Genomic DNA, 72089 nt, shown 5'->3' with positions numbered 1-72089 from the left:
ATTTTAACAATACTAAATATCTTTCTGTAATTTAAATTCAAAAATTTTTATTTTTATTGTTTAAAGGTTTAAGTTAATAAAATTGAAAAAAAAGTGAACAAAATTTTTTTTTTTTTTATTTGCGTAAAATAAAGTTTCATTAAACGTGATTTGAAATGTGATAAGTTTTATTAATAACGAATTATTATATTTATATATATCCACAGCACTAATTGTCAGGTTGGTACTTTTTTATTTAATGTTAATTTTTCAAGTTAATTTAAAGTGCTCATATTATCAAGCTATTATCAAGCTATTATCATATTATCAAGTGGTCTGGTTATTATGAGCATGAAATGTGATCCCTAAAAATAGTTTATTTTCAAAAGTTTTGGCTCCAGCATAATTGTTTTTGAAAATATTCCAATTTTTACTTAAGGTGCTCATAATGCCTTAATCTACCCTATCTAAAAAATTTTTTTGGCAAAATAATTAGTAAAACTGATAGTAGTTTATGTTTTTTAATATTTATATAAAAAGAAGCTGAAAAAATATCAAAGCTTATTCTTTTGATAGTGATTACCTTTAGCTAGGTAACAACTATTAAAATAATTGTTTCAAGTTATTATCTATAGTAAGGTAACAACTCTTGAAACAGCAAAGTTCTAAAATAAAGTTATAACAAATAAACGCTGAAGCTACGTGAAGTCAAAATATTATTAAAATAAGTCATTGTTTGGAACAAATAAATTTACTCATTGTCTAGTACTATAAAACAATGATCTTTCGTTTTCGCAGTATACAATTATAATTAATGTGCTGTAATCGACTTAATAAAAATCGACGTAAGCCTTTTTTTTATTCAAAAGTTGACGTAAACAAGGTAGGATAATACCTTAAATAGACAATCCTAGAAACACAAAGTATTATCTTAAATATAAAAACAAAATTAGTACTCTCATTGTATACTATTATATATATATATATATATATATATATATATATATATATATATATATATATATATATATATATATATATATATATAAATTTTGTTAGTGTATTCTACAAACAGTGTGCTCAATGTTCTAAAAGAACAGAGCAATAATAAATTTATAATGAATATATAATATTTAATTATATTAAATACAAGTTAATAAAATGTATAAAATAAATAGAGTGATGTAGTACCTCAAATTGACGATCTTAGAAACACAAAGTATTATCTTAAATATAAAAAAAAATTAGTACAAAACGTGTATGCTATTATGTATATTGCAAATTTAAGGGTCTTTCTTAAAATTTATAGAGCTTTTTTTTTTTTCTTATTAAGTAGTACCTTTATTTAAGGAAAATTTTTAAGGATTTTGGGGCTCTAATAATACGGCACTGACTACAACTATTAAATATCAATATGTCAATACGCATCTTTCACCTAAAAGATGAGGTCTTTGTATTATGCGGCCGATATGTTGAAGTTAAGAGACATTAATTTTGAGTTATTTTTGAGACGTAAGACGTAATAAATAGAGACCTTGCAAATATAAATCTAAAATAATTATTTTATTGTTGACAGCATAAAGTTTGTTGGACTACTCGATTAAAATTTTTTTTTTGATTCATTTAATTTCCAAAACTTTTTGCAAAGTGTTCAAAATAGTATAACTACATATCATATCAACTTATTACATTGGCAAGTATAATTTTTGGCATAAATACCTGTTTTGCTCCACCAGGGTGCTTTGATACACGAGGCTAAACCAGTTGCAAGACCTCCCAACAGAAAAATATTGTTAAAAATAATAATGCATAACTTTGATTTGTTTCTTATTTTAGCTACAGCAGGGTCCACACTATCATTATCTTTATAAAAACTTTTATTATTATTATTTGAACTAAATTTGTAATGAACTTTTTTTTTATCCGGATAGTTTTGGTGGTTAGGGTGCTTGTAATCAGATGATTGAATATTTTGAAAAGTTGGTTCTGGTAAATACTGCACATTGTTATCTATATAAATATCATTTCTCATATCTCTACCATTTTGACGATCGTAAGTAGAATCGCTAAATCTCCTTTGTCGAAATCGATGATCTAGTAGTCTGTAGTCAATCGGGTGCATTTTCTTTTCAATATTGTATTCTGGTGTTTCATATCTCCGCTTTTTATATTTGTTGTAAACTTCTTCTTGAAATGCGTTACTATGAAGTTTTTTTCTATCATATTCGTTTTTATAAAAATCATGTGATAAATAGTTCCTACTTGGAGTGTCATAAAAAGTTCGCTTTTGCCCATCCCCCGTGTAACGACTATGTACAATGTTAGTCTTTTTGCGAGCTGGTTGTTCATAAAACTCAGAGTAATCATTTAAACGGTTTTTAGACGAGATACCATTTGTATATTGGTAGTTGCGTGGTGTTAGACTTTCTGTTCCCGGTCTATGTTTTATATAGATGTTGTCATGTAGTATATTTACTTGTCCACGCTTATGATTATAAATGTTTTCTCCGTAATAGCTGTTATCATCTTCAAAAGTTCTTTGATTAAACATTATTTATTTTATATCTCTGAACATACCAATCAACATATGATGATCACTCCTAAGTTCATAAATTATATTAAGTTTGTTGTTCATTTATTATCTTTGTTTACAACACGATTATTCATTATAAATTTTAGTACCCGTTCAACAACTTTGCTCACAGAATAACTAACTTTGAACAAAACTCTTTGTTTGAATCACTATTAAAAAGTTTTGATTTACTCATCTTTTGTATTAGATAAATCGTTTGCATATTTGTCTTAATCAAAAAGAGATTATTAATCTTTTTTTCTCTATATATAAATGATTTAAATCTTGTTTTAGAAGCATTTAAAGTTCCATTGTATGGAGTTTTTAAGTATTTATGTTTAGTTTTTATCTGCCAATAAAAAGAACGAACAAAAAGAATGGAATATTTACTTACTTTTTGTTAATGAAAAGTGCGGCATAATTTTTTATTGTTATTGTAACCTTTGTATATTCCCCTCCTCACTCATGTAAATCATTAAAATATTTAGTAAAAAAAGATGTTTTGGAAAAAAAATGAAGTAGAAAATAATGTATTCATACTTCGTATGACGTAAGTTAGTAATCCTTTTTTTAAATTTAAAATATAGCCTGAATAAATGATCTAATATTTTTTTATAAATAAAGTATTATTTATAAATAAATCAAACTGGAATAAAAAACATAAAAATAATTTACAATTATCATAAAAAATTTCATTAGAAAGAATTTAGAAAAACAATTTATTTTTATATTACATATTTTAAAACAACTGTATGCATTGACGGATATTTTGACGTTTGATATTGTTTGATATAATTTTAATGCATGAACTAAACAACAGTTTATTGTATGTTTATAGTTGGTACTGGTTATAAGAAAAATTTTATTTATAAGCGAATAAAAGCGCATTATTTTAACTCTTTCGTATGATTTTTTTTTTCGTTTCCGGAATTGTACAGAAAAATTGTTGGCGTTAGCGTTTGCCTGTTATTTTACTTGTTGTATTTTAAGAAGGCACTTAGGTATCAAAGTTCTTACTCCAACTAAGTGCTGGATTAGGGGTAGGGGGATAGAGACTATCGCCCCGGGTCCTGCAGTTTGGCAAGTCTTGATTCAAAATAAAAGATTTTTCAAAAAGAAACTCTGAAAGCCCCGAAAAGTCTTAACCCGCACTGCACTAACTAGTGATAAAAATAAAAAATAAAGTTACCTTGAACCTTTATAACGTAATTATTAGAAAGAGACTCAGCGACGAGTTTTTGAAAAAACGATTTAATTCCTTCAACCTTTTTTATTTTTGAGTTTCACCTTACTAAAGATTTTGGGTATATTCATTTTTATTTAGTTTTGGATATATTCATCTCGAATAACTATATAGGATGGAGTATTATCAACTCTAAATTTCTCTAAAAAAAAAGTAATCCATTGCAGCAAAGCTCGCGATTCATTACAAAGCGTGAGGAGTTTTCAGTAACGAGTTTATTTCTCAAACTACAACTCTATGATACAAATGTTTTGATGATTTTACTAAAAGTATTTTGATTCGTTCTCTTTTAGTGATTGTTGAAAAGTATCTGCTTTCTTTTTTATATATCAAAAGAAAGAGCGTTTTTTTATACATGTCTTGATACTACCTTCCTTGCAACTATGATTACTTACTAATAAAAATACTAATAAAAAAAACCTGGAATATTTTGGTAGTTTTTAGAAGAACTGTTTGATTAATTTTTAAATTTTTAATTTTGATCTGCTGGATTAAGTTATTTGAAATGGAGTAAAAATGAAATGTGGGTACTTCAAGGTGCCAAATAGGAGGGGAGGGGAGCTTTTGAAAATAATAACAAAACAAAGAGTTCTTAACACACACTGAGCGCTTTCAAGAAGCTTCCAAGGCTTAATCGCAATTTGCGCAACAAAAACATTGTTTTTTAAGATTCTAAATTCAATTACAAGTTTCTATACAAATATTTGTGTTTGAGGTAAAGAAATGCAATTACAAATATTTTTACAATTGCATTTTTTTATTTTTTATTTTTAAATCAATGGTTAAGTTTAAATACAAAAATATTTCTTCAAAATAAAAACATAAATTTTTATAAATACATAAATACTAAAAGTTATTAATTTTGAAAATCAAAGTCAAACTATTTTTCATAAACTAAATTATCATTATCATATTATATATATACTAATACATTATTCAATTAAATACAAATATTAAACATACATACATATTAAATAAAATTATTTTTAAACAAATACAATACAACTTCAACAATCTAGCATATTATTACTAAATACAAATACGTCAATTACCCTAACCCTGATTTTTATTGATCTATGTAACAAAATAAAAGTTAATTGAAGGATCACCTTAATTAATAAAGTAGCTTTACCAAAACTTAGTAATGGCATAACGAATACTTAAACAGAGTTTAAGCATTCGTTATGCATCATTAAACAGAGTTTAAGTAGTTGTAATGCTATCAATGTTTTAAAAAGATGGGTGGCAATCAAAATATCCTTTTAAATTCAACAAATTAATTACGTCAATTTCTTTCCCTTGCTTCCTTACTTTGTCATCGCAATAAACGGGTCTGGCAAGTTTTCTTTCTTAATTTAAGGACATCCTTTAATCCAATGAAAAAAATTCATTTTTTAAAATTAAAATATGTCAATATTTTCATTATTTCTGAAATATTTTTGTATTTTCTATCACATTGGCGTCTCCTAAAAAAAAAAGTCCTCCATTTCAAAAATATTTTAGGAATTTTAACTTCTGGTGGGGAGGGGGGGATACCAAACCCCCATCTCTCTTGTGGATCCGTCACTGTTTCTATACTTATTGCCTAAAAATGATTCAATTTAAGTTTCAGTTTATCAATTTGAAATTAAAAAAAAGCGAAGTAATTAAACAGTTAATAATTAATCAGCAAAAGACCCGTAAAACGAGTGATGCTAATTACATCTGTTAATATATTAACAGATGTAATTAGCATCACTCGTTTTACGTTAATATATTAACAGATGTAATTAGCATCACTCGTTTTACGGGTCTTTTGCTGATTAATTATTAACTGTTTAATTACTTCGCTTTTTTTTAATTTTTTTTAGTAGTAACTTAAGTAACTTTTTTTTAGTAGTAACTTAAGTTACTACTAAAAGGAGAGAGTCATGGAAAGTTGTATGAATTCAAATTTTTTTCAATTATTAACCAACAAAACGTTTATATATATAGAAAAGTTATACATATTGTCTACTTTTTAAAGTTATGAAAATAAATTATTTTGATAAAGTTAATTTACTACATTAACTTTAACAAATTTTTAACGCTCAGTAGTACCCGTTGCGCGAACCGCTATTTATCAGTGGTGTGAATGTTAGTATCATTTTAGTATTGAAAACAAAATTTGTTAATTAACTTTTGTAACCTAACTAAAAATTTAATGAATGCAATAAGAATTTTTAGCGGATATTCAAACATAAGCAATTATGTTAGGATACAAACGGATCAATTTCAAAGGAATTTAAAGTATTTTATTTTTTAATTTATTTATTTGGTATTGTGGTTTATCCTCCACCAGCTATAAGCCATATAGAGGCCACATACCAAGACCTGCCAAGAAAAGTTCAGCTCACTAAAGAGCATCATAACCCGCTTCGACGAACCAAAAGCAAGTGAGTTTGAGTTTGTTAGAACTTGAAATATTAAGTCATTGACAAACAGAACTTTCGAGCAAATTTCTTGTCGTTTTCTTTCTTTCTTTTTTATATATTATTCTGTAAATCTATATTTGAAAAGTTATACGCAGTTAAATATATATCATAGATCATCTAGACCATATTTTAAAAAATCGGAAATCTGTTTGAGTAAAAATCCGGAATATATTTTCCTGCTAATTTTGCTTTTAGCTTAGTTGTTTCTAACTTTTCTCATTTTGTATGAGTGCTGAGTGAAAAAACTTTAATAAGAAATATATTACAAAAATATATACCTAAACATGTTTGTATGGAAAGCGTTTTGGAAATCCGGAAAAACTAAAATTTAAGAAAAATATCCGGAATTCCTGAAATATCTGGAATAAGATAATTCCTGATATAATAAAATATCAATTTTATTAAAAAAATTGATATTTTAGAAAACATAGAGGAAAGCGGGGCAAGATGGCGATCGTTTTGAAAGCCCTAAATTATTGCAAAACTATCAGTCATAAGCAGTAATACTTTGTCAGTATGTTCATTTTATTATAATGATTCAGTGCCTGCATGAATTTTTAGTTTAAAAGTAGAAAAACCTGAAATAAAATAAAAAGTTCATTAATATGTCATCTGGTCACGTGACCGGGGCAAGATGACTTATTATGCAATTTCTGACTCCAACTTTAAAAAAATTAAAAAAAAATTTTTTAATTTTTTTATTCTTTAATCTTTACAAATTCGTAATATATAATAGAACCTTTACAGAGTAAGTAAAGCTTAAAAAAAAAATCACAAAGTTACGTTATACAAAAAATATATAAAATAAAAATGTAAAGTATTAGAAATTATTTCAAAGAACGCGGAAAACTTGCAGAAGACAGATGGTCTTGTCATCAAGAAACCGCTGAGCGTTACAAATATTTTTGGATACTTCATTTAAAATAAGTTTATATTAAAGCAAAAAAATGTTATCAGTTTTCAACAGAATGAAAATAAAAATTCAAAATGCAAAAAAACAAAGAATGCAGACAAAAAGAAGTTTTTCATTTTTTTAATTTTATTTCAATACACATTAATTACCAACTAATCTAACTAAAAATTACCAACTTATCTAACTAAACTAACCAAAAAATATAACTAAAAAAAACTTTTTAAATACAAAGTGTAATTATAGTTTCGTTTTCACCCATTTTTAAGTTTTTTTGTCGAGTTGCTATATGAAAAGCCATCTAACCCCATTCGCCATCTTGCCCCGCTTTTCCCTACATATGTATCATTTTTGCTAACATGCCTAGTCGAGGTTTGTTCATTCTTAATTTCTACTTACATAAAATTTTAAGACAAATTGTGTTAATAATTTTTTGACTTGTGGTTCTTAATTTTCTAGAAAAATTATGCGGACATTATTATAACAAAATAAAAAAACATACAAAAATAAGAAGAAAAAAAAACAGAGTCGTGGTTTTTAAATATCATCTTAGTATAATTTATCTATTTATTCTTTTCATCACCCAAAATTACAGGTAAAAAATACAAACGACATAAAACTAATAGTTTATACTCTAAGTTGAAGTTCTAATTTAGATTCTTCTTGAAATGCTTTCTTCCATCAAATTTTTGAATATCATTCTTTGTTCTCTGATGTTCCCCCTTAATTGCTACATTCAAAGTTTAACGTTCAACATCGTTTCGCTTTCCTTTTTTAAGTAGTTTTAATTAGTTACTAGACTTTTATAAAATGCACGCGGTCATCGGAGAAAGATCTATTAGGCGAGTTAAAACTTTTTACCTTTTGGAATTTATTAGTTAAGAAATATTACATAAAGAATCATATTAAGATAAATAATCACCATTAAGATCATATTATAATTAAGTAAGTATAGAAAATAGTTTAGTAATTTATGTAACATTTTTATTAGATATTAAATAGAAAGGACCACTCCTTTTAATTTTTTAAATCGTTTACATTTTTTTTAGCTATTCTTTTAGCTTTATTCTATTTTTCAGCAGTTTGTTTTTATTTTTTATGCATTTTTTATGCAACGAAAAAGTTATATTAATGCTATTTCCATAAAATTGGTTATTACTACTTTGAAATTTCTGTGATCCTATTAACTATTTTTGTTCTTTTTTAGAAAAATAAGTTAAAATTTTGTGTATACGCAGACTGTTATTGATGTGAAGGTTCAATTTTGTTATGAGGATTATAGTTCTTATGAAAAAAAATATAAAAAAAGGTAAAGAGTATTGTTTGTATATGTAAAATATATACAAACAATACTCTTTCTTCATAAGAACGTAATCCTCATAACAAAATTTAACTTTCACATACAATAACATGTCATTGTTAAATATATATTTGGGTGCATTAAAATACAGAATTTTTTTAAAATTGTCTTATAATAACTCTAAATATATGCGATTTAATAAAATATCACTAGATTCACAAAAAGTTTCAAAAAAAAAATCTTTAAAGGTGTACCTTGAACATTTATAGGGCCCCTAATATTCTAAGAAAAATTTTTTTTCACAAGTAGGTCAACCTGGTACTCAAAAGAAGTGAAATTCTATAAAAAGTTTGAAAAAAATAGTTGTTTTATAAGAAAAACATATCGAGATAAAAAATTGACTATCGAAAAATTTGTGAAAATGCACTTTTTTTATCTTTAGTTAAAAAACCATAGTTATTATGCAATTAAATTCAAAATAACAATTTTTTGCATTAAAAAAAATATTATTTTTGAACTTTTTATAAAATTTTGCTTCTTTTGCGTACCAGGTTGATCTACTTTTGTATAACTTTTTTTCAAAAATATTAGGGACCCTGTAAAAAAAACCTTGTCAATTGACTTGGGGCATCTCTAAAAATATTTTTGATTCCAAAAAATTTTTAAATCCAGTGATAATTTATTATATCGCATATATTTAGAGGTATTGCGAGACAGTTTTGAAAAATTTCCCTTAATATAAATATAATATATATTTATATTTTGTTTACTTTGAATCTTTTTAATTTTTCTCCTTGCCAACCAAGCGATGTACTTGTAGCAGAGGTGCGAGTTGGCAGAGTTTAGTGTCAAACTGTTATTGCTTTAGGTCTAGGTGTTTTCTAGCCTTTATTATTAATTATTCTGTAAAAACATGTCTTTTAATAACATTTTGTGTAATGTTACTAATGTTGTTACATTTATCTTACCTTCTATGTTGGTGTCTATTGTAAAAATGATTAATATGTAGTTTCATTTTGGAACTTGCTTTTTTAATCATTCACTAAAAGACAAATCATTTTCCCATATATACATTTTGCTAATATCTCAATTTGATTTTTTGTTTTAAGCTCTGTTTACTAAATGGTTTTACAAAAATTATTTTGGAACTATGATGTACCAACATAAATTATTTTCTAAAAGCAAATGTGAAATAAGGATATTTAACAACTGCTACTCTAAAATCACAACAGCTTATCTCTCCTTATCAGGTACATTGATTTCCAATTTTCATATATGATGTTTTTCATTGTATTTACTTATTAGTTACATTTTTTCATATCAGATTTATCATATGATGTATTTATGTGATACAGGAGAACAAATTATTTTTAATTTTAGGTCAAATAAATAGTTCAAAGTTCAACGTTGCATATGCCATTATAAAGTAGCTTCTACCCGAGTAGCAAACAATATTGATGCAATATTGTTTACAGTTTGTGAAGTATATAAACAATACTACCCCAATATTGTTTGCTACTCAAGTAGGCTTTTCTAAATGTGTTTCTTACCATTCACGTGGTTTTAAAAGCAAGGTCTGCAAGCAAATTTAAGCTGATAGTTTTTTCTTAGCTTTTAAAGAGAATTAATGTTGTTCTTTATTTAATTTGATTTGTATAAAATATAGTAGTTTAGCTTAGCTAAGCAAGTTTTGTTTTATTGAAATTTAATGCATTTTAGTGCAATTGAAAAGAGCTGAGAGGTATTTTTTTTAGAGCAATCGGAAAGAGCTGAATTGTTTTTCAGTTCGTTTCATTGTTATTATTTTTTTATTAGAAGGGTAAATAATAAAAATTTTTAGGCAGTAAAACTGGTACTGATTTGAGTAAGTTAAATATATTGCTTTATTTTATATTGGGCTTATTTTTTATTAGATGTATATTTTATGTATTTAACATAAAAAACTGACTGTAATTTGTTGACACATAAGTTTATATACATAAATGTGCCTATATTTCAGTATATTTTATATTTCTCTGTATATGAGTATTTTCTCTTAGAAAATATTCATGCACAGATACTCTTGCATTCTTTTTTATTTAGAGTAAAATATGTCGACTGATATTGCTTCATTTTTTTGATTTTTTGATCGTGTATTGTAGTCTAGATTCTTTGTTAAATTAAAAATTATTGATGTAAATTAATTTTGTATTATATTTTTGATAAACAAACTTAAAAAAAGATATTGATTTTAATTAATATTAGGTTAAAACATAGTATTTAATTAGAAAAATCACAATTCTTAAGATTCTTTTACATTTATTCATTATTCTGTTGTCACAATAGTAATATAGGGCTCGAAATAGGCGCTTGACATTGGACATTGTCCGGTAAAAAACGACATCTATCGGTCATTTTGTCCGACATACATTTTATGTGCAAATTATTTTCTAATTATTTTAGTTGTTCCAAAATTATTAATAAATTCAGTATTGTATATAAACTTTATTTTTTTAAATTTTATTTTTTATCCAAAACAAAATTGAAGTTGAACAAACGACTTCGTTAATAAAATACGTCATTTTTTTGAGATCATTTATTTTTTAAAAGGCGCCAAAGCATTACATTTTTTTTGAATTAAGTAGCCCGGTTTTTATCATTTATGTTAAAACGTTGCAATTAGTTATTAATTTAAATTTACAGTTTAGTATTTTTTTTTTTACTTGTCCGATAGTTTTTGTAAATATTTTAGCTTTAATTTCTTTAAAATTTATTTTCTAAAAATTTTAACCTAATAGTATTTTTAATGCTTATAGAAGCCAATATTTTTTATTACACTATTAAATATGAGTTATTATGTAACGTTTATTTTCGCGCTAAAAAATTTCGCTATAAAAAGTGTCTATAAAATTAAAAAGTTTGAAAAGGTTTATAAAAAAGTACATATTTATATAAATGTAATTACATATAATGTACTTTGATATTTTAAATTAAATGTGTTTATTCTAAATATTATAATTAATTTGCTACTTTTTTTAATAAAGTATAATTGTATAGAGTTTATTGTAAACATTAATTGGGTTTATTGTAAACATAATTAATTTGTTACAGTAAGACCAAAAAGTTTGTTATCGGACTTGACCGGTCATGTCCGATAAAAAATTAAGAAGCTTTTCTTACCGAGCAAATTGTCCGGTAGAAAAAAGTTCGTTATTTCGAGCCCTGGTAATATTACTGGTAATATGTTTAATGGTAACATTAGTTTAGTGTAAATGCTAATAAGCAACTTGAAATTAAGTGTTCTCCAAATGAAAGAGAGCTAGGCAAGATTAAATTAATCTTCGTTAAAATGTAAGGAATGCTGCTTGGCGAGCAGAAAACTTACTTGCCAGAATTCAGTGTCAAGCAGTGTTAATATCTGTTAATTTGATTTTACTTTAAACACTTTAGAACAATGCTAAGCATGAATTTTACTATTTATAGTAACACTTAATAGTTTTAAATTTAAATGATTTTAGATTTTTTTATAAATTCAAACATAATTATGTTTTTTTTTTAAGTTGCCTTTGTCAAGAGCTGAATTGTTTTTCAATTTGCTTCTTTGTTATTATTATTATTTTTTTCCTTTCATTTAGCCGTACAAATTATTTACAAGTTCCGTGTTTTATAATATATATAAAAATGAAAACATAAAGGTTAATTTATAATCAGAAGACACTATATATATATACATATATATATATATATATATATATATATATATATATATATATATATATATATATATATATATATATATATATATATTATATATATATATATATGTATATGTATATATATATATATATATATATATATATATATATATATATATATATACACGTATATACACACACATACACATATACATACATTCATACATACACACACACATAAACAGATACACATGTATGTACACATGTATATGCACACATGCGCATGTACACATATACACATATACATAAATGCGCACATAAATGCTGTAAATCTATATAATTACTTTTTCATAATATAATTGAATATAATGTATATATTTAAAGACTTTAGACCTTTCCAGACAAACAAAGCATGCACTAATAGATAATGTTCAAATATAACATTTTTATAGATAGATTTAAAAAAAATGCTCTGTTTTTTCATTATTTAAAAGTAATAGTTTTAGGTTTTGTTTAAACTATTCAAGAGTTGTAAGTGTTTTAATATCATTACTAATTATCTACTACTTTAATTATCTACTACTTCATACTATCTACTACATCTAATACTAATTATATTATTATTTTATTAGAAGGGTTAATAATAATAGAAATTTTTAGACAGTAGAACTGGTACTGATTTGAGTAAGTATACTATATTATTTTATATTGAGTTTATTTTTTATTACATGTATATTTTATGTATTTAACATAAAAAACTAATTTTGAGTAAGTTCGGCGTAAGCTCAAAACGGTGAAATTCGTATTGACCAAACTTGAAATATAAAATATACTTTTAGTATATTTTATACTTCTCTGTATATGAATATTTTCTCTTAGAAAATATTCATAAACACATACTCTTGAATTCTTTTTTTATTTGACTGATATTGCTTCATTTTTTATACTTTTTGATTGTGTATTGTAGTCTAGATTCTTTGTTAAATTAAAAATTATTGATGTAAATAAACTGTTTTATATTTTTGATAAACAACTTATATATAAACTTAAAAAAAGAATTGGATTTCAATTAATCTTAAGTTAAAACATATTATTTGATTGGAAAAAATCACAATTCGTAAGATTCTTTTAAATTTATTTATAATTCAATTGTAACAATAGTAATATTACTGGTAATATGTTTAATGAATATAGTTAAATTGAATCGAATAATATTAGGCTCAAAGAAGTTATTAGTGTAAATGCCATTAGGTGACTTAGTTAGAAGTTAGTGTTGTTCAAATAAAAGAGATAGAGCAAGGCAAGATTAAATTAATCGTCGTTGAATTGTAAGGAATGCCGATTAGTGAGCAGAAAACTTGCCAGAATTCAGTGTCAAGCAGTGTTAATGTCTGTTAATTTGATTTTCCTTTAGACACTTTAGAACAATGCTAAGCATGAATTTTACTATTTATAGTAACACTTAATAACAGTTTTAAATTTAAATGATTTTAAATTTTTTTATAAATTCAAACATAATTATATTTTTTTTTTAGTTGCCGTTGTCATCATTTGATTAGTTTGCTTACTGTTGAAACATGGTTTTAATTTTGTAAACTTAATATGGTGTAAAATCTACTCTATTAATCATTAGTAAACTGTTAGAGACGAGCTGGAACTTTACATAATAAAGGTAAAAATAATTTTGTTTACTGGTAACATAATAAAATTATTTATTTATATTTATTGTATATCTTTTTCTAATATCCCTCTGTCTCTTAGATGAGAGTTAAACAAGAATTTTTAAAAAATTAGAGTTAAAAAAGGTTTTTAGATAATAAAATATCTTATTAATTTATGGTGTTATTTGCCCATGTTATTACGTGGTGCTTTCTAGCCTTTTTAAAATCTTTCCTTTTTTAATTATTCTGAAGACACATAGTTATGTCTGTAATGTGTGCATACAAATATCTTATCCTATGCGCTATTGTTACTGTGTTTTGTGTTTATAAAGCTAGGCTGTTATAGCCTCTTTTTTTTATTCTGTTTATATTTTCTGTTATGTTATTATCCTAATTATACTAACAATAAAATGCAAATAATACTTTTGTAATTCAAAATTGTAATTTTTTTTTCATTTATTTTTTAGGTATTGGCAGGCTTTACATGACATTGCTGATAGGGAGCTGAATTGTAAATATTATTTATAGATAATTTGTATTTAGTTATATTTTTTTAGATAATATTTCAAGTTATTAATGTATTTTTATTATTATTAATGATTTAATTACTAATGACTCGTACTACGGGTTGCTTACTGCTAGTTTTTATAAATTATACATGTCATGCAATAAAGCACCCGCTTAAATTATTTTCGCCTCATATTTTCTTCTTTAACATATGCCTTCAGCTCCGTTAGAAAACGCATGAGTGGGCATAACTAACACTACTATTAAATGCAGCATTATTATATAGAGATTATTTAATTAACTAAAGTTAATTAATTGCGAATTTTGGAATAAGGAATCTACGGTGTTAATCAAACTAACAAGGTGATATGTTAAAACTAACGTCAGATCTCGTTGCAACGCAAAATTTGAATTGAATGATTGCCAGATGGCATAATAAAATCATTTTAACATTTTATATATATATATATATATATATATATATATATATATATGTATATATATATATATATATATATATATATATATATATATATATATATATATATATATATATATATATTATATATATATACATATATATATATATATACATATATATATATATATTATATATATATATATATATATATATATATATATATATATATATATATATACATATATATATATATATATATATATATGTGTGTGTGCATATATATATATGTATATATGTATATATATAGATATATATGTATATATATACATATATACATATATATGTATATATATAGATATATATATATATATACACATATGTATATATGTATATATATACAGTGCCGGTTTTAGCACTACCAGCGCCCTGGGCGAGATTTATATATATATATATATATATATATATATATATATATATATATATATATATATATATATATATATATATATATATATATATATATATATATATATATATATATATATATGTATATATATATATATATATAAATATATATATATATATATATATACATATATATATATATATATGTGTGCATATATATATATATATATGTATATATATAGATATATATGTATATATATACAGTGCCGGTTTTAGCACTACCAGCGCCCTGGGCGAGATTTCTACGGCGCCCCTAGCTCAATTTAACCCCATTCAAAAAAAAGGCAAAGGGTAAAATAACCAATTAGTTTCGCCCCTTTATATTCGGCGCCCTGGGCCATCGCCCAACCAGGCCCTACCCTAACGCCGCCACTGTATATATATATATATATATATATATATATATATATATATATGTATATATATATATATATATATATATATATTTATATATATATATATATATATATATATATTTATATATATATATATATTTATATATATATATATATATATATATGTATATATATATTTATATATATGTATTCATATATATATATACATATATATATATATATATATATATATATATATATATATATATATATATATACATATATATACAATATATATATATTATATATATATATATATGTATATATATATATGTATATATGTATGTATATACATATATATATATGTATATATATATGTATATATATACATATATATATATATATGTATATATATACATATATATATATGTATATAAATATATATATATATATATGTGTGTGTATATATATATATATATATATATATATATATATATATATATATAATATATATATATATATATATATATATGTATATATATGTATATAAATATATATATGTATATATATTTATATATATATGTATATATATTTGTATATATATATATATGTATATATATGTATATATATGTATACATATGTATATATATATATATGCAAATATACTAGGGTATATCATACTTTTGCATGTTTTAATTTTCATTCAGTATGTCACTTTTCCTATGTATTCATAAACCCTGAGTTGAATGATATAATTTATTTTGGTGAAAAAACAAGTCTACCTACCGGGAAAACGTTTTTAATTTTCAAAAATATTGTGTTTTTTTACTAAATGATGACTGTTTATGTTATAAATGTACATAATGGTTATTTAAAATATTTTTTAACCCTATGCTTAATTTTTATAATATGTTTTGAGTTTTCAACAGTATTATTTGGTGTATAAGTATCAGTTAATATTCAAATATACTTTGAAAATATTATAATTGCTATTTTAGATTTCATTTCAAATTAATTGCTATACTTGCTGTATTTATATCTTCCAGATTCATAATATATTAAAAAAAGAAAAATGGCATTATCAGTTAGCAAGAAAAGTAGAAAATCGATTAACACCAAACTAAGTGAGTATCTTGGAGGTCCTAAAAAGTTTCGCCAAACTGAATTTCCAACACTACGTGATTGTTTGCAGCAATGTCTAGATCTGCAGCGAAACAGTATACTAGTCTATGAAAAAAATCCGCGTAACTTATCAATGCAAAAATTTTTTTCTAATGTTGCTAATGAAGTTGCAGAACGGTGGCTTATTTCCAGCACAGAATTTAAAGAACCCAAAGTTTGTGGAACTAAAGCAATAGCACTAAGAATTAACAGAAGATGCTCTGCATTCTCTAAGATAGTTCGACACAAATCTCAAAAGGCAAACAAAAAACACCGGGAACCTAAACTTGATAAACTTTTAAATATTGCTTTTTGCAAATGCAGAATCGTTTAAGGCATCATTATCACTGCAGTGATAATGACGCCCCTTGAAACGAATCTTGTGATGACGGTGCTCATTGCTTTTGCAAATGTGACTTAAATTTAAGAATTCCTAAAAAAGAACTTATTTGGATAAAAACCCAGCGAGAAAAGCAAGGCAGTGTTTCATGTATGCAAGAATTTGGTCTGGATTTTAAAGAGACTGCCAAACATAGGCTAAAACGCTTACGCAAGTCAAGTGATCAAGCAAGACTCACGCGACAACGTGAAGAAGCTTCGAAGTATAAGTTAGAATCATTAGCCTCTATTTATCCAACCGATGTTAGATTTGATGATGAAAGTACGGGTGTTACAATAGAAATTAATAATAATTTCAATGATGTGATAGTAAATGATAGCGATAAAGTCAGTGATAGCGAAGAGGACTCGACAATTGAAAATCAAGAGAGTTATGTTAAACGAAACTTCCTTGATATTAGTAATGCTGCCGTTGCCTCTATCAGATTTGGTGTATCATCGACTGGTACTGCTGCTATCATTAATGGTCTACTGAAAGATATTAAGAAGGCAGGGAAACTTGTTGAAGATAAAAAAAATCTCATATGCGATAGTGTGAAAGTTTTTCGTGCCAAAGAGTGTGCTATGAAGTATTCCAGAGAAGAGGAAAATTTCGACTGTGAAAGAAATATAATTACTGGAATTTTTGTTGATGGTAGAAAAAATAAAAATTTAGTTCTTATTCATGATAAAATCACAGGCACCTTCAGAAAACAAATTATCAAAGAAAACCATATAACTGTGACAGAAGAGCCTAGAGGTCGCTACCTTACTCATTATACACCAAAACTTAAGTCAGAAATATCTAAACCAGCCAAGCAATGTGCTTTTGGATTATTCGACTGGATAATGGAAAGAGGTAAAGATCTTAATCTCCAACTAATTGGCAGTGATACTACAAATTAAATGTCTGGATGGAAAGGTGGAATGCTTCATTTTGTGGAAGAACTTCTCAATCGAAAACTTTTTAGATCTTTTTGCTGGCTTCACATTAATGAGCTTCTATTCCGTCATATTATGGAAAAACTTGATGGACCAATTTCTTCAGATAAAGGATGGATTGGAGCAGTAGGTAAACTGTTTTCCAAAGTTGAAAATCTTAAAAGAATTACTAAATTTACACAATCTGCATTTCTAGTATCTTGTTACTATAAGTGAAGATTTCTTAAAGCAAATGAGCACTGACAGTTTAGTAACATGGAAGTATTTAAATACAATATTGAAAGGAAAGCTCGATCCTGAAGTAGCAGCTCTTAAATGTGGTAGATTGTCTTACAGTCAATGGCTTACTTGTGGCATGAGATGCCTGCTTCTCTATAAGAGTAAACATGATCTTAAACCTGATTATGCAGAGATCTTAAGACTGCTTGCAACTTGGGTGACTCAGGTTTATTTTCCAATGTTCTTTGAGATTAAAGTTAAGCATGACATTAAATATGGTTCTTGTCATCTTTTAAAGCTGTTTCAACTTTGGCAGAAGCAAGATGATAGGATTAAAGAAGCATCTAAACTTTATCTCAGAAGTGAATCTTGGTGGGCTCATCCTGAGAATAAACTTGTCTCACTTCTCTGTTCTGATAACTCAGAACAAATGTTATTTGCCGTCGACATAATATTGGCAGTTAGGGCAGGAAGTGAACTTGGCTTTACTGATGTTAGACCATTTAAAATTCCGCAAACAATAAACCTTGATGCTTGTAACATCAAAGAACTTAACGATTGGGAAAAAGAGGTCATCACTGAACCAATGTTCACTGCAAATATGTCGTTAGTCCAACTCAATGCATTGATAGTTTCTCCCCTGCAGCTACCTCTTTACTCATTACATACCCAAAGTTGCGAGAGAGCAGTCAAATTAGTCACAGAAGCAGCTCAGTCAGTCTGTGGTTGGGATAAAAAAGATGGTTTTATAAGAACTCAATTGCGAAATCGTGAACTAATGCCTTTGATTGAATCAAAAAAAGACTTTTTATTTATACTTTGTTGTGCATAACATTAAATATTAAATAAATACTTGGTTTTAATGTTGATCTTATAAGAATTTTGGGGAGCTTAAACAAAAATTAAGGCAGCCAGATTTTTAATTTGAATGAGTATTTTGAGTAAGTGTAAAGGGAGGGGGCTTTTGCCACAAAGCCCCTTGCTCCTACTCTACCTTCTCTACCTCCTACCAGTGTGTATAAATATATATATATATACTATTTGTAATATATCTTGACCTTATAATCATAATAAAACTATCAAATTTTGATAGAAGGGAGGGGGGCGGTAGCCCCAGCCGGGCATTCTGGCTCAAGAATCCTGGAAGCTAAATGATAACTTTGTGTTTTATTACACATGGTTTATTTTTTACCTAATATTATTTAAATTTTGATTATTAATTGATTAAAAACGTTTAAAAACTAAGCTTTGGTTATAAAAGACTATTTTTTTTTAAAAAAACTAATCTTAAAACCAGTTTCCCGGTAGCTAGACATCAATATTTCGCAAAAATTTTATTATATTTGAATTCCCCGTACCGAAATACATAGGAATCCAAGCGTGCTAGTCAAAAATCTGAAAACTTAATTTTAGACTTAAGTATGATATACCCTAATATATATATATATATATATATATATATGTATATATATATATATATTTATATATATATATATATATAAGTATATATATACTATATATATATATTATATATATATATATATACACACATATATATATTTATGTATATATATGTATATATACATATATGTATATATGTGTATGTATATATATACGTATATATGTATATATATACATATATATATATACATGTATATGTATATATATGTATATATGTATAAATATTTTTATATGTAGGGTAAAGCGGGGTAATAAGATCAGAGGGGCAATAAGACCTTTTTGTGCAGAGCTAATACTAAATTCCTTTATGCTATTGTGTAAATAATAATTTACTAAGTTTTTCATGATATATATTTACTTACTACGTAAACGAGTAGTTTAAATCATTTTTTGGACTAACAACTAATTTTTTACCATGATTAATTTGGTTTTCAATATCGACGTTTTTTACGGCAGTTTTTAATTTTGTTCGAAGTTTATGAAAAACTTTTCCAATATCGGTGCTCCTCAGTTTTTAATTAAAAAGTCTATAACAAGTTGTTTGCTTTTATTTTTCTTGAAAGTAAAGTACTATCTAAGTTTAGTAAGTCTTTTTTTAAAGTTACACATTCTACTTAAGTAATATTTAGACATAAAAATAATAATTTAAATGTCATATTTATTTTAGTAAAAATCATTGAGTCATTGAGCCGTCCAATCAAGGTTTTGACATTTTAAACATATACCTTTAAAATTATCTTGCACACAATTTTTTTTTGTTATACTAGCAAAGGTAAGACTTATTTGAGATACTTATTATAAAAAATTTTATTTATTAATTTACTCAGAGTATAAAACTTTTATTTTAAAACAAGTAGGTCTTAATGCCCTCCCTGACTAGTAAAAAATGGCAAAACTCTCTAATAAATTTAAATATAGCTATAAATTTCATACTATTTAGTTAAAAAATTATGACTAAAATTAAAAGCAACTTTTTAATGTAAAAATAAATTTTGTAAATGTATTTTTGAAAATAAAAGTTTTTTTTTTTTTTAGAATGGTTCGAACATACAAAAAGTTAAAGCAGGGAGGAAGGAAATCCTACTCAAATAGCCAGGAAATGATAGATGCCTGCAGTTCTGTTTTGAATAAAGAAATGTCAATAAACCAGGCATCCAAACATTTTAGGTGTGACAGGAGAGCTGTTTCGAAAAGAGTAAACGGTGAACTATCAGTCGACTCTCATCCAGGACGAAAAACAGTTTTGACCTCACAGCAAGAAAAAGAGCTGTCAGAATGTCTTATTTTAATGGCTGATTGGGGATGGGGTTTTACTAGAGGTGAAGTAAAAGATTTGATACAAGATTTTCTTAAAACAAACAGTATTGATACACCATTTATAGATTCTCGACCAAGTAAAGACTGGTTGCATGCTTTCTTACAACGAAATCCCAAAATTAGGCCAAGAAAAACTGAACATTTAAGCAATTCAAGAAACCATGCTGAAAATCCTGAGACCATCAAAATTTGGTTTGATCTAGTCGAAAAAACATTAAAAAATGCAGGAATTAATAACCTTCCTAGTCAAATATTCAATTCTGATGAATCGGGGTTCATCACTGACCCAAAGGAGCAAATTGTATTAGCAAAACGAGGTGCTTCTCGAGTGTCGCAAAGCATTGGTGGGTCAGGCCGGGAGCAAATTACTGTCAATTGTGCATGTTCTGCTAGTGGGCATATATTGCCACCATATATTATCTACAAAGGAAAAAATTTGTATATGGACTGGGTTAAAGGTGGCCCTGATGGAGCTGTTTATACTACTAGTTGTAAGGGCTGGATGGAGTGCCCTCATTTTTTAGAATGGTTTCAAAGCATATTTCTAATGTATACAAAGCATCTTGCAAACCGTCCACGTGTTCTTATATTTGATGGTCATATTTCTCATATTAGCTCCCCACTTATTGATTTGGCAAAAAAAAATAATGTTATTCTCCTACGCATTCCTGCTCATCTCACCCAACTTCTTCAACCTTTAGACACATCAGTTTTTCGACCTGTAAAAAGTAAATGGCAAAGTTTGCTTATAAAATATGCAAGAACACATAATGGACCAGTATCCAAGAAACATTTTCCAGGGCTACTACGTACCCTTTTTCAGAGTTCCTTTACTATGGAACAAGTCAAAAGTGGTTTTAAGGGAACTGGCATTTTCGCTCTTAACAAAGATGCTATTGACTCACGTTTATTTAATCAGTGTTTTCAGTCACATGTAAAGAAAACTACATTCTCCAGTAATCATCTCACAAGATCATGTTCAATGCCTAATCTTCAAAGCATTTGTGTTAACGATGCTCCCATTTCAACATCAATATCATCGGCTTCATCATTACCAGTTTCTACATCGACTTCCTCTATCAAATATTTTTTTCTCAAGCAATTACAGTCTAAATGTGCAGAAACCTCTCTTCATGGAAGATCTGCACGGGTTAAAAGGTTTTGCTATGGTGAAAGTTTAACATCAGAAGCATGTTTAAAACGAACAAGAGAAGCTTCAAAAAAACAAAACAAAAAAAAATTGAAGAAAAAAAAAATAATAATAAAAATGATAATGATGACAACAGCAATATTGTATGTCCTGAATGTGGTGACTGTGGAGATAAAGGTGATCAGTGGGTGTGCTGCGATGTTTGTGACATTTGGTATCATGTAAAATGTACTATGATAACTGAATTAGATGATGTTAAAGTCATGGAGTGGAAGTGTAGTAATTGTTCTAAGTTTTTGTAAAAATATGATCTTAAAAATTATTATTTTTTAATTGACTCCTTTTTAAATATTTGTTTTCACACAGTTTTATGATATTTTTAAATTCGTCAACAGCTTTTTAATCTTATTTAAGTATTCTAAAAATATGATCAAGTAAAGTATACAACCCCCTCATTTTAGGGAAGGTGAAATCTTACATGATTGTAACTTTTAAACATAAGGTTATTTGATCAAATTAAAAAACCTGCTGATAAATTTAAATGTTTCATAAGATAGCAAAAAAAAAAAAAAAATTAGCTCAATGCCCACATTTCGAGTAATAGTGTCAAAGTTTTGAGATATTTCAGTTCCCAGCCTCAAATTACCACAATATTACACATTAAGGATAGAAACTTAAGATAAATTAAAAATAATGCAATATTTTGTCTTTTCTGTAAAATAATGTAATTATTTTACAGAAAAGACAAAATATAGGATAATGGTCTCTATAAGTTTGCATATTTCGACGATATATGAAATAAAGAATAATTAAGTTTATTTCATTCGTTTTTGACTCAAAAGTTAACCATAATGTTTCAAATAGCTTTTACTGAAGATTTTATAAAGTAACACTATGTTTTTGTTATTATTAAGAAAATAAAGTTACTAACGAGTCAGAATTTTTTGCAACTGGATCACTAATGAAGAGCACATATCAAGTGGAAGGGGGGTCAAGACTTTGTAGTAATAGAGGAGGGGGGGGGGGGGGAAGGGAAGCATGCTTTTTCAATTTGGTGGATCCTGACCACCTATGAATTTAAGGGGGGGGGGGGGGGGTTAATTTTCAGTTTTTGCTTAAAAATTAAGCAGGCAAGTCCATAATTTTTTTTGCTGATTTAAAAAGCCTCTTTAGTTTACTCACTTAATTTAAACAAAGTGCTGTGTTAATATAAAAGTTTACAAAAAAAAAATTGAAAATATCTTAGGGAGCGATTGCCTCCCCCTTACTATGGATCCACCCTTGGCATAGATCCGTGGTTAGTCATCACACACCACTAATTGGATTTGAAATTTGTTTTATTTATATAATGAATAGCTATAGACAATAGATTTAACTTGGTATAAATTATATCGTATATAAAGGATTACTTCAATAGTCAAATTATAATGTATACCTGTATTACTTATAATTTTTTGATTGGCATATTTAATGATAACTTCTTGAACACTCATTTTTAGACGACATTTCTCATACGAATTTAAATTATAATTAGTTAAATTGTTCCAATAGTTTTTTTTTTTTTTAAATCAATTTTTCTCCACAAACAGTTATATAGGCCCTTTTATATAGACCCAAAAGTTCACCTTTCGGAGCTAAAATAATTGGGGCTTTTGTTTTTGTGAAATATCATACATTTGTGTTTACTTGAACAAAGTTTTAGCTTTATAGTATTTTATTCCTGGTCGAATTTCTACTGTACCGTATTTTACCGTATACCGCATAAAAGGTTTTGGAATAAGTGGAGATAGAAGTGATAAATAGGTGTGTTATGACATATTTGACATTTTATATAATGTTGAAGGCACTTTAATTACAAAAAGGGACAATATTTAAAGTATCGAATAAAATTTTAACAATTGCGCTAAGTCTTGGTAAAAATATATACATTCAATATACTTGGTCTTATTGCCCCCCTTTTTTTATTTTTTGCGATTTTTTTTTATAACTTCTTACCAGTCTTGGCACTATACAAAACTTTTTTTTTCCGTATAAAATGCTATGCCTCGTTTACAAATATGTTGTCTGTCATTAGGAAAAAAAATATTCGTGAAATTCACAATATTCATTTTTTACAATAGAAAAACCTGAAAGTATATGAAAAAAGTGGTCTTAATGCCCTCCTTTGCCCTATATATATACATATATATGTATATATATTTTTATATGTATATATATATAATTATATATGTATAAATATACATATATATGTATATATATGTAATATATATATATACATATATATGTATAACCCAATATATATATATATATATACATGCACATATATATATATATAAATAAATATGTAAATATATACATATATTTGTATATAAACACATATATATATACATATATATATATGTGTATATGTATATATATACGTATATATGTATATAGATACATATATATGTATATATATATATATATGTAAATGTATATTTAATATACTTATATATATTTTATTATATATTTATATATATATATTATATATGTAATATATATATAAATATATATATATAATATATATACATACATATGTATATGTATATATATATATATATATAAATATATATATATATATATATATATATATATATATATATATATATGTATATGTATATGTATATGTATATCTATATAAGTATATGTATATCTTCATATCTATATGCATATATATATATACACATACATATATATGTATATATATATGTATACATATATATATATATATATACATATATACGTATATATATATAGATACACGTATATACATATATGTATATATATGCATATATATATACATATATATACATATATAAATATATATATATATATATATATATATATATATATATATATATATATGTATATATATATATATATATATGTATATATATATATATATATATATATATATATATATATATATATATATATATATATATATATATATATATATACATACACACACACACACACACACATATATATATAAATATATACATATATATATATGTATATATATATATGTATGTATATATATATATATATATATATATATATATATATATATATATATGTATATATGGGGTAGGTGAGCAGTCTGAGGTTATACTAAAACAGCCTGCTGCCGGGGGCTTCAGTACATACATTGACTGACAAATGGTCTGTTGATTTACATACTGAATGGATACATATATATATATATGTATATATATATATATGTATATATATATACGTATATGTATATACGTGTATGTATATATATATGTATATATATACATATAAATATATACATGTATTTGTATATGTATATATACGTATATATGTATATATATACATATATATTAGGCCACTGCCAGGATTAATATTTAATAAGAGTCACCCTGGAAAATGTTTTTCTGTTATAAATAAAAAAATTCCAATATATATAAATTTAAAAAAATTAAAAATTATTTATGGATTTGAGTTTAAATAAATATTGACTCATCTGTTTTAGGGATGAGGGGCGTTAGGAATTTTGGTAAACAAAAAGTTTCATAATCAGAATTCCGAAGTCATAACTAAAATACTTTAAACTGGAATTTTCGTTTTTACAGTATGTGTGTATATATAATTATTATATTATATTGTATATAATGTATATAATTATATATAATGTATTATAATAATACATATACACACACACTTGAAGGTAAATGCCTGAAATAATAAAAAAACTAAGAACTCGTAATGAAAAGTCAGAGGTATACTGGTTTGCCATCAGAGCTTCCAATAAGCGAACTTCCAACCTACAGACAAGTGATTCAATATTCATATCTTATTTGTAAAAGTATGTATGAAGTAACAAGTATTAGTTCTTCAGAGATAATTTCAAAAGAAACAAATGAGTTGATCAGTCTCTGGAATAGAGTAAACCCTTAGCTTCCTCTGATCTGCAAGAAGTCAGTAGCAAAAAAAATTTCTAGACTTCTTAAGAGAGTTTTATCTGCTGAAGGAAAATGCAAAAATGCAAACAAAAACAAGGAATATCTTGATTACAACTTTGAGCATTTGTTTGATTTGTCTTTTGGTGGTTGTGAACTTTTAGTAGTAGCTTGCAATAATAGGTAAGAAAAATTGTTAATTTCATTTTTATATGCAATACTTACTTTTAGCTTGTGCTAAACTTTATACAAATAATTGTTTATAATTTGATATCGTATTTTTTATAAGTTAAATGCTAAATTAAAAAGATTGTATTGGATAATTTTACATAATTTTAATGATATGTTTTTGTTTTCATTTTTTCTGTAATGCTTTTTTATAAAAATGATATTAAAATTATTCTAATAGATTTTAAATATTTTTATAATGCATGCAATTTTTTTATGCATAGATCTGTTAAGTGTAAGAATCCTTTGGATTGCAAAACAACACACTTTGCTTGTCTCTGTGAAAGCGGCAAAAAGGTAAATAATTTTAATTTTAAAAATTAGACTTTAATTAATTCTTTAATCTTTATTTAATTCTTTAATCTGTAGTAACAATCAAATACACGTCAGAGTGAATAAATAAAAATAGAATAAATTTTTTTTCCATTTTGTCAGCAAAATTCTTTATTTTGTTTTATTATTAATAATAAAAAGGCTTAAGAGATGATTTGAACTGTAATTTTCTTAAGTGTTTAGGATATTGTATAATATATTTGAGACTATTTTATTGTATTCATTCTATTCTAGAGTTACTTTAATAAGTTTATTATTGAACTGAGTAAACAACTTTTTAAAAAAGTTTAAAATTGTTTTAGGTACCACCATTGGATAGAGAATAATTAAAAACGATCAAACATCGAAAATTGTAATAACAGGAAGATTTCAAATTGGTACAGTACATAAAAAACAGCTGCCAGAGAAAAAAGAAAGCAAGAGAGAGAAATTAACGAGAAGATAAAAAGATGTATTAAGCTGCCGAAATTCAATGTGATTCCAATCTGGATACTGAGTTAATTGATAACAATAATAAGTTTGAATCTGTTCCAGACTTTTCTATAACCGTGTCAGTTGAAAAAAATTATACTCATTTAACAAATTTGGCAAAAGCTGCTATACAGTTTAAAATAAGCTATGCTGCAACAGCTGCATTGGCAACAGCTGTTTTAATAGACTATGGTATTGTAAAAAAATCTAATAAATCACAAACAATAACTGAAAAAAAAGAATCAGCACTATCATAAGTTCTAAACACTTAACTGATGTTAAAGAATTAAAAGTTATTGGAATAGATAGAAAAATTGAGTCTACATTAGTACATTCTGTCAGTTATAACACTGATGAAGATCCTATTATTGTTGCTTCAACCAAAGAAGAACATCATCTTACATTTACAGCAGAATATGGGCCAACAGCACAAAATTATTTGACTCATGCACTGTGTGGGTATTTCAAAAGGTTTTATATGTAAAAAATTTCTTGCAAAAAAACCTGGAACATTTTTTCATGATAGATGGCTAACTCTAGCCTTAAGAATAATTATGGTTTATGTTAGGAATGATAAACCATCTCCTGAGTTATTAGTAATAACTAAATATATTGTTCAAGTCTATTGTGTAATGTGGTTCGCTATTAAGCTCTCCGGAAAATACAAAGATGCATGTCAACTTCTGTACAAAACCATTAAATTAGTCAAACTTCAAGACAGCAAGATTCAGAGAATTGTTTTTAACAACTTACAAGGACATTCATATTGTTATTTGCAAGAAAATTTCCTGTACTGCATGCTGCTGGATGAAAATCTGAATATAAGAAACCAAATCCGTAAAATAAGAGCATTGACAGAAGACATTACTTTTAAACCAAAGCTTAAGCAGAAATCCATAATGAAAATAAATTTTGATGCTGAGTCTTGGGATTATCTTGTTTCTGTTGATGATATTCAGGTTGAGTTCCCAACAACTCTTTGCATAAAGTCAGAAAATCTGAAAGAGGCTATTAAATCAAACCTAAATCTTTAGGTAATAGATATGCCTAACAATTCTCAATCAATTAACCTCAAAGGCATCTAAACAAGTTTATGGTTACGAAAAGAGACACAAATTCATTTTGACTAAAACTCAAAGTTGAAGAGAGAATAAAAGAAACGTAAAAAAGTGTGACTATTTTATAAAATGAATATCTAGTATATTAGTTATACTTTTTGTTTATTTGTTTTTTTCTATAACTGCTGAATGAAATAATCACTGTAGTCAATAATCTAAGTATAGTTCTATTAATATTAAATTCCTAACTACATATACTTTCAGGGCCAGTTTTCTAGGGAGGGGGGCAATTAGTGAAATGGACACACGTTCCACGATTTAGGGGCCCCCAAATGCTAATGAACTTCCTATTAATACTTTTTTTTGTAATTAGTTTAACAACTATTCAAAATGACTAAAAATAGGCATAAAATTATTGTAATTCTTAAAAATTTGGTTTAATCTTAGTTTCAATAGTTTTTCTGTTTTTTATCTTTAGAACCTTTTTTTTTCAACCAACTGCAAAAAATCAAGAAGCCTGTTACTATAAAATTATATTTATATCTGTGGGGCCGTAAAATTATTATAGCACCCGGGCACCAGAAGTAGAAAATCGGGCTTTTAGACCACTAAAAAATAGGCTATAAAACATCAAAATGGCTAAAAAGTGTGATTATTAAATCCAATATCCCGAAGTGAAAATAACTTTAAAAAAAGTAAATTGTTTAAAAAAGTAAATTAAAAAAGTTATTGTTTTGTGTTATTAACATTGCAATAAACAAATGCCAGGGTGACTCTTTATGATTTTAAAAAAAAAACATCTAGTAGGCAGTGACCTAATATATATGTATATATATACATATATATATACATATATATGTGTGTATATGTATATATATACATATATATGTATATATATACATATATATATGTGTATATGTATATATATATATATATATGTATATATATATACATATATATGTATACATATACATATATATGTATATATATATGTAATATACATATATATGTATAACCCGATATATATATATATATATATATATATATATATATATATACATACATACATTTATATATACATATATATGTATGTATATATAAATATATGTATATATATATATATACATATATATATATGTGTATATGTATATATATACGTATATATGTGTATATATATATATATATATACATACATACATTTATATATACATATATATGTATGTATATATAAATATATGTATATATATATATATATATACATATATATATATATATGTGTATATGTATATATATATACGTATATATGTATATAGATACATATATATGTATATGTATATATATATATGTATATATTATATATATATATAATATATATATATATTATTATATATATATTATATATTTTATATATATAATATATATATATAAATATATATATATAATATATATTCATATATATGTATATATATACATATACACACACATATATATATATGCATATATATATATATATGTATATATATACATATATACGTATATACATACATATATATGTATATATATGTATGTTTATATATATGTATGTATATATTGGGTTGTACTTATATATGTATATATATATATATTACATATATAAATACATATATATGTATATGTATACATATATATGTAGATATATATGCATATACACATATATATATATATGTATATATGTATATATATACATATATATGTATATATATACATATACACATATATATATATGTATATATATACATATTTATGTATATATATACATATATACGTATATATATATATATATATATATATATATATATATATATATATATATATATATATATATATATATATATATATATATATATATATATATATATATATACATATATATACACAAATACACGTATATATGGGGTAGGTGAGCAGTCTGAGGTTATACTAAAACAGCCTGCTGCCGGGGGCTTCGGTACGTACATTGATTGACAAATGGTCTGAATTTCTTTTATATATTTAAATGACGTAATAAAATTCATATTTAATTAATGTAACAAAAATATGGTACAAATTTGTTACATAAATATGCTATAGTATAAAAAAAAATTTCGCACAAAAACAACGTTGAATCACAAAAAATGTTGATTTTATTTTTAACATAAACTTTGTTATTGTAAAGACAAAACTTTAGATTACATAATTTAAATTTTTTATACATATATTTTATTTTATTACAATAATTTACACTTTATATAAAAAATTTCGATTAAACATTTCTTCAAATTGATTTAATAGTCGGTAACTTAAATGCTCCGTTAACTAACTTGTTCAGCGTTTGCGTTTCGTTAAGTATTTTCTATACAAGATAATAGTATACATTAATAATTTAAAATTATAAAAATATAATTAGTTTGTGACCGAGGAAGTGTAGCTATCCAATTTTTAAAATAAAAAATAGTTATTTCGGACATTTTAATATTAATGCAATGTTTACAATTTTAACTATATCTTTAATGTAAATGTTTAATACAAATGTAGTTATTTAAAAACATAAAGATATTTCTAAAAATAAGTTTCTTAAATTGGAAAAATATCTAAAACCTTTGGATTTTTGAATTATAATGGACATTTCTTGAGAAGGAATTACAAGAACTTTTTAAACTATCGGGACTATATATTTAAAGGAGAGAAACAACTGATGATGGAGTATTGAGGCGAGGTATGTTGAATAAGCAGTAAATCTAATCTTTCTTTATAAAATGTTAATTAATAATATATTGACAAATATTGAATAGCCTTTTTATAAAGTGACGAAATGACTATAATTGAAGAAGTACATTTCATACTAATGATGTTGTAGCTATACTTTATGATGAAGTTTAAGTTGGTTTTAGCACACATATATATATATATATATATATATATATATATATATATATATATATTTTTAAATAATTAGTATCCGTGAATGATTCAAAAAACACAAGACTCTTTATTGAAATTATCGACTTAATTATGCGGAAGTATAAATCTTATACTATATTAAGTGCCAACTTTAAGAAATATCTTTTATTCCAAGAAACTTTAGTCTAAGAAAATGTAAACAGACATCTCGAAATTAGGGTCGACATTCTGCAATGTTGACCTAACTGCTGACCTAAATGTGTTTGAGGTCGGCAAAAAAGCCGAGCTTGTTTCTATGACGGTAAAAATTAAATAAAAGAATAGCATGGTCTCTTTTATAAATGTATTTACCACATTTGATGTCTGTCTGAAATTGTTTCCTTTATAATGCACAATTTCCAACGTTAATACGAAATACTAGAGATAATGAAGATATAGATTGCTGTTTAAAAAAATGTATTTAAAAACTTAAAAAAAAAGTTTTAAATAGGCTCCTGAAAATTTTGTTAAAAAAGTTTAGTAAATTACAAAGCACTAACCCACAAGCTTTTGGAGCATCGTCAATAACATTAGTTCACCAGGAAATAAACTATCAGGTTGCAAAAATTGCACAATTTGAAGAATCCAAAAAAAGAGCAGACTATTTCGATGGGGGTAGTGAAAACAACGAAATATTTTATAATTTGAATATTAGTAATAATATTTTTTTTTACATAAAAAACTTGTTAAAAAAATAATTTTTTTACAAATAAAAAGCAATCAGTTTTCTCGCTTTCCTGTGCATTGATAAAAACAGTAAAGTTTAGTAAAAATATTTGAAAAACGAACTTCAAAGTTGTCCATATTTCTAGAGCAAATAATAAAGTGTTTCCTTAATATACTGATTGACTTAAGTTGTGAATAAATTTAAGATCAAAAAATGTTTTTATTTTTGTTATATTCTTATCTGCTTTTTTTCCTCCACTAGTGGATTTGTTAATCCTTGGCCTTTGCCTCGGCTTTGCCTTAAGGCCAAAAATTAAGGCCTTGAAAATTTTGGCGTTAGCCGTGATTGTTTTGGCTATAAAAAAAATGCATAAAATTAAAGAATTAAAAGTTTTCATTCTTTATTTTTATGTATTTTTATTTTCGGCTTTCATATATATCTACAAGAATACTTTCTTATTGACTTCGTTGGATTCTGGGCATAAGGCGAGTTTCCACCCACCCGTTTTTCAACGGAAATGGGAAAGAAAAGGAAAAAATAGTCACCTGACATGCGTAATAAAAGTTTTATTTGCCCAAAGGAAAACTGCGCATGCTCATGTTCTTATTTTTCCATACCCTTTCCTGTTCCCGTAGAAAAATGGACGAGTGTACCCTCACCTTAACCTTTGTTTATTTTTACAACATGTGGTTTTATTATCGCAGCTGTTATTACTTACAGTTTTGTTAATAATTGGCCTTAACGTACGACAAAAATTTAAGTCTTTGGTCTTGAAAATGTTTGCGTAGGACCTGGCCTTGAAACTCTTATTCTTGGCCTTGACCTTAAAACTATTGGCCTTATCCTTGTAACATGTGGCCTTGAAACTCTTATTCTTGGCCTTGACCTTAAAACTATTGGCCTTGTCCTTGTAACATGTGGCCTTGGCATTGTTACTTTTGGCCTTGTTAACAACTCTGTCGACTAGTATCAACTTTGGTAGTAGAAAACAACAAACGCCCTAAAAAAAGAAAAAAAGAAACAGTAAAATATTTAGGTATATTATTTTTTTGACAAAATTTTTTTTATTTTAATTTTCGATTCTTTTTTTTAGTTTATTTTATTTAGATTTTTTATTTCGTATGGTATTTGTTTCCTTTCTTCGAGTATTGCTGTTTAGTTTCTTATAGCTTTTTTTGCCGCTAATTCTTAATACGCTTACTATATAAAAGCGTGGTCAAGTTATCTAAAAAATTACTTTAAATGTGGATGAACAAGGTGTGCAACCGCACGCGATTCCCGGGAAGGCTTGGGAATAGTTCTTAACTGTTACACAATAAACCACTGTCTAAACACACTTTTTTTCCTAAACGCATTGGCTCACTATGAGATTAATGTGACACATAAATGTAGACATTAATCCGAAAAAATTAGACAATTTGGAATTATAGTCATTTTGGGAAATTACTTTAAAGTTTTCATATATTTATGTTTTTTCTCAAATATTAACAAGAGTCAGTTATGAAGCAATTTTCGAGTTTTCATGTCAAATGCTCACAGAAATCTCTTTAAAATTGGCCCTGTTTCAAAATAGTTGGGGTCAGGTTTGTAAAAAAAGGGTGTATCACACATCCCTCCCCTAAACAATGAATTCCATTAAAACCAGTTAGCAAAAGGTACCTTAGTTTACGAATGTGAGAGCAATGATTTTTTTTTTAATTGGTAAAAAAAATAAACACACATATTTAACAACTCTCCTTGCTGGCTCTGGTTGGGGTGTTTTGGCATACGCAGGTACATATATATTTAACACAGCAACTTTAACGGTTTTAGTTTAAAAACTTATTTTTTTTATAAATGAAGTCCTAATTATTAAAAATATCTAACATTCCTTAAATTAACTTCTTTATAGTCTTTTTCAGTTGTCAAAATCTTAGAAAAACAGTTTTAAATTTCAATAAATATTTGTAACATACAAGTTTGTAATATTAGTCTGAAGAAAATATACAATATATATATATATATATATATATATATATATATATATATATATATATATATATATATATATATAACTTTTTTGCATTTCTTTTGTTTTTGGTTCTGTTTTGGTTTTTAGCCAAAAAAACAGTCTTTTCACCCGTTCATAAAAAATTTAGAAGCTTCAGATAATAGTTTTATAGCTCTTTCTACCAATTGGGAATTGTTTGGCAGATCAGAAAGAGAGAGTTCATTACCAGTTTGAATAGCTTGTAGTAACTCATTTGAAGAAATAAAAACTCAAAAGCTCAACCTTTATCGAAGAAACTTCAATTAAGTCGGTCCAAACATCAGCTTTGAAAAGCAACGGCTTAACTGCCTTAGCTTTGATTTTAACCTTGAAATTTTAACCAATTTTCCTGGATACCTAATTTGCATGATTAATTTGATTATTTTATAAAGAAAACTTTTTTGTAGAATACTTTTTAGGTTCATTGTTTTTTACATTTATTTCAGATATAACATGGAGAATTGGTAGCTCAGACTAGTGAAGCAAACAACCAATCCTAATTATACAAACTAACCATCATCCTCACCAGCGCCAGAACATGTATTGCCTGAAACTATTGCTTGTATAACGCTTATAGAACAACTGCTGAAAAGAACATTTACGATCAGAAAAAGGATTATTTTCAAAAGTAAAAGAGAAACGATGTTTATATTTGGTGGTTTGACACAATGCAGATTTAACACAGCTTGACACCCCATTACTCTTGTATTTCCTTGTATATATGTTCAAAAATTCATTTGTTCATTTCATAAACTAATGAATTTTTGTCTTTTTTTCCATCTACACTAATTACTTTTAATTGTAAAACTTCTTGACGGTGCATAGTATCAATTGAATTAGCCACTCTTGTTTTTTCACAAATTACCCTATATTCAGTTATTACACAGTCAATTTTTTTTTAAATTTAATTTACCTCCCAAAAGCCACGAAGGCCACTACAGTTGAAGAGCCTACTTTAGTTGTGGTTACAACCATCTCTCAACTCTATAACTCCAAAATACGAATCTTGACGACCAAGGCCGCTGCGCAGAAGAACAAGTTGAGCGTGGTACTACCAGAGACATGGTGGGGATTGAACTTGGAACTTCTGGCTTATGAGACGAGCGCCACTACCTTACTACCGCATTAATTAACGCAGTTGTAGTAGCATCACTAATTTCATACCATATTGCAACCTTAGCTGTATTAGTTAAGTCTAATACTATTTTTTATTAACTATTTGCTCTTCAAACTCGTCACTTTCAGCTTTATCTAAAGTTAAGGATTCAACACTAAAAATTTCACCTGAACCAACTTCTGATGTTGTTTGAAGATTTCTCTGTCTAATTTGCCTTACAGTGGCCTCTTTTTTATTTCTAATAAACAATTTTTCAACCCTTGTTGCCTTGGTCCACACTGCCTAAAATCCAACTTCTTTTTGATCCTATTTTGGATCATTTGTCCTTTAAATATTCTCTTACCATAACAGGGATCTAAAACAAGTAAGATATTATAAAATTGAAAGTGTTTTAATTTGTGACAAGTCAATGAAATATAAAGTCTCGGTCAAATGATTAGAGATAAGCAATCAGTGCTCTTTTCTTTTACTTAATCTACCGTTTTTGTGAAGTGTATTTGTAAATGCATAATGATACTGGTAAAATAATCGCATGTATTTTTTACTTTTCTCACAGAGACAAACTATGTTTCATTGTGCACTCACTTTTCTCGACATCCAGCTTGCCTAAATATTGAGTTGGCGAATCGCTCACGTATAAGTTGCAGAGTTTTCTACTAAATATTCTTTCTACTAAAGTCTTTGTAGGTCTTCTAAGCTTTTTTGAACTCTTGCTGATGTCACAATATGAGTTTATTATTTAATTAAAAAATAAAGTGAGAATCTTTCATTTAGTTTATCAAAGTAAAATATATTTTGGAAATTTAAACATGCTATAAACAAATAATAATGTTATAATTCCACATAGAAACATTATATAAACAACTTATAATGTATTATTGAGTTAATTAGTTACCAGTCCAATTTATAGCATGATATAAGCAAATAATAACTTATTTATCAAATGAAAAGCATGATAAAACTATTGATGTTATTTAATACATAACAGCTGCACGATAGATAAAAAAAAACATAGCGAATGCATTAATAATGCGTAACATGCAATACATAATTAACAAAATAATTTTTTTTTAAGTGTTTACATATTATGTATCCACTTAATAACAATTAGTTTACGTATTACTTTGATAAGCAATTTTTTTATCAACCATAAAGCGCTGTTGTTTACTGTAAATTTTTCAATGTCATAACTTTTAAACGATCTGAAAGTTTTTTTCCGGACCTTAAGTAACTCCACTGTGAAAATTGTAAGTTTTCCTTTTGTGTTTCCCAAAAAGTTTGAGGATTTTTTAAAAATTATTTTTGCAGCAATTAATTAATATATATACAATAAATAAACTGCACACTGAGCCAAGTGATATTTCATACATGACAGTGGCTTATTATTACACAAGTATGAACTTTAAAATTATTTCTGTTCTGGGGCATTTGGAACTTAGGTAAAAAAAAATCTTAAACAAAACAAAACAATATAATAATCTTTATTGGATGCTGTCAATAAAAAAAAATTAGGCCAACAAAACCTTGATAACTTGAAATGATATAAAAAGATAATATTATCCAAAATTATTACGTGTGATTTACTAACTGTTGATAGAACAATGGGAACAAGCAATGTTTAGAAGGGATAAAAAATGTTGGGAGGAAGTGAAAAGATATTTAGAAAATCATTCAATAGGTTTTTTAACTAGAAGTAGAACTGACTATATGAATAGTTTGTTTTAAGCCAAATACAAAAAATCTATAGAAAGAACAAAGAAAAACTTCATCTTGGGTTATTTCTTTACCCATTATATCTCATTAATTTACACAAACTTTTGTTCCTAAAAAAATCTAGGGTGAATTTCAAAATTCTTTTTAATACTTTTAATATTTTAATATTAACAATACAATGTATATTTCTTTGTTCTATGTTGTAATAATAATTTGTGTAATAACACAAAAAAACCATTTAAAAACCGAAAAAAAAAAAAAATTTTGTTACAATGTTCCATTTTTAAAATTAACCAATCAAGAGATCTTTTCGAATTTATTTTGAAACATTTTTTCAAGATCATTTGAGAGTTAACAAAAAGTAATAGTGAAATATTTTGAACTGAATGAGGCATGGCTGTTTTTTAAGTCTATAGTTATACAAACATTACCAAGAAAAAAAATTAAAAAAAAATTTTTTGAAACTTTTTTTCATAATTTTCTATAAACATCTAGCTTGTGGGAGGGAGGAAAGAAGAGAGAGAGAAGAAAGGGAGGGTCTGGGAAGAAATGCTTATTCTAATTTCTATACATGATTTCGCAACTAATGGGAAAAAGAGGCGTTGAGATTTTAGAATAATTCTAACTTTCTGTTTAGAACATCCTCCTCTTCATCCCTTTCTATCCTCTATTATTGCAAGACATAATAATTGTGATTTAAAAAATTAAACAATTTTATGGGGTAATAATAAAGATATAAATAAAAAGTTCAAAAAAGCAAATATTCCACAATCAATTATATGAGGAAAACCTAAATAATACGAAATTCCAAAAATATAATACTAAGAAAAAATGCAAAAAAATACCTTTTCAAAATAAAAATGTTCACTTTTGCTACCATTTAAAACTGGTTTATCAATATTCACTGACTTATCTAATGGAGGAATAAAGCCAAGGTCGCCAGGTCTGTAATGTGGAATGGGTTGTATGGAGCTTAACGAAATTTCTTCAGATGTAGATCTAAAGCAGAATCGTCTCAAGTATTTTATTATATCATAATTGCTTTGTTTTTAAAAATCCTAAATTTAATCATTAAACCTAGTCTTAAAATATTATTTTTGTAACCGTTTTTTCAGTACAAAATCTATTCCTAAGCCATTATATTTCCCTCTATTAAAATGCTATCTTCAATACTTTACTGTTTTCCACTTCCAAACACACAAAAAAAAAATCTCCCTATGTAGAAGTTTTTCATTACTCTTATTTGCTACAATATGAAATAAAATAAAAACACAAGAGTTGTACTGTATAAATGGCAAATACTTACAATACAAAATAAAAAAATAATAAAAAACCTTCTCATTGGTCGTGATGTAAGCAACTGTTTTCGATTTACGGATTTTCTGCTGTTTGAAAGATCTGTCAAATGAAAACCAATTCCCATTTTTGTAGCTAAATTTAGAATTTCAACTAACTTAAACAATACATTACTTCTTAATTGCTCATCTGTAGTATCACACTAAAAATGAATATACATATATTTAAGTATATATATATATATATATATATATATATATATATATATATATATATATATATATATATATATATATATATATATATATATATATATATATATATATATATATATATATATATATATATATATACATGTGTGTGTATATATATATACATATATATGTATATATATACATATGTATATATATATATATAGTAAAAAAATAAAATAAGGCAAACTGGTTAAAAACTTGGATGCACTCATTCATATCATTAAAACTCTTGCCAAGTATAATGACATCAAAAACTATATACCTGATGAAACAGACTGGTTGAAAAAAAACCTGATTGAAATAAGGGATCGTCCATAAAGTACGTATGCTCGGAGGGGAAGAGGGGGTCTGCAAATTGCGTATATGAGGGTAGTGGGTCAATTATAAAAGAAAGGAGACACTAAATTAAAAAAAATATCATAAAATGTTGGATAAATAGGTCAAAAGTGTAGGTAGTTTTATAAAAGTTTTATAAAAGTTTTTCTTTGATTAAAAATTATTTTTAGACTTATAATAGATTGTACACTAGTATATTAAAATAAAAAATTAAACATTTTCTTTAGCTTTACATCAATACTAAATAATGAAATTATTTTCCTAAAAATCTAACTTCTAGAAATACTTTATGCTAAAATTTACACCCAACTCACTTTTGTATTTTTTAACATTTTTTATTTTTTAAACATTTTTATTTATTTAAAATTATTGTTTACTTAAAAAACAACATCTTTTTAAAAATTAATCAGCAATTAAAAAAATATGACGGAGAAAAAAAATTGACAGTGCTTATATTAGCAGGTTTTTACATTGTTTATTATTTACATATTCAGATCATTTTTCATGACACATTCCATTATAAATCAATAAAAATTGTGGTTTATTAAACATTTTTAAAATAAACTAAGTTAACTATAGAAACTATTCTTTTAACTTAATTTGCTTCAGCTTAATTTAAATAAAGCACACATATATTCAAGATATTAGCTTACTAACCTGAAGTGCCTGCTTGATAATTTTGCAAGCATCACTCACTACTCCAACAAGGTAATCTTTATCTTCAGCGAGTATTTTATTGTCTGATAATAAAGCTTCATGTTTCCCCAGCAAATTTTTATTATTCTTGTCTAATAAAATAAATTGGTTCTTTTGAGCATCTAGCTGCTCATTCAACTCTTTGAATTGAGTCTTGAGTAAATTATGTTCTTTATCAGTGATTTCAAACTGTTGTAATAACACCTCTTGTTCTTTAATTTTCTCAGTCAGCATACGAATAACCTTGAATAAGAATGAAAAATTATTTTTGAGATTTAAATAAAAATTGTATTGAAATTTGATTGTCAAAACTCAATTCTAAAATATTTACATATACAAATTCTAAATATAAACATATACAAGTGTTAAGTTTATTTATCTTGAAACTATCAGATTTTTCTTTTTAACAAATATTGTTTAAACTTTAAATGAAGTTTTTTGTTTAAATATTATTATGTATTTAAGTTAGATCATTAGTAGTAGATCTCTACCAAACCTCCTGCCCATCTCTAGATATTAAAAATTTGTAGAAAAAAGATAAACTGAACAACCTTTAAGTTTGAAACATTTTTTTTAACTAACTCCTTCTCTGTGCTTTCAAATATATTAAGTTGTTCTTTTAACTTTTTTAGTTTTAGCTTCATATCATCATTTTCTGAAACAAGTTCGACAGCTTGATCAGACATTTTAATAAGCTGAGAGTTTATGACTACATTTTCATGAATAGTTCGCTTTGTTGTGTCAGCTATTTGTTTATTAGAGACTTCACGAAACTCCGACGCTACAGTATTAACTCGTAAAATCATTTCTTTTTTTAATCTAAATTTCAAGACAACAGCTAAAAAAAGTTATGATTGAAAAAATAAAAACATACCAAAATAAAATTAGTTATAAAACTATACTCTTCAATAAAAATTATTTAACACAATATATTTATAGTATATATTTATTTAGAGTACAATCTGTTTAAAAAATATATCTTAATAAATAAACTTAAAAAAATAAATAAAATTTATTAAGAAGATTATTTGTTCATTCTCAAATATGAAAAGTCAAATATGTGCTGTTTAAAGTCAAATATGTGCTGTTTAAAGTCAAATATGTGCTGTTTAAAGTCAAATATGTGCTGTTTAAAGTCAAATATGTGCTGTTTAAAGTCAAATATGTGCTGTTTAAAGTCAAATATGTGCTGTTTAAAGTCAAATATGTGCTGTTTAAAGTCAAATATGTGCTGTTTAAAGTCAAATATGTGCTGTTTAAAGTCAAATATGTGCTGTCTAAAGTTTATAAGCAAAAAAAAGTTTATTAAATTAAATTCACTTCTCAAGGTCACAGATGAGCACAGTAAACAAGGTTTCACCTTTTTTTTATTTTGAAAATGTGTCTTAGAAATTAGAACTGGTTTTCCAAAACAAATTTATGTTTAGATTTAAAAATTCATTAAATCCTCTGCATACAAAAATTATACCAAATAATATTTATAAAATAAATTATAAAATTTACAACTACACTAAATTAAGATTGTATATTTTACACAATGAAATTTACAAACCCCTCATTACCAATGTCTTAACTTCTATGAAACATAATACTTTTTGGTGAAATTTAATAAATCTATTGATAAATCTGTCTAAAGTAATACAAATTTACGTAAAAAAAACTGTGAAAAACAGAAAAATATGTTGAATGCAGATGTCTTCAAAACTCATTCAATTCAATTTAATTTGCAAAAATTTAAGTTTAACATAGTGTGTTCTTGCTTAGTAAAAGAGAAATTCCAATTTCAGTTCACACCACATTTTTAGTATAATTGCACTCAACCTTTCTTTCTGCGCAGCAGCATTGTTTTGTTTGTGTATCAGTTACAGGTTCATACCTGTAACTGTATACCTAAGAGGATTGTAAGAACAAAAACAACAAAAAAGATTTATCTCTTCTACTGTGGTGGCCCAGATAACCTTAGAATTAACAAACATAAAAATCCTTTTTATGTTTGTTAATTCTAAGGTTATCTGGGCCACCAGATAACCTTAGAATTAACAAAAAAAAAAAATCAACTTTGCCTCCAACAAGGTTGCAAGCAATCACTATTAGAGTTGGAAGTTACTGGATAAGAAAATATAAACTTTATAAAACAAGATAACAGAAAACTTAATAAATTGCAAATTATATGAATCAGGAAAACAAGATAAAGGGAGCAATAAGGTTAAAAAAACTAAAGAGATTAAAAAAAGATCAAAAAATAAAAAAATAATAATATAAAAAAGGCAAGTGAAAAAATAATATTTATTTGAATAATAGAGTTTTTAAAAGAAATTTTAATAGTATCTTTTGCAAAGATTTATATGTTGTTAGTAAATGGTGATTCTCAGGTTGTCATTAAAAGGTAGTGGAAATGATTAGTAGTTAGTCATTATCATGTTGCCATTAATTCATTACCAGGTGGTCATTAAGTAATTATTAAGTAGTCATTTAGTCATTACTGGGTGATAATGAAATCATTCACAAAAACTTAACGTAAATTTAGTTTTGTCAATAATTTATAGCGTAAATGTAAATAAAAATAAAAGAAATAACTGCATGCTTCAGTATTTTGTTCCAGCAGTTTGTACAAGCAATTTATTTCAATAATTGTTTTCAGTAATGTTGTAGTTTTTTGCTCCAGAAATATGCTCCAGTATTAATCCAGTAGATGTAAACCTGTGTTACATTATTTCAGGATTAATATGATGAACCCTAAAACTTCTTGGCTCTACTCATCAATATCTGCTTGTACCTTGATGGTAATGGCTATGCAACCCTTACTGTTATCTCCTAATGAGGGTACAGCTGCAAAACTTAATCCAATGGTTCTGAGACTGACTGATAAGACTAATAAGATTTGCTGAACTTTGTAGTAGCTCTCAGCTGATTCCATCAACAGCTACAAAATACCAGTATTATGAGTATTAAGAGTGCCATGTGGTGAATGGAAGCACTAACAGAACATAGCTCTTGTTAGTGCTTCCATGTTTCATTTGGTGTGGATTGTTGAAGCCACACAAGTAGCTCTTTGTTATGACCTGGGTTAATTATTAAGAGTGAGGCAACAGTGTTGCTCATTACTTAAGGTGTCATGCACATTCTATGATTGAATCAAGTTCTCTAATAACTTAAAATATGGCTAAAGTACACAAAATATTTTGATAATAAAAAACCATCACTTAATTGTTATCTTTTACCAATATTTCTGCTTTTTAAAGTAATCTTTTATTCATTTCAATCTTAATTTTTGCAAAAGTAACCATATCTAAATGCTCTTTGTGAGATTAATTTAAATTCAGCTGTTTCATATTCAAATTTTAGCGTTAATGGCTACCGATTGATTTGTAAAGACTTAACTAGTCTCATGCTTGGCATGGGCATATACTTACATATCAATTCACATATTTGTCGTGAAGTCAAATTTGAACCCACTGACTATTCTTTTATTTGCTTTCGTTTGGCACCTCCTAGCTTCGTCACCATTCTTTTTGTTTTTTATCATTCTCCTTTTTCTCAAGAATGCACTCTTTTCAATGTTGTTACTATCAAATTAATAAGCCCTTACTTTTTATCCTTCAGACAATATTGCTGTTATTGGTGACTAAAAGCTAAAAGCTTATCGCATTTGAAAGTGACGAGCTTTGAAGTCACCTATAACTTAATAATACTAATGCTGAATTTAATTATTTTATTCAATACTTTGTTTATTTAATATTTCAATTGTATGCATAATTTCAAAATTCTTGTTCTGCAAACAAGTTATTTCAGCAAATTTCAATAAATATTATCATTTTTTTATGATTCTTATGCGCCAAATGACAATAAATATTATTGGAGAAAAACAAGTTTGTAAAAATTAAAATATTTGTTATTTAATCTTAAATAACAGCAGTTAAATGACATGGCAACCGAACTTAAGCAATTTTATGGTATGTGTGAAAATAATATTTTTAGAAAATATATATATTATATGTAGAAAATAATAATTACCTATCTTTATCAATAACTGCTTTTCTTTCTATTTGATACAATTCTTCATTATATTTTTGCTCTTGGAAAGAAAGCATCTCATCTTTTTTAGCAATGTCTTTAAGAATATTATCTTTCTGTGCCCTGAAATCATCTAAAGCAGTAAGCTTTCCATTAAGAATCATATTTTCTGAAAGCAACTGATCTTTAAAGTCTTGCATATTTTCTTTTAAATCCAACAAATCTTTTTCATGTTTTTCTCTATCAATAATAGATTGCTTTTCTAACAATTGTATGTTTTCTTGAGCAAGTGCAAGTTCTGCAGACTTTTCTTCAAGTTGCTTTTCTAAGAAAGAAACTATATCCTTTTTGTCTTGAGCTTGCCTTTCAATGAACTCCTCCATTTCTTTATTGCGTAAGTCTAAAGTATCGCATTTTTCTTGATAACGAGTAATTTTTTCTTCCAAATCACGAATCTGAACCATAAAAAACTCTCTCGATACCTCATGAAAAACATTTTCAAGTTTAGCTGAACCTTTAGGAGTAGAATTTATAGCAATCTTTTTAGCACTTTTTTTTTTCACGCTACCTTTTTTTTTAACCATTTTCCATGTGAATTTTTAGTTAATAATCTAAAAGTAAAAAATAAATATATTAACTAGACTTATACTTTTTTTTTTTTGATATTCAAAAAAAAACTATGCAATACTAAAAAATCAATAGGCTGATTGGAAATGTTTGACACAAGTCTAATTATATCCCTGATCTTAAGTCAGTAAAAATATCTAATTTTAAGTAGTATGTTTTACTTGATAACATAACTATTTTATAAAATACTTTTGCTTATGTTGTTCATCCTTACATGTATATCATTATTAAACAAAAATCATCATTCCTATTTTTTCACAAGTTAAGCAGCTTACATAGCGATATAATTTATCTAATTTTATATTAGAAAATTTTTAGAGAAACCTTTGACAACAATTGCTTGTCCTGATATTTACCTGTTTCCAGGTTTCCAGCATAAAAGTATGTTTTATTGTAAAATTGCCAACAGGAACAATGCTATCCAAGGTTTCAAAACTTATTTCGACTTAAAAATAAATTAAGCACAGTTACATACATCATATAAGATATATATATATATATATATATATATATATATATATATATATATATATATATATATATATATTAGGGTGATGCAAAATTTGTAGGTTCAAAACTTTAGTTGTCCTCAAGCTTGCCCTTGTTCTATATGACAATAGTAGTTATTGGGCAAAATTTGAATCAAATCGGATGATATTTAGGGGTTGCCATGTTATGTCACATTTTGGTATAAGGTTACAAAAAGTAAAAAAAATATTTTTTATTTTTACATTTTTTTATATTATATTACTGAATTATTTATTATCAATTTCTTATTGATAATAAATACTAAATACTATTACTAGGCAATAATAAATCAATCATCTTCATCATTCAACAGTCATCTTCATCAGGGTAGACTTTGATGCAACTGGAAATTCCTTCCGGTGAAGATCAACCAATCTAAGAAGAAACTGCTTTTGGTTTTCATCTTTCGTAACGCTTGAGTTAAAGGATGTTATAAGTGCTATGCCTCGTTCTGCGCAATCGTTGACGACTTTCATTTGACGAACCTTGTGCTTCATTTCAAGATATGTTGAATCCATATCCCACTCTGAAGATTCTTTCATTAAAAATGATTCAGCTTTTTCTTTTCCATTTTTCAAAATTAGATCGAAAAGTTCTGCGGTGCGTTGTGTGACGAAGGAAGACAATGGGCTGTGACAATCGAATGTGGCAGCATCAAGTCTTTTGAGAGATTTCTGCCTTGGCTGTTGTTTCAGGTTGTTTGCCATGTCTCTCTTGGTGTTGTAGTCGACACGGGAATCGAAGAAAGCCAATCCTATTAGATGTTCAGAAAAATACCAGAGGTGGCGATGCAAAACTTTTGCTGCATTAATTGCAATTGTACGATTTGGATATTCTTGAACCCGTTGAAGAAGCTTGGCATCATTAAATGGTGCTCGTTCAGCTAACGGAGCTTCATTCCAAAACTGTCCGTATACAAATGCCACAAAAAGACTTATATCTGTTATTCCTTTCTTTTCCTTTGCAGTAATAACAAATTGATCCTGAAACAAATATATCTTTATACAATATATAGCTTTTGCCATCCAACGTGCATTGTGTGTTGCACCTGGAGCCCGAAACTTCACTTTGAACTCCGATGTTGTAGTTGATCCTCCAAGGAAAATAAGGCACAAATTCAAGAGTTCTAAGTAATCATCCCTGGGTTGTTGACCTTTAATTGCTTCACTATAATATACTACCATTTCTTCACGGAGTTTGAGAAAAAAATCGCAGTTGTAAAATTCTTTATTCCCTATAGTGAACACCTCCTTGTTGATTGCTGGCCATTGTTTCTGGAAACGGTTAAAAATTCCAACTTCAGGTCCTCCACTGGTTCCAAATGCAGTCGTGAAAATGGTGGAAAGCATGACTTCAAACATATGGTGCCTGCATGCTATCCATATAAGATTACGGTCAAGATTCTGCTCCATTATTGTGCAGGCACCATTGTTCAACCCAGTGTTAGATGAAGTAGTGTCAAAAACCAGTCCCCGAACAAATTCTTTCAATTTCCAGTCTTTAAGAGCCTTCATGCAAGCATCAGCCTGTTGCTCACCTGTACCTCGATCAATCTTTGGAACGCCCAGCAATTTTTCCACCCCACCACCAGTCACAAGGATGGCAATTCTATCCACTTTTTTTTGACCACCAGTGATATCAGGTAAGAGCTTTCCATCCCAATGCAGAAGAAGTGGGTCATCAGGAGAGAAATCAACCTTGTCAGCTGTAGTCACCGCTTCACGAACAGATCGCCTTTTTCTGCGGATTGTGCTGTACGACAATGATAAATCTTTTACCGAGTGACCAAGAGCCTGAGACACTGTTCCAACCACGAAGAGTGCACGGCGATCAGAAATATTAACACGATCAAGAGATGATACAACATTATTTGTTAGAACTTTCATCTTCTTTTTCGTTGAACCACTTGTGCTCAGTGTGCTGGAAGCGGAAGGAGTCTGATATTCATCATCATCCGAGGAACTAGAGCTACTTTCACTCACAATGTCAACTGCTGATGAAGAAGAAATGAGTTCTGTTTTTTCCATCAGTTCCGCTTGACTTCTTTGACGCCTCAATTCCATTTTAGTTTCTCGGACTCGTTTCCGTGCCTCCCTAGCTGTTAAATTCCGATCAATTCCTGCCATACTACAACTTAATGGATCTTCTTGCTGCTGACGTAAAAATGCTTTATCTTCATCGTTTTTCATAACTTCTGATGCATTCTTGGTTGAAATATCAAAAAGTTCTTCAAGGTCAGCGTGGAAAATTCCTTCTTTCATTTGACAGCTGTCCAATTTTGATCCTCGGTGTTTTTTCAGCAGCAGATATTCGTCATAAAGTTTTTTTAACTTTCTTTCCGCATTGTCAATTCTTTGAGTTGGAATTTTTCCTCTCTCCCATATAACAAGAACTGCTTCAATTGTTGCCCGAATACTTTTTTTCACTTCTTGTTTCTCTTCTATATGATGGAAGAGCAACCTCCGAAGAACATCCCCTCTTGAAGGAAGTCTGGCAGTCGACAGAGTTTGTGTAGGTTTACCAACAAGCCACACCTCAGCAGAAGATCTAGTGGTTGCCATATTATCAATTTCTAAATTATAAATAAATAAACAATGAAAAAACAAATTTGCGAAATTTGAGAAAATCACAAAATTTTACCAATGGTTAATTCATCTTATAAAACATGGCAACCCCTAAAATTGCTTCTTTTAGTCTAATTTTTGGTACACATGATCCTAGGTGATAAAGGAACACAGGCAACCTTGAGGAGAATGTTTTTTGTGACATTTTTTTTTTCTATTACAATCTGAATCACCCTAATATATATATATATCAGGGCAATTAATGCGGTAAAGGGGAGAGGGGGTAGCGTTTGTATAAAACTGTATCTTTTCTACATTAGCTCGTAATAGTTGCTTTTTAACATAATATCTCTCATACTTTAATATTACCTTATAATTTTCTCGTTTTGCGGAGTTTAAAATAGCGTAAGTTACTGTTATAATTTACAGATTAAGTTATAATTTAAATTTTTTTATGAGCAAGTAACATATTTAATACTACTCACCTTTTTATAAAGTATGAACCATCCATCGCCTTTTTATAAACCTCAACTTATAAAAATGATGGTATTTTTAATAAACTGAATACCACCCCGTTAATTTTTTACCTCCACTTCGAGCACTGATATTAATACGATATTAATTTTAGTAATTGTTTTTACTTAACATGTTACTTAAAAAGGTTAAAAAAGTAAAAACATTTAATAAGTTCATGGTGGCGATAAAATATGTGCTATTTTTAAAGAGCATTGAATTGTTATTGTAAAAAACTATAAAACAAATTGCAAAGTTGTTTTGAAGACATAAAGAGCTTGTGTTAATGTAAAACAACTTCATGACACTGTTTTATTGGTGTTTTATACAGTTTATTACATTAATGACATAAAATGCGTTTAAAATAAAGCAAAGTAAGTAAATAGAAGTGTTCTAATTAATAAATTAAAACATCATCATAAAATTTTAACTTCATATTTGCACATAAAAAAACATGCTTATAGACCATATAACACTATAATCTATAGACCAAACGAGTAAGATTGAAGCAAAAAAGCATTAGATACCACGCTTTTTATAATTTGTTTCTTGATCTAGGGTACTATAAAAAATTTAAGTATATTTAATTTTTTCATTCAAATTGTTTTGCAATAAAAAGTGAAATAAATAAATTTGGTCTAATAAATCAAATTATATTTCCTTAAGTTGTATATATATATAGTTGTATATGCATAATTAATTTTTTTTAAAATTCTATTATTTAGAAAATTTTTTAAAAACTTGTTTGAACAGAAGTAAAATAATTTATTTTTTTCAATTTAATTTTTTATAATTTAATTTTTGGTTTAACGTTTGCAATAACCACTAGTTTAATGTTTGCAATTAGAGTATCCAACACCAATCAAAAAATCAAAACCGGTACTTCGGTATTATAAAAATATAATACAGGAATACCGGTATTAAAACTGGTATTAAATAATTTAAATTTTTAAAGCAAAGTAAATAAATTTAAGAACCATGAAAACTTGAAAAGAATGCAAATTTATTGATCTATTTGGTAGAACCTTTACCTTTTATTCCATGAAAGTATCCTCTTAAAAAACAAAGAGAATCCAGAGTTTTGTCGTCCATTCTGCACCACAACTTGTTTAAAATAATACCGGCAGCAGAAAATGTTCTTTTTTATTCAACGCTACTTGGCCGAATCATTAAAAGAAGATCAAAAACCTGTTATATTTTACTTGCACACCTTCATCTTCGAAGAGACTCATTTCTTTTTTTAAACAGTTGATTATATCACCAACGCGTTGTGGTTGTTTCCCGACAACCTTATAGTTTGTATGTTTACAAATGGCCTTGTACGTCTTTTTTTATTGATTTCTCAGAATTTTTTCCTTCGTCAATCTCAACTTCGCTAACCTCAAAGTGAAGAATTTCCCGGGCTCGTGATTTCAACAGCAGTGATTTGATTCCCGGGCTCGGGCTTCAACAGCAGTGATTTGATTCTAAAGTCCCTTCTGATTTACAATGCCCAAAAGTGAATTGAGATTACTCGCTTTTGATGCACGTGGAAAGTTAAAACTTAATAAGTTTGAGTTTCTAATACCATCTTGTAGACCTTTATGCAGATAAGAAATTAAATCGGACAACTGCGTTCTTCTTGCAATAATACATTGTTATAAAGCACTCATGAATTCTATGCTCAATGATGACTTAATTTCACATAGCCTATCAAACATAAATGTCTATGCTGCATCCACAGAAATTAAGTTAGTATTCTTGCAAAAAAGTGACTTAACAACTAATTTTTAACGGCAAAAGTGCTAAGATAGTAGCTGAAACTGTTTCAAAATCAGTTTCTGTAAAGTATATATCAAGTTTTAAATCTATATCTGATTTTTGAATGCATTACTTTAATTTGTAAAAATGTTCGAGCATTGCTAATAGGCTATTCCATCTAGTTTCGGAATCTGCAACTACCAAGTATTCTTTACGAAATTCGAGCTTTACATAATTCTGTAGTACCTCATTTTTTAATGGTGAACGTTTGAATATTTGCACAATTTTTCTTACTTTTTGTATAAGGGGACCAATTTGACTATGTGTTTGTATAAGAAGACCAATTTGACTATGTGTTATTTCTGTATCTTGTTCTTGTATATCGTAATCCATCACTAATCCTTCTTCATATGTATCTGAAATATTTTCAAATGCACCATAATTTTCATGCTCTTTGGCATCTGAATATGAGTCTATTGATTCATTCGAGCAAAAGGTTCTTTCTTCGGTTGTTTCTTTTTTATATAGAACATCTACAACTGCAAGTTGAATTACATGGGCCAAACACAACTGCTGAGCAGCCAGTATTAATTTGCCTACTTTTTGCATAACTGCTGCACCATCATTTGTTTAACAAATTTTAAGACACATTTTTCTGCAGGTAAACCTCCATTGATTCGGAGAAGTCCTAAATTCGAAGACTTTGACTTCAAGTAAAAATTCACGTTTGTGTATCACTGGTTCCTTAAAGAAGTCCACTCATCAAAAGTAATACTAAAACCTTTTCCATTTAATTTATAATCTGATATTTCTTTAATTACTAACTGTCGAATAGTTTCGCTATAACTAGCGACAATTTTTTGTATAGTCGTGGCGGATTTTGGAAGTTTTTGGAATGATTTTTGAAGTTTTTGGAATGATTTTTGAAGATGATTGGATGTCATGAAAATTCGGAATGGAAGCCCATCAAGTGCTGTCATTCTAAATAAAATTGCTGCCAGCAAGTCTTCTGTAGTTTTTTTTATCAGATATTGAACTAGATTCACCAAGAGGTTCAATAGCATCTGGTTTTATATATATTACATCATGCTTTGTTTTTAAATGTGTATGAAGGCCGCTTGTTGAGCCACCTGCTGTTTTTATAATTTTTGTGCACTTCTTACACTTTGCACTATGCCCTTTTTCATCTTTGAGAAAGGAAAATCAAACAGAATATTTATCTCTGCTTTTTGTATGCTCAATAAACTTTTTAATTTCACTCTCCATATGTGTCACATATTTTATCCTCACAATGTTTATATCAGTCACATAATGTGACTGATGTAAACATTTAATATTTAAATGAAATGAATTTAAATAAGTTTAAACTTAAAAATGTTAATTTTTAAACTTTCCAAAGTTGTTCTTGTTAATTATTTGTTAAAAAAACTATCAAAGAAATAGGTAAATAAAGATTTTGTAATTTGTAAAAATGTGAACTCGTTTTTTACTTTTAGATCCTCGTCGTATAACTAAAAATGTAAAATCAAGAACTCAAGAACTAAAGAATGTTTAACGCATTGCTTTAAAGTATACGCACTTATGAATGTTTCAAAAAAGAATAAAAACAACAACCCATAATTATAAATCTCCTGGGAATTTAAATGATTTTAAAAATGAGTCAAGTAATAAAGAGAAGAGCTTCATCAAAGAGTTGTCAATAAATCAGAATCTGACAACTTTACTTTTATATATTAAGTTTTTACTAAAACAAAGAGTTTAAACACATGATTGAATAAAAAATATTTTAAAAATAAGCAAAAAATGTTTACAAATTTTCGTATATTTATAATCTGAAATACGATAATGCAATACATCTCAAAAATAGTAGCATTTTAATATCTACTTAAATATTATACACTTAAATACTTTAATTAAAACTTTCGTTATAAATCAATTTAAAAAAAAACATAAAGTATACAAACATTGCTAAAAATAATAAATAAAAAAACAACCATTCAAATACCGAAATACCAGCATTTAAACCCTTTAATACTGGTATTTGAAACTAGACAAAATTGACCCAAATCCTGGTATACCGGCATTGGATTCCTTATTTGCAATAGAATGTTTCTATTTTTAAAACTATTTTCAAGAAACAAAAAAAAATCCCCACAAGTGAGCAAATGATCATATATTCATTCAAAAGATAAATTTAGCGTGAGGTACTTTATGACCCCTAATAAAAAACTTAGACAAAAACATTACTTTTGAATGATCAAAAAAAAAGAATGGTTAAAAAAAAAAAAGCTAAATTAGAAAAGAAAAAAATAAATAAACAAAAAAAACAAATTGCAAATATTTTTAAGAAAAAACTAATTGAAAAGGTGTGAAAAGTACTAGCGATTCGCAATTGCAATATATATATATATATATATATATATATATATATATATATATATATATATATATATATATATATATATATGTATATATATATATATATATATATATATATATATATATATATATATATATATATATATATATATATATATATATATATAGATAGATAGATATATATATATATATATATATATATATATATATCTATATATATATATATATATATATATATATATATATATATATATATATATATATATATATATATATATATATATATATATATATATACATATATATATATATATACATATACATATATATATATATATATATACATATACATATATATATATATATATATATATATATATATATATATATATATATATATATATATATATATATATATTTATATATATATAAACTTGAAATATGATATTTAACCAAATAAATTCAAAAATAGAAACAAATAGAAAATCCAGTAAATCTTTTTTCTCAAAATATTTTTATTAAAAGCAATATAATTACCAAAAAAAATTACTAAATATTTTTTTATATACTAAAACTATTAGCATTAGAGAGCTTTCAAATAATCATCAGTAGTGCTGTTTTTGGTATTATTGCAAGATATTTGTATTAGAAACAAAAATAATTTAACTTTCATATTGTTGTTATGGGTAACAATTGATTGTGAAGGATTGAATTGTAATTATAGACAGGAAATATCAATTAAATGCATCATGTTTTTGTTTGTGCAAATGCTTTCCATATGATAACAAAAAACTTTCATTGTTAAGCTCAAGAAAGACGAAAAGTTGAAAAAAAGGTTCAATTACACTTTTGTGGGGACGTTGACAAGTAACGGGTGATGCGGAAGTTATCGGACAAAATAAAAACGTCAATAACTTATTTATAAATAAAAAAACAAACTACTATTATATTTTTTTTAAATAAAGCATTTATCTTTTAATAAAAATATATTATTTTTAATATGAAAAAACACCACCATCTACAATTGATCTCAATTTTGCTCTGACGCCTTTCGTATGCGACTGTAAAAAGTTTAAATCAATTTCTTGTAGTTTTAGTTTAATGCAATCAATCAAAACTTGCTCTGTTGAAGCTTGCCAATCTCCCTCGTAAACCTTCTGTGCCAAATGTCCCCAAAAATTTTCAATTGGTCGTGCTTGAGGCACATTTGGGGGATTGGATTCTTTATCAACGTAATAGACATATTGGTCCATCCAATTTAGAGAATCTTTAGAATAATGAGAACTTGCTAAATCTGGCCAAATAAATAAAGTCTCCATGATACTTGTGAATAAATGGAAGAAGTCGTTTTTCTAAACATTCATTAATTAGATTGATGAATTGATCGCTACAGCCTTGGAAGTGCGAAACAATGGCTCGGACATACCATGGTCAGATATGGCTATCCACATTAATAATTTTTTGAAATTTCTCTTTTTCTATAAAATGTACACTTTCTGGGCATGTCTTTTTATTGTTTGTGTAGTATCCAGAATTTCCAGGCATGTTGTCCCCTGCAAAACAAAAGTATTTTTTGTCATCGATGACTAGAAGCGATTTTATGTTATAGAGTTAGTTAACTAGTTTCCTGCTTCTTTTCTTTGCCTTTATTTGTTGTTCTATAGTGTATTTTGGAGTCTTTTCACATTTTCTATATTTAATATTCATTTTTTTTTAAACTGACGACCAATTTTCGATTGATTTACACCGAATTTAATACCTATTTTTCTCTGACTGACCCCTTTTCGATTGTTGACAAGTCTCGTTAATTCGGCTATCTTTTCTCTAGTCCAGGATGTCAGACGATCAGAGTGCTTTCTATCAGAAAACGATTGAACAGTTTCAAGTCTTTTTAGGTTATCATATATTGTACTTCGAGCAAATCCTTCCTTTTCAAAATAATTTACGATTTTTTTTTTTTTATATTAGGTTTATTTACAAAAAACATTTTTAGTCGCTTTCGAAAAGACTCTCGTTCAGCTGCATTTAACCTCATTTTAAATAATTGTGTTTCAAATAATAAAGTTTATATTTTATAGAATGTTTATGTCTATGCATAAAACCACAAAAACTAATTATTATGCGCAAATAATGAAATTAGGATTTGTCTGATAACTTCTGCATCACCCGTTATAAACATGGTTGTCAAATCGATCAGTTGATAAGCCAGTTCTGCAATATGTAATTGTCCGTTTATATGTAATCTTAAATTATTAGTTTTACCAGTAAACGTTTTTTTTGTTGTTGTTTTTTTTGCATGCTAAACATTTTAGCTAATAAATTACATTTTTGCTGTTGCATGTGATGTGACTTTTCACTTTCCAAATAGTACCGTTAGATGTTTTAAACTTATCTACTTCTTGAAGGTATAGTTTGCAAATTTTGCACCAAATATCTTTGCATTTGAATATGCCAATCTTCCTACTAGTTACTTCAATATTAGAAGAAGTCTTCTTAGTAAGTTAGGAGGTTGTTTAAAAGCTAATACCAGGTGAATATTAGAAAAAACATTTTCAATTCTTTCATTATAAGATACTTTGAGCAAAAGGTTAGCTTCTGTTATAAAAGGTTGGTAATTGAGATTACTATAGAATGTTGTCACTAAAGGAAATATTTCTTTAGATTCCTTTTGTGGTGCTGGTCCTTGTAGTTTTGCATTATGGAATGCTTTTTCTTTAGTTTCATCAGGGTATTCGCAATCTTTTAACCATTTTCTTTTAGTTCTATTAGGCGTAATTTTCGATTTCATAACTAGATGTAAAAACAATTATTCTTTTAGCTAAATTATAAGGAATATTCTTTTTAATGTGAAATAGATGATGACTGTTATAGTTTAAATAGTCATGGGTGTTAGCTTCTTTATAGTAAATGTCGGTTTGAATTTTATTATAATTTTCAAGAATGATTGCAATGTTTAAAAAGTTAATTACATTGTAGGTGCTATCATTTTTTATAAACTCCTTGCCAAAATCTATTGTAAATCTAATAGAGTCATTTAATTCAGTTGAAGAATTTTTAAATTTTCTGATGTCAAGATGTTTTGGCCAAATTATAAAACTGTCATCAATAATCTAAAATAAAATTTCTTTACATCATCTACTTCATGGTTAGAAAAATACTGAGGTAGGATTATTGGAAAAAGCTTAGTCTCTTCTAGGAACCCGATAGTAAGGCATGCATAATCTGGTGCAAAATCTGTACCCATGGCTGTACCAGTTATTTGGTGAAATAATTGTTTTTTGAATATGAAACTATTGTTTTTTAGAATAAAAGATGCTAACTCAATTATGAATTCAGGTGTAAATCTTTTATCTATTAAGTCTTTTTATTTATTTATCTAAATTTTTAAGGCTTCTAATCCAAGATAATGTAGAATGCTTGTATAGAGGTTAGCAATGTCACATGTCATTATATGACTTTCTGATTCAAGCTCTCTTGGAATTTTTCTGAGGAAATCCCAGTCATCTTTAATAAAAGGTATTTGTTTTTTTACAATAGGACACAAAATCATATGGAGAAACTGGCTCAAATGAGATGTAGGTGACCTTATTCCAGCAATAATTGGTCTACCTTTGAGATTTTTTGGTGGTTTCATTTCAATAAATAAAGACTCTTTACCTTGTCAATAATTTATTGACATTTGTGAATTTTGGGAATTACATAAAAATTACGTGATTTCCATTTAAAGTTTGTGATATATTTTATCTCATTTGTTGTAAGACATTTATGTTTATTTATCAAATTAAATAGATTTCTAAAAACTATTTTATCAGATTCTGAACTTATTTTTTCATATGTAGTAAGAGATAAAAGATGGTCTTGATGAACAAGTTTGTTAATATAATATGTTGAATCCATTATAACTAAAGTATTACCTTTGTCAGCTTTTTAAATAACTATGTTTTTCTTTAGTTGCAGTTCTTTAATCGCTTTTCTTTCTTGTTTTGTAATGTTATCAACATATTGAACTTTAATAGGTTTGATTGATTCAATTTGTGAAACAATTTTGTTTAATTCTGGCAGAGTGGTTTTGGTACTATAATTGGATTTATTTTTAATTATACTAATGGCATTATTTGTGGTACCAAAAAATTTTTCTTTTAGTATATTTAGTATATTTAGTATATATGTATTTCTTTTAGTATAGTTATAGTATATGTAAGTTTCCGTGTAAAATTTTTAAAATCTGAATCAATATGTAAGAAATTACCATTTGTGGCTGGGCAAAACTTTGGACCTTTTGTGAGAAGAGATATTTGAGAAGATGTCAAGTGTTTGGTAGATAGGTTGATGACCTTAGGTTGTATCTTTTTGTATTTGGGCTTATTCAGTTTTTTGATGGGGTTGATTGTGTTTTTTGGTCATGGTCTCTAATATCATTGTTTTTTGATGAGGTTGATTGTGTTTTTTGGTTATGGTCTGTAACATCATAATTTGAAATAATGGAACTTGCATAAATATTATTACTATTTATGTAATGTGATGGTTGTTTTCTAGAATTTAAATACTTTTTATCTTTTTCTAAAGCAAGTTTAGTAGAGCTTACTTTTTTGGACCATTTTTTATTGATGCGTTCAATATCTTCATTTTTGCATTCTTGATATTGATGACTTAACTTTTTGTGAAGTTCATCACTAGACGCGTGATTTATAATAAAATTGAACACTTCATCATCTAGGTTTTTCAATGATGTGAGAAAATTGTCTTTTCTTATAGTAAGAATTTCACATTCAGATTTGAGACGTTTTAATTGTATTTTCTTCCTTGTTAGACATGAAATGGTAGTTATCACTTCTAAACTTTCTTGGGATAAATAATGGTTCTTGCTGTAAACAATCATTGTAGATACTAAGGAGGTTGGCACATCTACTATGTTTGTAATTTAGATACTCATCTATGTCAAGTGATTTTACAAAATATCTTTGATGCTGATCTTTAAATTTTAAATATTCCTTTTCTATATTGTGTTTTGAACTGTTGTTTTGGTTAAAGTTTTTTGGTTAGCATTCTTTCAGAGCTGACTCAATTATTTCTTTTATTAAAGGTTTTAAGTCAGTTATAAGCAAAGGTAAATTATCTTTTAACTTCTTAAAAATTACTTCATATAAATCATTTGCATAATCTAAAAATTTGTTTTCTGTTGACATTGTAACAATATAAACTTGAAATATAATATTATTTATTGTTTTTGATTTATATTAATGATCTAAATAACTCTGTCCACTTCTCATCACTCCATCTGTTTGCAGATGATACTAATATCTTGCATATTAATAAGTCTTATCATTCCTTGCGTAAGAATATTAACTTAAACCTAAAAAGTTTAGTTCGTTGGCTAAATGCAAACTTAATTTCTCCAAACTTGGAAAAAAATGAACTAATATTTTTTTCATCTTCAAGACAAAAAATTTAATACAACAATCATATAACTAAAATTAAAATTAATATTAAATGCTTATATCCAACACACGTTGTTAAATAACTTGGTATTTTTATAGATTCGAACCTCTCATGGAATTTTCATATAGATGCACTCCACAAAAAACTTAATCGAGCTAATGACATGCTTTCAATAATTAGCCATTATGTTGATAAAACTACCCTTAAGAATCTGTATTTTGCAATTTTTCAATCTCATCTCATCTACTGTTGTCAAGTTTGGGAACATATTGGCAATTGTAATATTAATAAATTGTTATCAGCTCAGCTGATAACAATTTTTTAATATCAATTTGAAAATTAATTATATGGATTGATTGTTATCAATCAATCCAAATAATTAATTTTCAACTCCATAATACAGAAACTTCAAAAATCTTCAAAAAACTTAAAACTCCTACCTTGTCAGCACTAGTTAAATTTGCTAATCTTCTTTTTGTTTTTGACTCCCTTAATAAAAATTTACCTTCCTCTATTACAACCTTCTTCACTGAAACTCGATTTATACATTCACATTAACTAGAAACATCAATAATGGAAAACTAAATATACCTCCCTAAAAAAACTTTTAGGTATGGTAAGTATTTAATTACACATCAGCGCATCAGTGAATGGAATCGAAGTCTTGAGTGCATTGTGAATGAGTTTAAAAAGTTGAAATTTCAAAATAATTTATCTTCATTTCTTTATTCAAAACAAAATAAATTTAAACAAATTCTAAAAACAAATTTAATTTTAATTTTTCATCAATATTAACTCCTTTAGTTTTCTTTTTTTTTTCTTACTATTTCTATAGAAACTTTACTGTTTTTGTCATTAATATTTATTGCTTTCACTACTGCTGTTTTTACTATTACTATTGTTATTACAATTATTATAAATACCATTATTTTTGCTGTTACTTTTGCTCTATTAATGAATCAAGTTATTATTGTTATTATTATCATTTTTTTAAATTATTATTATTAATAATATTAATAAATTATTATAATTAATATTAATAAAATTATTTGGTGTTACTCCTATGATCAGGATTCTGTATGAGTGACTCCTTCCTCAATCAATTATTTATATTTATTCTTAATGATTATATTTTGATTTCATTATTTATAATATTATAGATATTCTTATTCTTATTATTTTTATTATTGTTGTTATTGTTATTATTATTATTATTATTATTGTTGTTGTTATTATTATTGTTATTATTATTATTATTATTATCACTAAAATATTATTGTAATTATATTGTAAATTTTGAGGAAAATAAATATCTTGTTGTTGTTGTTTATATATATATATATATATATATATAATATATATATATATATATATATATATATATATATATATATATATATATAAAAGTCACAAAAATAATATTTCTTCCTAGTCTTTGGTATCTAAAAGCTCTAAAAATATAAAAAAGTTTATGGACTACTAATAGGAAAAAAAATAAGACTTTTAGGTAAGAGGAACAATTATTTTATTAACCTGGAATCCTTAGGTATAATGGCGGCAAGAACTCCGGGACTACAGGACTCCGGGCTTAAAAACAATAAGTTTCCAGTCATTAAATCTCATGAATTTTTTTCTTTCAGCAGGTCATAAGTCAACAAACATGTATAGAGCTTCTAGACACTACAGACCTGAAAAAAATGGAGATATAAAGCCGGAGTCCTATTGGGACTACGCATCCCTGATATATATATATATATATATATATATATATATATATATATCTATATATATATATATCTATATATATATATATATATATATATATATATATATATATATATATATATATATATATATATATATATATATATATATATGTATATATATATATATATATATATTTATATATATATATATATATTTATATATATTTATATATATATATATATATATATATATATATATATTATATATATATATATATATATATATATATATATATATATATGTATATATATATATATAGATCTATAGTTTGTTGGCTTTGGGAAGAGCGGAAGGAAAAAAGTGATTCTTACGCCAACATATACGTCACTTTTAATTACTTTTAACTTTCGTCCAACATTTCCGTGTTGGACGAAAGTAAAAACCATTAATTTAATTACAAATTAATCGTTTTTTAAAAAAACCACAAAAACGCAAATTTAATTGACCAGAATGTTTTAAAAACATTGTGAATGTTTTTAACAATATAAACAATGTTTTTTTTTTATTTTTTTTAATAAAATGTTTTTATTTTTATTTTTTTTAATAAAATGTTTTTATTTTTATTTTTTTTACTGTAAATCATGCGCGGAGTGTTGCTACATCGACTATCTTATAGCCTGACTCGCAAGGGAGTGCTGCTACATCGACTGACAAATAGCCTGACTCGCAAGGGAGTGCTGCTACATCGACTGACAAATAGCCTGACTCGCAAGGGAGTGCTGCTATATCGACTGACAAATAGCCTGACCCGCAAGGGAGTGCTGCTACATCGACTAAGGGTTTGGTTGGGGCAGGCAGTCTATCATTATTAAAAAAAAAAAAATTCCGGTCTTGCATTTTAATTTTTACTTTTTGTCAACAAAATATCGAAAAAACTTTCGGACAACATCTAAGGGTTGTATATATATATATATATATATATATATATATATATATATATATATATATATATATATACATATATATATATATATATATATATATATATATATATATGTTTATATATGTATATACAGTAAATTCCTGTTAACTCGACCCTTTAAGGGACCAAGGAAAACATTTAACTAAATGAATGCTTGACTTAAGCAAAGTATAACAACTGTTATTGCTTTCAAGGGACTATAGAAAATAGTTCAAGATAATGAAAGATCAAGTGAACTGGTGTTCGACTCACCAGGAATTAACTGTGTGTGTATATATATATATATATATATATATATATATATATATATATATATATATATATATATATATATATATATATATATATACACATATATATATGTATATATTAATAATATATATATATATTAATAATATATATATATATATATAAGTATACTATATATATATACTAAGTATATATATATATACAGACCTCTCGCCAACACTACCCTAAAATAGTTTATGGGAAGAACTTGCAGCTCTCGCAAAAGTTTAAATTTTTGTATAAAAAATAATTCGAATAAAAAAGATATGGTTGTTGCAATGAAAAAAATTATAAAAAGAGCAAAAATTAAAATGCAAATGTTTTTGATTAGACTAACTGATAAATATAAAGTCATTACACTCTAAATTAAATTGATAAAATATAAAGTTATTTAACTGATAGGTTATATTGACATTTATTAGAACATTAAATACATGTTCTAAATTATATGTAGGCTCATACAAAAATGGACATTGATGGCCTGACCATAAATAAATTAAAAATATATCACCACAAAAAGGTCACGAGGTCACATTATTCTATATGTCAGCAACTCAGTAATAAAACCATTTTCTTGAATCTAAGCGATAAATTTGTTTGCATATTTCTTAAATATGACCCCGGGTTCAGCTTTTGTTACCAATTACAAAGAACATAGATTTTTCTGTACAACCCAGTTTGTGAAATTTTTTAGAAATATATTATTAAGTCGTTTTTAAGCCGCTGAACTTCATGTGATTCCACACCAACTAACTTATAGTTATCCATTATACCTTTGCGTAATAAGGGAGGTGCTATTCTAAGTGCAAAACACTTACAACTAATAATTAATAGTTGCCACATTTCTTCCCAGAGTACAAGCCTTTTTAGAGCAACTACTAAACTCTTGACTTAGATTCATGTCATAGTACAAACTATATAACTTTATATCATTCATATAAAGATTTAAACAACAAATTATTAGTTATGGTAGTTAAATCATCAACATACAATAGAAACACTGTGGGACCTAACACACTACCATGTGGAACTCCACTAACAATGCATATTGAATTTGATAGAGAACTGACAACTAAAACTTGTTGATATCTATCGGCGAGGAATGTAGAAATCCAGTTAAAAAGATTACCTTATATTATATGATGCAAGTTTAAATAATAGTATGGGATGCGAGTCAAATGCTTTTTATTTGGTGATTATCCAATGTGGTGTTCCAACAATTAGTAGATTCTAAGAGATTTGTACAGGTGGAGCGTTTGTTGAAGAAACCATGTTGTTTATGAGTTATTAAATTATGATGAGTTACTCTATAACATACACATTACTCATTTTTTCCATGATGCAATAACAATTGCATGTCAGTATTATTTACAATAATATTACAGTGTAACTTTTTATATAAATAGATAAATATTGTGAAAACCCAAAGGAAATGCTTGTCTATAGAATTTTATCATGGCACAATAAACGACACTCGTTATGTATATATTCTTGCAATATTAACCTTACAAGCATACATTTGTAACGCGTATAAAATCAAACTTTGTATTTAATTAGTAATTTTTTAATGAATAAACAAATAGCTTGTGCAAAAACCAAAAGCTGTTGTAAAAAGCTATTTGGAGGAGCAGCCTGCATGGCTTGCTATGTTTATTTTAGGAGAGCTTTTTTTTTGCTCTGGCACTCATTTACTCGTGCCAAGGCCTGTATATACACAGGCCTTGTATTTAACATATACATGCCTTGTATATAACATATACAGGCCTTGTATATATCATATGCAGGCCTTAGAATAAATTAATGGTAAAGCTACAGTTAAACAATTGCTTGTTGCGCTATTACTTTTACTATTTCAATTAATATTACTAACATTAATTGAAATAATAGAAGAAAAAAGATTGCTGCCCCATGCCAAACCCTTAGTCGATGTAGTAGCACTTCCTTTTAGTAGCAGGCTGTATAATTGTTGATTTAGCAACACTCCCTTGTAGCAGCAGGCTATAAGATAGTCAATGTAGCAGCATTCCTTTGTAGTAGCAGGCTATAAGATAGTCGATGTATGTACTAAATTCAAAAAATATTCCTCATGTTTTTATTAAGAAATTACCACTTTAAGCAAGTCTCCACACAAAAGCGCAACAACCAAAAAAATAAAATTATTTAGACTACTTAACTGTAGCTTTACCAATTAAACTTTAGTAATATGTGTCTTTATGAGTTTAAAAATAAAAATTATGTCATGTAACAGAGAAATGTTGAATTAACTGAAACTTTTTTTTTTTATATTTTTTTAAACTGTATATGGGAAAAGGTGAACTACTTTTAAAAAAAATATTGTGCAGGTATGCAGAGGGGATGGGGTTGTTAAAATGATACGTGTGTACAAGGAGGAAGGAGAGTCTTATCAGTGGTTTTAGTGTGTTCATACTTTATGGATGCCTCCTAAGTAAAAATGTAATATTAGGTAGTTATCTTATCTTGTCAAGCATTTTTAGTTTGTATTTTGATTTTTCTTTAAAGTACTTATATTAATTCTTTACAATTTAGGTAAAAAAAACAACAACCACAGTTTCTTTAACAAACCCATATATCAATTATCGGCTACTAAAAACCACATAACTTTTTTTTTAGAACTGTTCTATTCTGATAACCTTTTTACCTTTTAAATACTGTATTGAAGAAGTTTCTAAAGATAATATAATATTACAGTATTTATTCAATTTAAAATTTTTATGACACATACCTAATGACTTTTAAAAGTGTAATTATTTTTAATTTTAATAATATACAATAATATTGTAATAAATATATAAAATCCACAAAAAAATCAATCAAAAACAAATTAAATAATTTTAATTTTACCCATTTCAATGTCGTGATTGTGTTTACAATTTGTAAACTTGCAAGCGCAACCGAATCGATTGTAACGGCCGGCATATAGCAGCCATATTTATTTACACAACTTTCATAAAAGCCAAAAAAGACAATGTTGGGGTCTCAAAAATCTTAATTTTTTTTTTTATATTTGTCAGCGTAATCTTTGATTACGCTGACAAATATAAAATACCTCGCTCGCAACCGAACTAAAATTGCTGTTGATATGCTATTAATAGACTTACATTGCTGCACTATACATTGTTAAAATAGCTTATTCCTTCAGCTACAAAACTATGTAAAATTCTTTAGAATTTATGCGAGTAATTGGCATTTCCATTATAAATTGTACACTGTGTCGAAAAGCTCACTTGAACTCAATCTCGCCGTGTTAATTTATGTCGCCTACTATGTGACTTTAAAAAATTACTTATACTTGCCTAAGGGGACCTTATATTCAGGTGGGAGGAGTTAAATCTCATTAGTTAAGTTATATGCTCAATTGCACCATTTTAATTGGAAAAGTATAAAACCTTAGGATTTTTGTGAATACGAACTTTCGCCCCTTCCTAGATTCTGACCTTGATCTGGTTTCTCAGATCAATCCCAATTGTAATTGCAAAATTTGTAAATAAAACATAATGAATTGAAATGAAGAACTTATTTATTAAATGTTTATGCTCTTGTGGCGGTGCTTGGCGGTGATAAAACCATTAGGTATTATTACAGAAAAAATAAAACCATTAGGTCTTATCACACATAAGACCATTAGAGTATTCGTAAATAAAAATAATAAAAAGTTTATATATATAACACAAAGTTGTTTTTAATTATATGAAAAAGATTGTCAAATATTTAGTACTTATTAGTCAGTATTGTTCTTGGGATCAACCAATGGTTGCGATACAGGTGGTAAAATGAACTTTTTTTGTTGTTGTAGCTTTCTCAAAAAGCATACTCAGCTTTGCTGAGTATGCTTCATGAGATGTTAAAACAAAGTATTAAAGCTGACGTTTTCTGTTCGCCACCTTTTTCCGTGTGGTGGCCTTTGGATATGCTAAGACATCATCATCTTCATCGCCTGTATTGATAAAAAACATATAACAAATGCTGCTACAGTATTTTTCCTATTAATTTTATATCGGATAATGAACTTCAAATCTCAATTGACAATATATTACATTTCAATGATCTGCCAAATGACTTTTTCATCTTTTCTTGCTCCCGAGAATATGGTACTTATAATTAACTTAATAATTACTTTACTTATCAGCTAAATGGTTGTCATTTATGATATGAACATAGTTGGGATGATGATGACATGAACATAGTTGAGAACAAAATCAATTTTAAATACATAGACATTGAAACTAAGTCTTCAAACATCAATATTAATCATATAAAGTATAAAAGTCTATTTCATTTAAAAAATTTATAAAAGTCTATTATCTCTATTTCATTTAAATATCGCTTCATTAGTTAAACATTTTGACGAATTAACTTCACTTTTATCTTTAATAAATTATGAACTTAGTAGGGGAGACCGGGGCTAGTTGGCTGCAGGGGTAAGTTGACGAATTGCGTTTTTTTTCAGAGCCTTTCATCAGAAAGTGAAAAAAATGACACAGAACCTTCATAATTGACCATTTCATCATTCACTATAGTATTGTCAGGATTCGGGCATGCGCATGGGAGATATTAAAATTATGTGATTTTTGGACAAAAACATAACTTTTGGAACATCGCTTCCTTTTTACTTTACAAAGAAAATAGTTGGTCGTATGAAAAAAAAATTATTGTAAATGTTCCAGTCACAATCGGTTTACTATATCCAGTCAGAATTTTTTTCAATGTTGCCGTTTTTCAGGATCTATAGCCTGTTTATTGAAAAAAAGGGTAAGTTGACAAAATTTTCACGGGGTAAGTTGGCTCATAGCATTTACTATGGAAAAAAATATATATTTTTATATAATTAATTATTTTTTTTTCAATTTTTAACAATATTGAAAAAACTTACTCTTACAAAAAAATTATAAAAAAATTTTATTTTTAGTTTTTTTTTCACAGATAAAAAGTGGGATACTGTTTTGGCTGTTATACGTACTAATATTTGGTACCAGCTAAAACTAATATTAAATTTTTGAATTAAACTTGTTGCCAAAATTAATAGTAAAAAGATTTCTATTAATTTTGCACTTAATAGTACATTATTAATCATTTTTATAGTTTGCGTCACCTTACTCCGTGGTGGGGTAAGTTGGCGCAACTTTTTTTTTTTTTTTGAGGGCCCGGGAAGGCCTTTAGAATTTTTTTTCGTAAATAAATTCAAATTTTATGTGTTACTCAAATTCATACTCTTTGAGACTACACTTTAATATTTTCAAAAAAATGTGCTGTTTGGGCTATAGAGCTCATAAAGTAAAAACCGAGCCAACTAGCCCCGGTCTTCCCTATAATCGGAACTACAGAAACTAAGCTGAAATCTGATTTACTTCCAACCACTATTTCTCTAAATATCAATAAAACTGAATTTATTATTTTTCGTCCTCAAAAAAAAAAAATTGATAGTGATAATGTGAAAATTAGAATTAACGGTAAAAGACTTTCCCATCTAAATATATAAAACACCTTGGGATATTTCTTGACAAAAATTAGTTGCTAGTATCATTTCATGATACTATCAACTAATTCCATTAAATAAAAACTCTCACGTGCCAATAGTAAATTTTGCCATTAATACGACAATATGTTCCCCAACATATACTAATATCAATTTACTATTCTTTGTTCTCTATCTAAGTTATTGTTTCACTGTTTGGGGTCAAAAAGGTAGTTTTCTATTAAATTGTATAAACAGTTTGCAACGCACTTCAATAAGAATTGTGACATTTTCTCCTTTACGATCTATTATCCAAAGTCAGTTTTCTGAATTAAATATTCTAAAATTTTAAGATTTTGTAATGGTTTATAACTGACTCTTTGTGTTTAATTTCCTTCAAATAAACTACCAAATTCGTTTAAAATTTTTTTAATTAAAACAAGTGACACACTAGAGTTGTAAACCGGAAGATTTCGTACAATTCCGGAAAATAAAATTCTTTCGGAAGGATATTGAAAATCAGGAATTTTTTTTTTTCGTACTGAATTTTACGAAACAAAAAAAAACCCGTCGATGTTAATTTCGTCAATGCTACTTACAAATTGTAGTCCTTCGCAAGTTGAATTACGAAATAAAAATATTTTGCTATATACGAAAGTAGCACTTACGGAAGTCACACTTGCGAAATGACCTCTTTCGCTAAACGACGCACAGTGAGTCAAAATCCATAAAAAACGGCAAAAAACCCCCCATAGAAAAAGTATTGCTGGAAATTAATTAATTTAATTATAAAGTTACTAAATACCACTAAAAGTCAACAATTGACTTTTTTGTGAACAATTTTCAAGATTTTACCAATTTATACGCCTTTTTCCGAGACTAATTTATTTTATTTTATTTATCGGAAAACTCGTTCAAAAAAATCTAGCTTTTGTGTCACTCTTTTAAGATTGACATGGGTAAAAACAGTTCAAAATTTAATTTGAAGTCATATGTTTAAGATGTTTGGCAACTACTAACAACATTTTTGACAATAAATATTGTTTTTAGTCTTTCATTACTGAGATCTCAAAAATGTGTCATAAATTGATTTTTTTAAATTAGTTTAATTATGAGTTTAGTTTAAAAACTAAACGATTCCACTAGATTCCATGGTAGTTTTAATATTTTCCCATAAATAGGTATATATGAAAGCAGAAAAAATAAAAACCATTTGCCCAAACTTGCCCCAATTAAAATAAGACCTTTCAAATACTTCGGTTTTTTTGTGTGTTTTTTTTCGTTTTTAATTAAAACTTGCCGTATAAAGTAGCGAATATTAGTTCATTGCTTTCATTCATTACACAAATTATACATTTAGTTCCTATTAGTAAAAAAACTCATGCTCATGCAGATGGTGCTAATTATCAAACCTCAAAAACCAATATAAGCAACGTTTGATGGCATAGTGCACGTTTTAAAATTAAAACTTGTGTATAAAATAACTTAAAATAGTTCATTGCTTACATTCAACATGAAAAGAATACATTTAGTTCCTATAATTCAAGAGTTAGGAATTAATCATGATAACTTACTCGAGGCTCTTCAACGTGAGTTTTGTAGACTGGAGGGTCTATACTATGAAAGTATTGAAAAACCTGAAATGATAAATCTAAAGAAATTTCTAATAATATTTAAATGTAAATTCCGATCAAAGTTGCGGAAGTATGCAAGAACCTTCTCTAGACTTTTAGAACACGAGCGAACTTGGTTGAACAAAGATATTGCTGTTAACAAAAAAAATGTTGCATCAGGTTCAGGTAGAAAGTGCAAGAACTTAGGTGATAGAAGCAGAAGATCTAAGGTATTAATAAATAAATTAAATTCAACCCAGTTAAAAAAATAGTTTACAAGCTTAAATATTAAATATTATCTTGTTTAAGGTTGTCAAATTGGGTGAACATCCTGCTGAAGCATTGGCATTAGCTTCAATAAAAAAAGCCACTAGAGATCCTAGCAAAAAAGACTTCGTTGATCTTGTGAAAAGTGCTACAAACTCTGAAAAAGATAAAATCAAAAAGATAAATTTTTCGATAAAAATGAAAACCGAAGATGCCTTGAGCTTAAAAATTCAGTGTGACCTTTCTGATGAACAGTATCAAATTATTAGAAATTCATCGATAATACATTATGCAGATATTTATCCTTCACTTCATGAAATTGAGAATGAGAGACACAAATGTTATCCTGAGGATTTAATTGTGACAGAAACATCTGCTTCAACTTCTCTACAGGGTATGTTTAATCATACTCTGACAAGGATATTAACTTTTACGGAATGCCAAGACTCTATGAGAATGTTTGCTGAAATTGGGGGGAGGTTTAAAGGTCTACTTCATTTTAAAGGTGGCTTTGATGGTGCCTCCAGTCAAAGTGTCTATAAACAAAAATACACTGCTACAAATATTGGTGAAGCCCAAGTTAATGAAGAAAGTCTTTTCCAGACAGCTGTTGTTCCACTTAAATTAACTATCATGAACAAAAATGTATGGTTAAATAAAAAGCCCTCTAGTACACATTACTGTAGACCCCTCAATCTCCAATATCAAAAAGAAACGGAAAAATTGATAAGAAATGAATATGAACTTTTAAAAGCAGAAATAAATAGACTAGTCAAGTTTGAAGTAAAGTTAGAAGTGGAGGAAGGCAAACCGGATACGACTATCACATTTAAGTTCAAACTAGATTTAACCATGTTTGATGGTAAAGTGGTTAATGCCCTCACTAACACTCTGTCCTCGCAATCATGTAATGTTTGCGGAGCTAAGCCCAGTGAACTTAATAACCCAGCATTGATCAGATCTAAACCAATCAATGAAAAAGCTTTATCTTTGGGTCTTTCTACTCTGCATCGCTGGCTCAGATGTTTTGAATATATTTTACATTTAGGATATAAATTAGACATTAAAAAATACTTTGCCAAAACCCCTGCTGAAAAAGCATTAGTAAAAAGTAAAAAAACGAACATTCAACTGAGGTTTAGAGAAGAGCTAAGTCTTATAGTTGATATGCCCAAACAGAGTTTTGGCAATACTAACGATGGAAACACTGCCAGAAGAGCATTTGAAAATGCTGAAACTTTCGCTGATATAAAGGGTGTAATTATTAGATTGAGGACAATCCTAATAGCAGTATGTTCCTGTTATGAGTTGAACTCTGAAAGTTTTGGCCAGTATTGCTATGAAACTACAGCTCTTATACTCAAAAACTATTGCTGGTATGTGATTCCCCCAACTGTTCATAAACTCTTGGAACATGGTGTGCAGATATCTGAGGCATTAGAACTGCCAATTGGTTACTTCTCTGAAGAGTCACAAGAGGCTCTAAATAAAGAAATTCGCAAAGCTAGATTAAACCATACAGCCAAGATATCTAGAAAGAATGTTATGAAAAACCAGTACCAATACTTGTTGATTAGAAGTGATCATGTAATATTAAACACTTGTTTTAAAAAATACAAGGTTGAAAATGGAAAAAACTTACCTCTGAAGCTTTATCTTTGTTAATGCTGTAATAATGAAATAAAGCCTTTTTATTAGTATTAGGTTTTCTTTTTTTGTTTTCTTAAAAGAAAAATTAGATAAGATAAATATTTATTTTGTTTTTAATATATTTTAATATTATATAATATTAAAATATTTTTCGAACCAGTTTTTCTTTTTAATTAATAAATGTTTTGGTTTGAGGAATTTAATTTTTTTAAATTAAGTCAGTCATTGTGCGCGTAAAAGTCTCTAACGCGTATACGCGTAAGTAGTACTAGCCTTAGGCACAAGAAATATTTAGAATAAAAAATATGTGGTATTCTTTTATATGGTATTTTGGATCAAGGAATTCGATTTCTTTATTTAGGTTATATTTTACGCGCGTAAAAGACAGTTACACGCGTATGCGCGCACCTTACGCGTCATAGGTACGCGTAAAAATTATTTTTAATGGGAAATTTAAATTTTTTGACCCAAAATACGATAATATTGATGTATCACATAATTATATATGATAGTTATATAATTTTTGCCGTTTTTTCACCTTTCTGATTCACTGTGCGACGCACAGTGACTCAAAACTACAGAAAAATGTTAATAAACCCCTCACAACTTTTCTCTAAATTAAGTGCCCTTTTTAAATAATAATAAATTGCAATAATTTTTTATTTCAAAAGTATAAATAATTTTTTAATAAAACGTTTATTTTGTATTTTATAGTAAAAAGAAGTGAAAAAATTTGTTATTATTTTCAAAAAAATCTGAAAAATGTGAGATTTTTATATAACTAAAAAAGAGTAGTTTTAATTTTAAATAAAAGTGTATATTTATTTTGAAGATAATCTTTTGGCTCTATATATTTCAAATTTACTAAAAAGAAAAAAATAGTCTGATTTTTTTGTTTAAGTTTAAAGACTTTTTGAAAAAAAAGGCAGCAAGTAATTGTATTTTTTTGGTTTATATATCAGCTAAAAAAATGTTACACCGAGTTCCAAAAATATATTTTTTTTTTCTTGTTAATTAACTTGTTAATTTTAAAATATAAAGGGATTCCTGCGGTCTCCTGCGGTATTGGAAGTTATAAAAGAAATACAAATGTTGTTAAACACTTAAAAACCATGTTTTCCGCAATTTTTGAAAGTATTTTGTTATAATCATACAAATTAAAATGGCGGGAAGCTTAAATTTTAATTTTTTACTTGTATTACTTGCTCTAATATAGTTTTTAAATCATAAATATTAAATATAGTTTTAAAAAACGTGCTTTTATCATTATATACTATTTGAAAGTTTAAAATATTTATTGACAATTTTAAAGAACGATTTATTATTCGATAAGTACATGATGTTTGAAAAAGCTTAACTGAACAACTTTATTATTTTCTGTAATATAAAGTTAACTTAGTAATATAGTGTTTTTACAGGATGTAACAATGTGATAATTGTTAAAGCCATAACAAAATAAAGTTTTAAACAGTGTAAAGTAAAAAAATATATAATATAGTTTAAAATGTTTCTGATATATTAGTTTTATTATATTGATGGTTCTTAAAAACAATAGCAATGAAAAGATTAGATCTTATCCCATACATACGTGAATTAGGAGTGGATAAGTTAAGATTATGGAAGGATTTACTTAATGAAATAAAAAATACTGAAGAAATTCGCAAAGAAAACTTAAATAAAGTAAAGGTTGCTTTAGTTATATTTATTTGAAAGGTGAAGAAAAAACTAAAACAATGTTTACGAAATTATAATACATTTATACAAAAACAAAATCGTTGGCATCAAAAATCTTATGAACAATAAAAATATCCATTTTGGCTCTGGAAGGCCCTATAAACAATGGAGTGTTCTTGGAGAGCAAAGCAAAAGAAAAAAAAATAAAAGAACTAGCCACGGAACATCATGAAGCTCTATTTTTAGCTTCTACAAAAAGTGTAAATGCTGCTGGAAAAAAAAAAAAGCCTCCATTATAAAAAACAATATTTCTAATGTTTTAGAGATAGAAAAAGTTGATGAAACTTTGGATTAAACCTTTCTTATTAATATGAGTGTAGAGGAAGCTCTTGGGTTAAAAATGAACACAGATCTCAGCGATAAACAATATCAAATGATCAAAAACTCAGCTCTTGTACACAATGTACATATTTATCCTAACTGGCACGATATTTTCGAGGAAAAATTGAAATACTATCCTGAGAATATGCACTTTTCTGAAATTTCTGCAAAGTGTACTCTTCAAAGCATGTTAGATCACACTGTAAGTAGAATAACTGAAATGATTGATATGCCTAATTGTGGTAACGAAGTATTCGGAGTTTTATATGGAAAGATTGGTTTTGATGGAGCATCAAGCCAAAGTATTTATAAACAGAAATACGAGACAAGCAACACAAGTATAGAACTTAAAAGTGAAGAAAATCTTTTTAGTAGAGCTTTTGTGCCTCTATTGCTCAGAGTAGAAGATGTCAAAATTTGGAAAAATGGAAATCCTTCAAGTTGTCACTTTTGTAGACCTCTTCATCTACAATATAAAAAAGAGAATTTTATCAAGAGAAGAAGAATCAGATCTAAAAAATCAAATAAATACCTTAAAGATGTTTTGCAAAGTTTTTGATATTGCAGGAAGAAAGCTGACCTTTAATATCAGCTATAGAGTTGATCTTGCAATGTTTGATAATAAAGTAGTTAATGCACTTACAGAGACAAAATCCACTCAATCCTGCAATGTGTGCAATGCTAAACCCAACGAAATGAACAATACTGATTTATTAAAAGCAAAAACTGAGAATGAGTCAGCCTTGGGGCTCGGAATTTCAGCTTTGCATTGCTGGATAAAATGCTTGTAATTTATTTTCCATTTGAGTTACAAAATTGAAATTAAAAAATATAAGCCAAAAACAATTGAGGAAAAATTATCTGTAGACTTAAAAAAAAAGAGATTCATGTACTCTTCACGGAACGGTTAAGCCTATATGTTGACATGCCTAGAACTGGGTCTGGAAATACCAATGACAGCAATACTGCCAGAAGAGCATT

General features: G+C 26.8%; 2 protein-coding genes across 2 annotated transcripts in view; both read right to left on the bottom strand.

Moving 5' to 3' along the window:
* LOC105847579 (uncharacterized) overlaps nucleotides 1-3047 on the bottom strand; it is a 27811-nt gene extending 24764 nt beyond the window's left edge. The window contains exon 1 of the mRNA XM_065790624.1: nucleotides 1699-3047. Coding sequence (XP_065646696.1) covers nucleotides 1699-2530 — 832 coding nt within the window. The 5' untranslated portion in view covers nucleotides 2531-3047. The remainder of the gene's footprint in view (nucleotides 1-1698) is intronic.
* A 27300-nt stretch (nucleotides 3048-30347) lies between these two features.
* Nucleotides 30348-63110, bottom strand: LOC100215987 (cilia- and flagella-associated protein 157). The gene is made up of 7 exons (XM_065790623.1): nucleotides 62913-63110; nucleotides 43284-43894; nucleotides 39821-40088; nucleotides 39231-39512; nucleotides 38022-38185; nucleotides 37533-37686; nucleotides 30348-30574 (listed from the first exon to the last, which is right to left on the bottom strand). Exons 2-7 carry the CDS (start codon nucleotides 43865-43867, stop codon nucleotides 30497-30499), a joined length of 1530 nt encoding a protein of 509 aa, XP_065646695.1. The 5' UTR covers nucleotides 43868-43894; nucleotides 62913-63110; the 3' UTR covers nucleotides 30348-30496.
* Between the last annotated feature and the right edge of the window lie 8979 nt (nucleotides 63111-72089).

Source organism: Hydra vulgaris, chromosome 02 (assembly GCF_038396675.1).
Source record: "Hydra vulgaris chromosome 02, alternate assembly HydraT2T_AEP".
In the NCBI taxonomy this organism is placed as follows: Eukaryota; Metazoa; Cnidaria; class Hydrozoa; order Anthoathecata; family Hydridae; genus Hydra; species Hydra vulgaris.
Note: the sequence above shows the minus strand (reverse complement) of the source record. Positions and strands in the feature narration are given on the sequence as shown.

What these genes read in the sequence shown, in the direction of transcription:
- LOC100215987 (XM_065790623.1), bottom strand. Translation starts at nt 43,867, where the DNA reads ATGGTTAAAAAAAAAGGTAGCGTGAAAAAAAAAAGTGCTAAAAAGATT. An exon ending in GCAGTTATTGATAAAGATAG is followed by an intron (nt 40,089 to 43,283) that starts GTAATTATTATT and finishes CTTGAAATTTAG; the next exon opens with ATTAAAAAAAGAAATGATTT. An exon ending in AACATTTTTATTTTGAAAAG is followed by an intron (nt 30,575 to 37,532) that starts GTATTTTTTTGC and finishes TATCTTGTATAG; the next exon opens with AAAATACTTAACGAAACGCA.